General features: G+C 34.3%; 1 protein-coding gene and 7 non-coding genes across 8 annotated transcripts; 4 read left to right on the top strand and 4 right to left on the bottom strand.

Moving 5' to 3' along the window:
* The first annotated feature begins 36667 nt into the window (after positions 1-36667).
* Positions 36668-36739, top strand: Trnaq-uug (transfer RNA glutamine (anticodon UUG)). Its single transcript has one exon. It is a non-coding gene; the product is annotated as a tRNA-Gln (tRNA).
* Positions 36740-41845: 5106 nt separating this feature from the next.
* Positions 41846-41917, bottom strand: Trnaq-cug (transfer RNA glutamine (anticodon CUG)). Its single transcript has one exon. It is a non-coding gene; the product is annotated as a tRNA-Gln (tRNA).
* Positions 41918-43369: 1452 nt separating this feature from the next.
* Trnaq-uug (transfer RNA glutamine (anticodon UUG)) lies at positions 43370-43441 on the top strand. Its single transcript has one exon. It is a non-coding gene; the product is annotated as a tRNA-Gln (tRNA).
* A 3503-nt stretch (positions 43442-46944) lies between these two features.
* Trnat-ugu (transfer RNA threonine (anticodon UGU)) lies at positions 46945-47020 on the top strand. Its single transcript has one exon. It is a non-coding gene; the product is annotated as a tRNA-Thr (tRNA).
* Positions 47021-50852: 3832 nt separating this feature from the next.
* Positions 50853-50924, bottom strand: Trnaq-cug (transfer RNA glutamine (anticodon CUG)). The gene has a single exon. It is a non-coding gene; the product is annotated as a tRNA-Gln (tRNA).
* Positions 50925-54075: 3151 nt separating this feature from the next.
* On the bottom strand, positions 54076-54147 carry Trnaq-uug (transfer RNA glutamine (anticodon UUG)). The gene has a single exon. It is a non-coding gene; the product is annotated as a tRNA-Gln (tRNA).
* Positions 54148-54581: 434 nt separating this feature from the next.
* Trnaq-cug (transfer RNA glutamine (anticodon CUG)) lies at positions 54582-54653 on the top strand. Its single transcript has one exon. It is a non-coding gene; the product is annotated as a tRNA-Gln (tRNA).
* A 2767-nt stretch (positions 54654-57420) lies between these two features.
* On the bottom strand, positions 57421-66740 carry LOC123540386 (rhomboid-related protein 2-like). Its single transcript, XM_045325373.2, has 10 exons — positions 66493-66740; positions 66167-66312; positions 64675-64686; positions 64267-64422; positions 63712-63876; positions 61900-62054; positions 61418-61631; positions 60879-60975; positions 60472-60567; positions 57421-58824 (listed from the first exon to the last, which is right to left on the bottom strand). The coding sequence occupies exons 2-10, from the start codon at positions 66272-66274 to the stop codon at positions 58658-58660; spliced, it is 1170 nt and encodes a 389-aa protein (XP_045181308.2). The 5' UTR covers positions 66275-66312; positions 66493-66740; the 3' UTR covers positions 57421-58657.
* Positions 66741-72089: the final 5349 nt, after the last annotated feature.

The following is a 72089-nucleotide window of genomic DNA, read 5'->3' as shown; positions in this document are numbered from 1 at the left end:
ATCGAGGAGAATCATTTATACCTTGGAATTTTCATTGAATAATGGGGAACCGGCAATATGCGGTTGCTTAATCACATTCTGTCAACAGGGGAGTTGCACCACAGCAATATCGAATACTATCTTGCATATACGACAGGAATTTTCGAGTTTGCTGAGATATACGAATGGAGCAGTGTACTGAACTTTGACCACACTTAAAGAGAGCTACAGGCCGAACACAAATTCCAGTGGTGGAAATTCTCACCCTATATGGAATTGTTCCAAAACACTCAAGGCAAAATTAGATACATGTATCAAGTCAACAAGGGACAGCCCAACAATTTACGGAAGACAGTAGTACTTAAAGGCTAAAGGATCATGTCCTTTTGGTACTTAATGCCGTTATTGTCACTCAGAACCGCAGGGGTGTACAACCAACAATCGGTGAACAACCATGCATCTATGTGACACGCCTCTATGCCACTCATATACAACGCCTTGGAGGCGGCATCTTCCAAAGGAATGCTGCGATCGTGGATTTATCTTATCTGGAATTACAGATGGTTTTCATTATAGTGATGATATCCTTGACACCGTAAATGTAGACAATTCTAAGTCTGTCACTTCCATGAATACGCGCTTGTGGTCTGAATCTCAGATCAAATACGAACTTGTTAATGGACATTATAAATAGTACATTGAAAGTCCCAACTTGTGTGTGCACTTGAAGCTATTCAAGAAAATCTGAAAAGTAGATCCCTCGGAAGCACATAGAACAAGGCAAACAGTGAAAATTGCAGACTCGGTTTGATATAGCCTGTTCATGAGCAGTAACAGAAAATGCAACACTGCCCACGCCCCCTAGCACCGGCTTAAGCTGTATTCAATCTTCAAATCTAAATGAGTTGAAATCAATGATCCCGAAGGACCAGAAAATATAACAACACTGAGATGTAGTCGGGGCGACATTTTTACGGCCACCACACAGCACTTAATACCCGCTGTTGTGAGATAAATAAAATCTGGAAAGTAGATCCCTCGGAAGCACCGGGAACAAGATAAACAGTGGAAATTGCAGACTCGGTTTGATTGAGTCTGTTCATAAGCAGTAATGGAAAATGCAACACTGCCCATGACCCTATCACCGGCTTAAGCAGTATTCAATCTTCGAATGTAAATGAGTTGAAATCAAAGCAATTCGCATATAAAGTTATTATTCTTGAAATTGTGTTCCTGTTTACCAATCTTTTAAATAACATCAAAAATTATTTGTTATGTCTTGTTTGTAATTACGAGAGAATGTTTAAAACTTCCAGTACATGCTTTTGATGGTGTTGTTGATTTCCGGGCCCTGGTTATGGATATTTAAAACATGTTTGCCAATTCCAAGAACAACAGAATGGTGTTTAAACATGTATCGGAATCGAGAAGTCAACACATATGAAAACAATATATTAAGTCGTCGTGTAATGATTTTTATACAAGAATAGCGACATTACATGTTTGTTTTGTGTATTAACGTCTGCAGAAGTTTGTGACCTCGACGTTCGGTCTCGGTCTAAAACATTCTCGTGGGCTTCTGCAGACGTTATAATGCACGAAAAACGTGTATTATCCCTATAATAGCATGTTATCTTAGTGATTTTGTTATAATTGCAAAAATTTATGATGAATGTCAACATGCGTTAACAACCTCACTCAGGCTTGCACGAGAACTTGCAATTGTCATAAACTACAAAACAACAATCGATGTACCAGTGCAAAGATAGTATTTTTAGGTATACTTTGGACTCCGTCTCTGTGACAACTAGTGTACCAGGTGAAAAACATATATAAAATCCGGACTTTTTATAGCAATTCTGGAAGTCCAAAAAGTAACTAAAGGCTAAATTCATAGCCTCGCAAGAAAACTTAACTGGATCACACAATGTATTTACGGTGGAAAGTTCCATATGTGGAGACTTTTTCCACGGTCACCAAAATGAAAAGTACGTTTAATGCATAGATCCATTTTTTTTCTGATAAAAAACGCCCTCTCTCCTCCCTTGGATATTGTTGCTATGTCTCACAAGCTTTCTCCAAACTGGCGGATACGCTTGATACCGCTAGGACTGATCTTGAGCAATGATCTGTCTTCTTCAAGGGACTGATTCTCTTTTATGAAGGATCTAAATATTGTAGACGTTATTGTAAAACAGATCAAAAACCTGTCAGATCATACGCTAAATAAATCATTAAATAATTACATTTAAGGTTATATTAATTCTATGAAGAAAAGTGGTGAAATAGAGCTATTAAATGTCGATGCTAATAAGATCTTTATAGATACGTAAGTCGAAGGAGTACACAGTCGTATGGTATCAGGTTTAGTTTTTCATCAAAGAAATTTGAAATACATTTTTGTTAGAACTCTTTAAGAAACTGAATAATACCTGTGGGTTGTATTTTGTATGTTCATGCGTGATATGTTGTTTTTTACGCCACCGATTATGATTAAAAAGTTCGTTCCTTTCTATATTTGCGAATAAGTACCAGTATATAATTTATTATATAATAAATGACTATCATTGTATTTTATTTCAATATGTTTATTCTTCTGGAGACTCGACTGATACTGTTCGATAGAACATCGTTATGTGCGGAAATCTCGCAATGTTTGTGTGTACCTGCTGAAGAAAGCTGCACCAGTGTCCTACATTGGTGGAATGTCCGTTTAACTAGTGTCAGTAGGTATCATGGTTGTCACCCACTACGAACGACAAAACAAAAGGAAGCAGATCGATTGTCACATCAGAACTAATCACAAGTAGTGGGTGCTTGTTAAGTTGTAATTGATAAGACATGTTTTTATTGAAAGTGGTTATTAAATGCAGAAGCTATACGATAATGCATCGCGTGCTGATTCTATTAAACATGAAATATAGTTTAGAAATATTCATCTATAATGTTTATACATCGTCACGGAATGTGTCTGCTTATTTCGGTATCAAAACACACACATAAATCCAGAATATATACATAACAGTTTGGAAAAAATATGCATTCAGTCTCTCGAGTGTATGCTGATTGTCATGAATATTTATAACTATAAAATAGATAATTCAGAAACAGAACAACAAATTTGGCTAGTTAGGCGTGAAACATCCACTACCCTTTCTCTACAGCTCCGCTTGTAACTGGCTATATTATTTTTTATATACGGTAACACAACCAGCATCATTTCTTCTCTTAAAAATGGCAGCATTTCAGTTGGTTCACGCAATACAATCTTTCTTTGGATGTAGGAAAACGTTTGTAATCATGTCTTGACACCGCCTGTGAAACTATCGGGATAATTTAAAGATGAAAATAGTTCATTATTGTAGAAAAAACATAGAATGATTGTTAAATGGAGATGAATACTAAGTCACTGCAGGTCTGACTGCACAATCTGGCACATTAAATGATGCAAGAAAAATGATAACGCATTCAACATTATTCTGACATTGCTAAGGGGAAAAACAAATTCAGCTCACGGATATTTAGCATTAAAACCTGTAGAGTGTGGCCGAACTTTGTAGATCGTCGTTTGCATGAATAGATTATAATATACTAGTGTATAGTTCCTGCATGAACATAGAAAAACAATGATTTTTCAGTAATTTAAACTATATTTCATGCAATAATTATATAATGTTACTAATACATGTTTTCTTATGCACGGCCCATATATATAAATTTATTATCCATGGGTAAAATTCTGTACAATTAATTTTAATGCTACACATTTTTTGTTCTTTAACAGTGTATAGCAAGTATTATTAATCGAATATTCATAGCAAGGAAAAGAACTAATGTAAGTTCAAAATTTAGCAAGAAGTTTTGATTGCTTCCCTTTATTTAAAGAAACAATTAGCTAGAGGGAACACAATTTAATTGGCGGAAATTTGCGTTGTCATGAACAACAGTCAGCTTGATCATATACCATATCATTTGATCGTGATTTCGCTTATCAAGGACGTACATATTACGAGAGTTACGGATTTTTACATGCCAGTTACTAGGAACGATTCAATATTGACTATTTAGACTTACTAAAATATAAACAGGTACATCTACTTTATGGTTTTGAATTCTTATAAGACTATTTACTCCATTCTACAGTGTCTATCATTCATGTCTTTAATCCAAATTTTACAGAACGACCAAGTACCATCGAGTTCATTTTTGTATACCTTTGCAGCCGGTGGTCTACGTATGTTTTAGTTAATATCTTGGCCCGCACTAATTGCCTGACTTTGTATGCAAGGCTCTTTCTGATTTTGTAATATTATCTTGAACAAATATTTTGACACTATCGACTGACTTTTAAGCTGAGTATATGCGCTAACTTGTCTTGGAGTTTGTGAATTTTGCTATCACTTTCCTGTCTGTCTTTTGGAAGGTCATTGCGAGGTCGATATCGTCGCTTGATAAATAAGTCCTCTTTGCTTTGGCATTTTTTAGAGTCTTGGTCACAACACCCTACTTTCCTATATGTCCGGGAATCACGAAGATATCTAAACACATTCACTCCCGAGCTGGCCAAGCATCTTTAACTTCAACGAGTTTTTAGATTTGATGTTCTCGTTTTCGAGTGTACTGATATATTTCTTCTCTTAAATGCTTTGTATAAGCTTGTACTAGTGTTTTATCTCATTTTCTCCAGGTGATTAAACCTTGCTTCATCTCTTTACTACTTAAAGCTGCCAACCTTTTCCAGATCCACCTCAAATAAGCATATCGTGGACATGACAGAGGTTTGTTATTGCGAAATTGGTTGATATTGTTCTCACTGCCAATGTTTGAGTCTACCATTAGGTCAAAATATAAACTGTAGTCACTATCAACATCACTATCTACTACTGATCCATAATGCATGTGTTTTGTAAGAGAAAGTTTACTGCACAGGCGTCACCTTGTGTTCGGCATTTAATATTTCGTGCGAAACGGTAGATCCTTTGTTCGTAAAAATGGTCAATTTTAGCCTTATTCCGCTTCCAATATATGTCCATTTATTGCAGGTCTTTTCCACCATTTTTCTGCATTTTCCATACTTCCAATCAGAGCTTTCATTTTTTATCTCTTCAGATCGTTCAGCAAGACATTTCTGTTGTAATGATAATAACAGTAATAATAACATCTTTATTTATAGAAGGTAACACATAAAGATATAGATTAGTACAAAGTACAAATGATACATCTTAATTATAAATGTGGCCTTCTGAAAAACAACAACATCAAAATACAATTTACACTATCACATTACCTAATTAATATCACATTCATTCTTAGACAAATACCCCTAAAATAGATATTGCCTTTAAGCATGTTAAGTATCCGTTTGTACAATTTTCATTTAGGCAATTAATTACTTATAATAATCAATTATATTATAATGGCATAGTTATAATTCAGCTGATATAAACAAAGAGATTCTTTAGGCAGTCAGCTGCAAGATATACTTTTTATATTTCTTTTTAAGAGATGTTAGAGAACATGTGGAGCGTTTAAGTCTACTGTATAATTTCTCAGCTTGGAGATTTCGGTTTAGGTGGATCCAATACTTTCGTTTTAGCAGCTTTGAGAATTGTTTAATCACCTTTTGGATATGGTACCTGCTTTAAAATTTTGTCTTTGGGCAGTTTCTTTGATATGCAGACTCTAAACCCTCAGATCCCTCTCTAAATCCCAGTTTTGTTTAGTTCTGTTTATTGTTTTCCCGTTTAGGCCTAAAAACAATTCTTTGTTTCCGGTAACATGCTCAAAAAATAGGATAGGTAGGTCGTATTTTTTTTGGGGATTTTTTTTTTTATTAAGGGAGACTTTTCGGAAATTATTTTTGTGTCATAAAAATGAATACAAATAGGGGGGTTATGCCTTTAGAGCATCAGTAAGTTGATTTCTAACATCACTGACCATGTTTAAAGCATACAAAAAGGCAGTTTTGCAACTTTGTGTTAAAAAGTTGAAAATAAATATTCTCCAAGGCCATAAAAACATTTAGGGTCTGGCCAAAAATTGAGGGTACGTCGGGATACCGGAAACAAACAATTTTTTACGCATTAGCACAAACCAATTATTTTAACTTGGAACATGACGCCATTAAACACGTTGGTTGTTACATATGGACATTAATACAGTTGTGAGTGGTTCAGTTTTAAAGGTATCATTTTAAATTTAGATAGTTTAGTGAAACTGACACTTAATGGAACCCTTGTAATCCTTCATCGACCAGGCAGATGAGGAAGTTTGCAGTTCGTAATAGCTTTATTTTTACGAATAAGTCATAGATAGATGTAATAACTGAAACAGAAGAATGAAAATTGAGATTTGTCATAGATTTATGATATGACCATCATATCCAAAATAACAGGAAAATTGGGATAATCATAACCACAACAACAACAACAACGGTACGACAAAATGAGAATGTTGTAGGCTCGGTTTGTTGATGGATGATGGCGGAAATACATGCTACCGTCCACGACCTCAAGCCTCTAGGTGAGCAGAATTCAACATTTACACATGTTATTAGCGCCAAACTCAATCTATTAAAGACATCCTCAGTTGTATTGATACGGCGGTCAATCTGACTTAAGTACTTGATCTTCTAAACGAAGATCTGAGAACAACCCATTCACATTCGTCTTCTGTATATTTTGGATTTCCAGTATTGCTATTTTTATTTTAACCAATCAGACGACTTGTTCGAATGTCACAGAGTAAGAAAAATGTGCAGTCATTCCAGGGCTCGAACCCGGGACCCCTCACTTGCAAAGCAAGTGGCCTACCGACTGAGTTAACCGTCTAACTGACATATTACGACATAAGAATGGTAAATATCAAAAGTCAAGGCTACAGGTAGATTTGCAAAATGTTGTAAGGTAAGCTCTGATTGGCTAGCGAACAAGGCTATGAATAGGTCGTTCTCAGATCCTATGCGTAGCGTAATAGGAGATGTACTTTAGTCAGATTGTAAGGTGGTGTACATGAAAGTTGCAATGATACACTAGAGAGCAGGCGTTTAGTGCCCGGTAAGACTAGTTTAAGAAAAGCAAGAAACAATTCAAATGAAAATATAACAGAAAGTAAACGATTTTAAATGTGGTAAATCAGATTTTGGTTACGTAATTGGTTACGTAATTTAGTTGTTTAAAACTTAAACAAGTTGAAACAACTGACAATTTATACTTTTTTCAGGAAATGAATAAAAATACGTAGAAAATATTATTGCTGAAATGTTTTCAGAAAAAAGCACACATTTCCTGGAAAGTTTACAAATTATCGTGATAGCTACCTAGCTATTTCGTGGCAGAAATATGACACCAACGTTCATCGTTACAGTTGACTTTTTCGACTATACCATGGAAGCATATACTGGACCTATTTACTACTATACTGTATATAACCTTTAACTGTGACGCTGTGGTCCAGTCGTCCAGTGTCTGACTAGGTAACCAGAGCTCGTGAGTCCGAGTCCCCGCTCCTGCAACTCAAAAGTTAGTGAAATCAAACTGTTATTGTATATCTTATTAATATTAAGAAATATCGGTTAATTGACAAAAACCTACTTTTCGATAAATGTTCAGCATGGCAATGTATCATAGTGAGCTCACTGTGAAGCTAGGGGAACGATGTTCTTCTACAAGAAAAAAGTTGAAAAAAGAAAAGCGTCTAAGGTAGCATTATTCTAGAAATGATTGAAATGGAAAAACGTAAGTTTAGTTTTATTAAGTAAAATTATTCGAGTAGTCAAACATTTGTTTGATTAATTATCACAATAAGAAAATTTACTTAGCTTTACAATTTTTAAGGAAATGTATTTTAAATCTCTTAACGAAAGAAACTGACATTGGGAGTACGTTCTTAGAAGTTCTTCAAAAATCCACGCTCAGTTTTTCCTTGACTTTACGCATCTAGATAATAAGCTATCGCAATATATAACGCTGTTTATTTAATATGTCATTGTTCAGGGGCGTCTAGTTAATAGCTGTCTCAATATAAACGCTGTTTATTAATGTCATTGATCAGACGCATCTAGTTAATAGCTACATTTCGTATCTCAATATAGAACGCTGATTATTCAGGTCCTTTATCTGACGCATCTAGTTTATAATTGTCTCAATATAGAATTAGGATTATTCAGGTCCTTTATCTGACGCATCTAGTTTATAACTGTCTCAATATATAACGCTGAGTTAAATATTTTTAACAGGCACCGGACTTTCCAACTGTTCCAACTGCACTAATAAACGCTTTTATGAACTAAACAATTTTTATAATTTAAAATAAAGAAATATATGTTGGCATAGCTAAACTGTTATCTAACAACGACTAAAATATCTCTATATTTTAACAATGGCAAAATCAACAATCCATAACATCCAGACAGCCAAAATATAGAACAGTTTTGATAATTTAACTTTTGCTTTTTATAGTGGCTTTTGCTCATTATAACCTTTTATTACTCTCGGTAACTCCATGATAAGTGCTTGTTTATTTAAAATTTGAAATTTAAAGGACACAGTCAAACTGTCTTAGAAAGAAATATTGGTGCAAAAGACAACTGGAAAATAGTTAATGTATTTATTGTAGGTTAAGAGTTATGATTGTCCGATTTATTGAAGTGTGTCTGAACTTTCCCACGATATTTTCGTGCGCATAAACCGTCAATTGTTTTTTTAATTGAAAAGCCTTATTGCCTACCCACCCAACCCGTTTGATGCCTATACTCTCAGATTTTTGTTCTCATTTAAAATGGTCAATCATTAACCGCTATACATATGTATATTAAATATCTGTCAAATCAGTTTCTGTTGGGTAAGAACAAACAAGTTTTGCCCTTGGTTTAAAATGTCAATATTTTATTTCTTTATGTTTCAAATAATAAGTCAAAGTTAATGAGTCGTGGCAGTTTTTTTTTTCTCTACCATTTAGCAGATCTTAAAGTTGTTGTTATTCATATAGATAGAGACATAATTGTGTATCTAATCAAAATAATAGTTCATTTCACAGGCTGAGTGTTCTCAAGTTCATCTGTGGACAGAGGACTTCGCTTCGCGTATGGATTGAGCAAGAGTGTTATAACTTTGTATTGAGTTGTATAACGATATTGAAACAATGCGAAAGCCATTATCATGTTTTGTTTTGTTTTTTCTGTTCTAGACTGAAGGTCCCATAACTCTTATTATGTGATAAATAATTTATATTCGTTAGAACAAGTTAGAAAATAAAGCTAAATATTGCCGGAACATGCTAATACAGTGTAGTTGAAAACTTTAAATTAAGTCAGATTACAAACCGTTGTTTGCGGCATTCCCGCTCTGATCATCCTAGTTCCAGGTCCTCGTTTTCTAAAAAAGCATTTTCGTATTTTTCTTGGTCTTAAAATACGTACAATATCAGATAAATATATTTTGGGGTAATAAAACCGCCAACCATGAGACAACGTGCAAAATAAATAAATAACTTATTTTGCACGTATAATTAATATTCGCACCTGGAACACTAATGTTGGAACTGGAGTTTTTTCTGTGTCTTGCACAATTATTCTGAATCAGCTTTAATTACTGACAAATGTCTGGAGAGATCGCACCGGTAGCAACTATAAATAAGCTTTAAAACAACAAACTGTCATAATTTCTATATAATTGGATGGTTTTCTGATAAGATATTTGAAATGTTCTAGAGAAATGCACAAGTATATAGTATAAAATCATAATGTTTATGGAAGCATTAATTCTTTTTTTCACAATGATTTTAGTCACATTTTCAACTTTTCCTCGTAAAATGTCTTCATGTTGTTTTACTTGACTATTATGTATCTAATTAATTACGCTTGGCGTAAAAAAATAATAACAACGCATTTTGGCACAGCGGAGCTATTTCTTGCACGTGTTTGCAGGTTCTTTGTATTGTGGCATATTTCTGCCAAAAACAAATACACTTATTTATGTAGACATTTTTCTCTAAACATGTGTGTGTGTGTGTTCGGATTTAACGTCTTTTTCAACAATTTCTCATGTAGTCATATAAACGACGGTGTCTTTTTATATAAGTGAGCACAATGCCCAACTTATAGTGCTGTCTCATTGGAATATCACGCCACACGTGACATGGTAGCCCACCCAGTCACATTATACAGATACTGACACCGGGCTGACCAGTCCTAGCACTACCCTCTTAATGCTGAGCGTTAAGCGAGGAAGCTACTAATTCCATTTTTTACGTCTTTGGTATGACGCGGCCAGAGATCGAACCCACGACCTCCTGCACTCGAAGCGGACGCTGTACCACTAGGCTACCGAGGCGGTGTAAAAATGTCACATAGCCAGCTATTATCTGGCAAGTGGCAAAATTACGTGTCATCAAGATAATCATGTTAACAAGGCAAAACTGCCTGTAAATGCACACTGCTGCCATCCACATATTCACATTAAAATAAGTGGATTTTGTGAAAATTTTCCCGATAAACGGTTAGACTTTTCGTAAGAATTGTTCTCAAAATAAAGAAAAGTGTCATACATATTCAAATTTCTTGACAGTGCTGTTAGATGTTGGATCTTTTTACGTTGAAGCCTCTTTAATGCCATTGAAGTGTTTTTTTAATTTTAACAGTTTCTTAACCATTTTCTCAAAATAGGAAAATTTCTATCAGCCTAAACATGAGGACTTAAAATTTCTACCACTATTTCCTTTATATAAGGAGTAATATTTAAACAATCACGACTGTTTTTCAGAAAATGTTTTCTGCTCTTTCCCTTCAGCTTGTCAAAAAAAAATGGTTTTGTTTTTCGTCAGTTACCCATTTTTCTATTCTTTTCTCGATCAGACAAAAGTTGTAAGGCAGTCTGTCCAGCACTTTCGTGATACCTGCTTTATATATAGCGGACTTCAGGGTCTAACAGATAGGGTGATTTTTTTTTGCATTTCTGCATCTCCACTTGTTTTACTGAATATCTTACTGCCATATACTGACTGCAAGGTACATTTGTCGTGCATTTTTGTAGTGTTTCCTTTCACAGTGATCCCATGAAACCTCAAGCTACTTGGTGACGACAGACAGTGTTCAAAAGCATTTGAAAGAAATAAAAAAAGCTGGAAATATATATTTTGTCCTTCTTATTTATAGCATTTATAGCAAAAAAAAAAAAAAAACAAAAAAAAAAAAAAAAAAAAAAAAAAAAAAAAACAACAAAAAAACAACCAAAAACATCGGATATAAGTTCTGTTGCTGTTTTCATCACAAATAATCAAATAAAACCAAACCTGTCCATTAAAAAAAAATAAATCAGTGTGTATTTATTAGCAACGACAAGCAGTGAAAATGCATTAATTGTGAAAGAAATTTCAGAAGCTGAATGTTTTGCGTAAAAATATTTGTTATTCTGATTTATAGTAAGAATTTCTGACACATTTTTCCCAGTATTTTACAAAATCTGCAGCCACCGTCAGTGCTTTAAGCGCTGCAATGTGAGTGGATCGAACAGTGTTTATTCTTTAAATATCGTAACCATAACTGACTAACTGACAAAAGTCGAGATACCTAGTTACCGTAAGTGAATATGTGGATGGCAGTAGCGGGCACTAACAGGCATTTTTGACCTGTTAAGGTACTTAAGTGGATAACACGCAGTTCTGTCACATGCCAGATAGGCCTAATAACTGAATAAGTGACATTTTTACACACACAAAAAAAAAATCGAGATAAAAAAGTGGATACTAGGAAAATCATTTTTTTTCTTCTAAAAATGATTTTTTTTCTACATTTTTAACACGTTTATACGGAAAAGGACGTTTGAGACAAAATAGCTATAAAAATGCATTTTAGGAAATCTGTATATCCTTTCCGCGGTCGTAATGTAATAAAACGTATCAGTGTCTGATGGCCCTTTATTAGTGTCTGATGGCCCTTTCAAGCTTTCATGGAATCAACATTTATCATACGAAATTCATTTAGAAAATATTTCTGAAATGTCAAGGTCTGCAGCTCTCAAATACGGACATATCGTACATCCGAGGAATATAGTGACACTTTCAGACAACACCGAAAAGGACATTTTGAACGATTTGACGAAGTTCCAAATATCTCCATATACCGTTGCTCCGTTCCAGACCCTTTCGTTTTCAAGTTTAGCCTATTTACTTTCATTTTCTTTACTTCCGGAAACATATCTATGCCTGGCGAGATTGCATAAAAATGTGCCGGTCGTCCTAATGATATGTGGTTGGCAGAAATATGCCACCATATCTTTGGTTTTAACCGGTGCCGTTTTGTTTTCTCAGTTACTGTAAAACCCGACAGAGACTGGTTACTGTTTCAAGTCCTAGACAGCAGGTTTGATTAACAAGAAGTGACGGCGTAAACGTCATTTATCCGGAAAACCTACAATAATGCCTTGTAGAGAATGTACGGGTCACTTACGTGTTACCAAAGATTCAATATTTTCAAATTGGTCTAAAACAGTTGATCAAACGACCCTTTGATAATCCTTACAAAAGTATGGTTTTATGAAATTCTACATATATTTGTTTAAAACGTGCAGGAGTACCTTAAGAGGTTCCGTTTAAGCTAACATTATCAAAAAGTAAATTTGATAATTTTCAAGGATTGGCATAAGTTGCTATAAAATCTATATAGATGTTTGTTTAACTGTTCCAGTTTTCAAAAAAAAATCAATTTAATTTTAAATGTATTATGTTTATGGTTGCAGTACCGTTAAATATGTAAAAGAGGCGTTTACAGCTTGTTGATCAATAATATAAACACTTTATTTGATGTGGTGTATTTTTATTACATTCACAAAATACATACAATTTAGTTTACTGCATCTAATCTGTGCATATACAATACATGTAGAAATCTAACAATGATAAGCATAAATATGACAGTAAATGAAAAACATATCAAAAATATGAAGAAGAAATATATATATAGTATTTCCAGTACACTTCACTATATGATACAATTGATATATTTCGGTCGTTGGGGACGTGAGGGGTGCTACAAATTTCACTGCACGTCATGAAAAGACTCAGTTAAAGCTTGTCAGCTATTTGTTTGTATAGTTGCGTGCTATGCTTCTAAAGAATATTCTTACAGAATTTTTATCAAAACATATTACATGCAAATCTTATGAGTGTAATTCAATAAAACTACAAATAAATACAAAAAACTCTGCAACTTTCTAACACGACCCGATTCAGATTCATTTTCCCATTAAACAAAAAAGGCTGAAAAGTGTGTGATATTATACAATTAATTTTTCTGACGTCACAATTATTACGTCATAGCGTTTAACGGCATAGCGGCGCGCTGGAAAAGAAACCAACAGAGAATAGGCAATTATTTGATGGATAACGTCAAAGATCTACTTAAACACCCTTGGTAACGTGTTAGAATCGAAATAATATATCTCATTTAGTGATTTGGTCTTGAATAAAATCATTGTTTGTCGTTCAGATGCACCTTTGTGATATAGAATCTAATTCCTTCGTATCTAAACTCCAGACAAAGATTAGTTTCTATATTCAACGACTAAATACAAAATGACATACAGTGTATATTTAACAAATAATCAAGGCCTTCGAGTTGTTTATCGTCTGATTTACCACAGTTCAGAGTTCAGATGTGTAGGACTTGAACCACGAGGGCGTTAGCCCGAGTGGTTAAATACTGAAGCATCTAAACGATGAACCGTGGTAAATTGGACGATAAATCACAAGAAGGCCTTGATTGTTTTCATGCTCATTAATATATTTTAATATGTATCATACTGGACTTCATTCACGCGAGGAGTAATGTATCGGACGTCATGCGTCTATTTGACGTCATAATTGACGTCATAATGCTCTCTTACCGGTTCACGCGTCAACCGTTGTTTATCGCAGAATACACAGAGCTTTAGTTCCTTCTTTGTTTAACTGGAAATCATACCGAGTCATGTTAGAATATTTCTTAAGCAATGATGTTACATTATTGTGACCATTTTTGGTAACACGTCGTTAACGTCGTTTCAGACGTATTTTACCGTTTCAGTGAAGAATATTGTCAATATTTTTTTAAAAATATATGTTAATATAAATTTTGTTTATTCATTCGTTTTTCTTCGAGCGCACACATCTGTATTTGTTTATTATTAATAGAATCTATATTCGTGAATTTATTTATTTAATATCAAATATTTTAGAATTGTCGAGTAGTGCATCTATAGTAGATTTGCGCTTAGAAGACCACTTGCGATTAATAAGAAGGAGGCATTAGTAGTGAAGCAGTCTCATAATACATTTGGAAAGTATGTCCTGTTCCGACTGAAAAGTATGATATAATTTGCGCAGGTGTAACTTACAACCCAAGTGCCCTTGATAGTCACTGTCGATAAACACGGTTAGGGATGTCGGTCATACGAAGAAATGGTTCGGACAAGCCTTGGTAACGGATTTCAGTTATTTTTCTCATTACTTTATTTTTATTACAATTCTTTTCAAACATGTAATTCTACTTTTTCCCCTCCTCTTGTCTTGGTCACTTTAGACTATGGATTGTCTCAGTCTACATTGTTTTATTCCAGGTATTACAAAATGTCTGTAGAGTTAATACTACACAGGGTAAGGTTAGTACCTTTTGTTACATTCCAGAATTAGAGGTTTAACAACTTTTGAAATGGATGGCCTTGGTTCTTTTTCTAGCGGGAGATGTCCACAAGAACCCTGAACTTGACCCGGAATATTTAAGGTATTCTTTTCTTGTTTTCTTTTTTTAAAAAAAGCTAAGGACTTTCTACGATATTTGCTATACTGTAACAAATGCAAAAACATTTATGTCAATAAATAGTGTTTAAACCAATTAAGTGTTTCTTAAGCGTTGACAGAAAAAAAGTGCGAACAAGTCATTTATAGTGTATTTAGGTGGTGATACGTGTCCGCTGATGGTGTGTTATGTATTACCATTAAGCAAATTGCAATTTGGGCATTTTAAGAGTATTCGATCATTGAAACACAGACGAAAACCTGCCAATGAAAAATGATTACATGTAAGGGTTTTGGTCGTGTTTTACGGTGGTCTAAATTAGGAATTCTACAGTAAATGTTATTGGATTATTGTTGTCATTTGAACTTTATTTTATTTCAATGATTTTAAGCTAAGGCTTTGGCTAGACCTACAGCAAATATTTAATTCATTTGTTTGTGAACATAAAAAAATAAATTATACACCAACAGTATTTTTAATAAGCTGAAATATATAATTTGGTCTAATTTTGATATATAAAACAAGCTCTTCCAAATGAATAAAAGTAAAGCAGACATCAGCGGTAAGTGTTATTATGACTATACAATAGGGTCACATTGAAGTAAAATTAATAAAAATAGAAATACGTCTAAAAATTACGACCCAGGATATTTAAACATTAGCCAGGAAAATCATGACAAATCAAAACAAAATTCTTCTCTATCGTACCAAATCTTCTAAACTAATAAAAATTCGTTTTAATATTATGTTTTATCTTTTGTTCCTAAACGTGTAGGAAATGTCACAATGTTAGTAATACAGACAGGATAGGATATGAATTGCTAAAATATTGACGGAGCGTTAAAAGGTTTGTAAAGTGTATAATTAAAATCAAATATTTAAGAAAGAGATTTTTGCAAGTGAAAATTATGTTTTACAAACCAGTTCTCTTGCTTTTCGTCTAAATCTTGAGCTCATTATCATGAACAATACAGGGTTTGTGATACAGTTTATCATATATAATCTTTCCGTTAGAAAGCTTGCGTCCAACAATGGCGATTTTGTTACTGTTTTTTTAATCTGTGCTGACCAGTTCACACTCCATGTAGTGATATATATCAAAGTTATGAGGAACATCATCAGAGTTGTGATGTTGATCATTTTTCTACGCGCGTCCCTTTCACAACTATTGATATTACTGGCATTGTAACTAGGTCGGCCTGTCTTAACGTCAGTGGTCTTATTTTTATTTGTCACATCACGTTTGGCTGATTCACTTCCCTGCGACTGCTTTTCATCTTGGTCTTCCAATGTAACAACGGTCAGATGTCCTTCCATCCAACCATTCCTTTTACTTATTCTTTGCTGTTTTGATGTAGTGTCATCGCTCCGTGTATATATGCGGGTCGGGTCACTCTGTAATACAGTTTCTGCCAATTCAGAAGCATTATTTGTTGAACACTCTTTTGATGTGCTGGGCAAATTTGTATCATGGTTGAGCGGCTGAATTCTTGATTTCATCTTTAGTATTTTGTTACCTTTTGGCGTATTTGTGATATTTGTATTCAGTTCAAACAGTTGCCGTTGATGACGACGTAGAAGTATCGAGATTCGTGTGTAACAAACGATCACAATCACAAACATAATCACAGAAACAAGCGCCAAAATACTGCTGAACATGATTGCCACAATCATATAGCCGTCGATTATAACACATTTTAGCGAAGTTGAATCGAGCTCAATGGTAAAAATATACATTACTACGTACACAAAACTTAAAATTACTATCCCTATACAAATTCGTCTTGTCTTTATGGTTACAAAACGTGTGTCTGTGATCGAAATAGTTTTAGTTTTTCTGTAACGGTCGAAAGCCGTTGCCGCCAACAACAAGGTTATAGAAATGTTTGTCATGAAAATAGAGAATATATGAAGACGACAAAGTGTGACAGAAGCCAAAATGTTCCACGCAGTTGGCTCGTAGCGTATAATGCTGCATAAAGTATTGATACTTGCAGAAAATAAGTCAATGCCAGCCATCGTAAGAATGAAGTAATCCGTGCTTGTTTTGACACGAAGCTTTGTTAATACAGCAATTACAATAATGTTTCCTGGAATTCCAATTGTTGCAACCAAAACCATGAAGCCTATCAATGTATATCTAGTCCAATCGAAAATCCCATCGTCATACAAATTTTGTATATTTGACGTGTTTTCTGATGTGTAATTTTCCATTTCTACGTCTACTCTAACTGAAGTCCAGAGGGAAAATGATGACCAGTATGCGGTAGTAGTGCTAGACTTCATTAAACGAATGTCTCCTTCATCTGAGTACTTAACTCAGCAATCCACAAAACCGTTTTACAAAGAAAATTGTATACAGACGAATTGTTATATAAGCTTTGTGAAGTTTACTGTCTAAACATTTTATTGGTTTCTTGTATTGAGAAAACTTGTGACGTTAAGCAATAGTATTAAAGGAGAAGTCACTAATCGGAGAAATCGGATATGTGCCTACCCTTATGATGTGAGTGGTAATACAAAGTTAGTAAAATGTATTGATATATCATGTGATGCACACGCCTTTTATTGTGTTATTTCCTTTATGTCATGTTACTATACTATGTTGCACTATTTTCTTTTTCGTTATGTTACTATGCTCCACTATTTTCTTTTATGTCATGTTACTTTGTTGCGCTATTTTCTTTTATGTCATGTTACTTTGTTGCACTATTTTCTTTTATGTCATGTTACTACGTTGTAAGTGCATATAACGACACTAAAAATTGTGACAAGTACAATAAAAATTCACAATTCATCCAGTATAGTATCTAAGTTGCGTAATACATTAAAAAGAAAGCATTACAAATCATTATTGTCATTGAAATATTCACAACGTACACATTATTCAAATAAGATTTTCGAAGATTTGGGTGTTGTTTAATCAGTCTTTAGATATGGTGCCTTTTTTAATTCTGTCATTTGGTAGTTTCCGATACATGCAGGCTCTGTAACCTCGGATCCTCTATCTAAATTCTAGTATGTTTAGTTCTGCTTATGGTTTTCCCGTTGAAGGTCCAATGCACACTGTCGTATACACACAAATTCGGATGTCTGTTTACTGTATTTCAGTAAATGTTCAAATTTGCCCAACCCGGGGAAGTGGATGGTAAACATTTTCACACTGCTCAAATCGGGACTGCAGCATTTTCGTTTTGTCGCGTTAGACGACTTGTAGAATTTTCAATTTTTATTTTACATACTAGGTAAAAGGTGTTTCATTTTTCTCTAACCGGACAGGGTGATGTGAGTGGGTATTATTCACTAGTGTACATTTTGTAATAAAAAAACAACAACATGTATTTCATATGCGTTTTTATTCAATTTGTTCTCAATTGGCGCATTTATGATATCTAGTGAAATATGGATGAATATTTCTTGTGTGAAATAAATGAATGCTTGAATCAGTTTTCTTACTTTTTTAGAGGCGGCCGGGTGAAAACTTCTATTCGAGGTCTGTGAAACGGAAACGACCATTCTAGATTCATTTCAAATTTCGCCTGAAATTTATTGTCCTTAAACCGATATTTTCCTCATTTTTGATCGTAAAACAATAATTTGGCGGACTGAAAATGCCACACGATGAAGTTTTAAGTATATATGATATATATGTCCGCTGTACACTTTCCTAATAGTTCATAAACTTGTGTGTGTGTGTGTGTGTGTGTTTGTGTTTGTTTGTTTGTTTGTTTGTTTTTGGGGTTTTTTTGCACTTGTATCTACGCAATTTTGTGGAAATTCAGTAATTACTATCCCCTGACCCTATAAGTGAAATCATAAAAAAATTTGAAAGAACACTTAATGTTTCATTTATTTACACAGGATAGAACCTCTATTTTGATATTCAAACACTTTTAATGACTGTAAAAGCTATTTGATGACACAGAAGCTCTACGGTGTAGGCATATCAAGGCATGAAAGTCATTATATACTGAGAGGATTTTGTTTTTGATTTCCCCGTCATAAAGGTAAAGGGTGCACGAAATAGGCAAAAAAAGTGATGGGTGGCATCTTTTCCCGGAAATGATGTAAAATTGCTACTTTATAATTTCCAATGACTGAAAATGTTGAATCCATAAAGCGGCAGAATTGTACATTTTGTGTCTTGTAAAAATAATAAAATTGGCAGACGGAAAATGCCATATGATCATGGTCTTTGTAGAAATGATTGGCAAAATGAAAATGAAAAAAACGTACAGGTAGTAGACTAAGTGAAAATTGGAACATGTAGAAATTAAGCTGCTTGGAATAGTTCAATTATGGACGTCACGAGAACGTAATTATCCATACTAAATTTGCCAAGACGCTTTGTTATAACGGCGTTTACAATGCAATTTCCTGGAATTTCAAGTATTGCCACCAGAACCATAAAGCCCATATAGATCTATCTTGATTATTCTAAACTCCTGCTATTATTCATTATTAAACATTTGTTAATTCTCATTATGTAATTATCCGTTATTTTACAATTTCAAGTCAAGTTGATAACCAACGATGAGACTTGAAATGAAGAATCAACTGTGTAAGGCTTCTTTAAATACGCGGCAGATTGCACTTGTCAACATGTATATAAGGCAGTGGAGCTAAAAACACAAGCTTCATGTAGGCACTTCATATTTTAGATACATGTGTAGTCTGAAAAAATAAATAAAATATTATTTTCTGAAAAAGAGTTATTTCAGCTTTCAGCTAAAAAGAAGATCCTGGGTAAAATGGAGACAACTCTGCCAAGACTTTATTGTAGGCTTAGGTGACTATTGGCCTTGAACCTTGTGCAAACCATGCACTTTTTACATCTAGGCATGAAAAAACACGCATAATTATAACAACAGTCAGTAGTCTGAAAAGAAAACTATGAAAAGATCAAATCAGTTAATGCCCTGGGGAAATGGGGAAATTTGTCAACAAACAGACGATTTGTTTTGAAAAAGTCAAAACCCACAGAATTTCACAAGGTAAAATATGTTGAAAAAGATTTTTCTGGAAAGAAAACAATTGATGCCTGTGTTATCTTGCATAGCATTTACCATAGATAGCTTACTTTCCCGTTGCATCTACATAACAGAGACAGAATTAGGATTGATAAACGGTGTTCACTAAACAATTTCACTCTATAAACAGATTGTTGCACTTGTGTAAAGTGGGCTTTGTGTAAGTCTCTACGTATATCTCTATCAGATTCACAAGTCAAAAACCTACACCCATATTTTTACAATTTATTCGCCTCTTACTGTTTTGCGTGTATATAATGTATATATTTAACGCCAGTTAAACCAATGTTTGATCGTTATAATATTGTGATTTATCGCTTATTATTATCTTACACAAAACAAAAATACAGTCAAAAGACCACCTCTGAACAGAGACCACCTGGCTCTAAAGACCACATGTTTTGTTTCCCATTTTAACATGTACAGTGCATTTTAACCTGTAAATAAAGACCACCTCCCAATAAAGACCGCATTTTGGCTCTCCAAAGGGTGGTCTCTATAGACAGGTTTGACACACATTCAGTAAATTAGAACACGTTTGATAATCAGTTCCGTGATATTAAAAGACACTGTCAGAATTTATAGCGATAATTTGGATTCAGTGGTAATCTGATAATATAGTACTTCCCTATCTTTCTATCGTTTACCAAAGTGTGGTAAAGACCTCCGTCTTAAGTGTATCAGACTTGCGTTTCAATCCTGATGTGATGTTGTTACGCTTTGATGACCAGGACGTGTTTGCTTGTGATCAAGTTATTATGAGCTGATGTATGAGGCATGGACGAACCAAGGATACTGAAATCAATAGAAAGAACGACACGTAAGTGTGACCAATCACACATGATTTCGAAAAGTCCTGAATATATAGACATCAATAACAGTAAGTAAATGATACATTTTATCTCATCTGATCTCATTTGACTGATAACAGTTTGTAAACTGTAAAAATAAGTCGGTTTAACGGACTTTTAAATGACATCTCAAATATCGATGGGGAATACGCCGTTAGGACCATCGATGTTGCGATCTCTGCCCTGTAAATTGGTAAGGGCGATAATGCGATAACACGATGGAAAAACGCGAATATACAATGCGATGACGCGATAATGCAAAGCAAATACGTGATAATGCGATGATAAGACGCGATATTAATACCGCATTTTCGCTTCGTGTTTTTGCCTTTTCCATCAAACTCATTACTAACACTACTTTCTGTTGTTTGAAAAGATTTTTCGGTTTAATAGATAACGGTCATGTACCCAATTTTCACAGTTAAGGTATCCGATCCAAAAAAGATAACATTTCGATGCCCGGTGACTACATATTTTTTTGTATCATTTGAATGAGTTGTGTCTGCTGAACAAGAATTAGTAAATAAGATGACCATCATAATATTCACGAATCACAACAGTCATGTTTTATGACTGCGAAATGATAAATCTTACACGGTAATATCTGGATTTCTGTTGAATTGTCATTAAAAAATAAAAATTCTGTAACATATTTTTGTAACGTAATCTATATTTTCTTTTTCAGTAGACAAAATACTTTCAAATTATACCAAAATTTTATGAACTTACCAGGCATCAATATTTGATAATTATATTTTAATAGCACTGTTATGTAGAACTTGCTTATTTGTGGACTGGATACCGTAAAAGAAAATGTTGTTACTGCTGTTACCGCAAAGATTCTGCTGTCATATGACGCGTTCTTTTATATTATTGCAATTGATATCAGTGTTAATGATTGTACAAAGTGTTCAATTTGAGTGTACTATTACGTTGTTTTGTTGAGTTCATGCTGCGAAAGGATCTTCACAAATTGTATTAACTATGACAGTAGCAGTCTTTAAATGTTTTATGACGGCTGTAAAAGGTCTTTCCCTACTTGGACGTACTCAGTGGTTTTACATTTTGTTTTACTACAAGCCGTACGATTGATGGATCTTGTACATTATATTACCTCTCAAGAATAGACTCAATCAATGAAAAAGAGTCTGCTATTACGTTGATTGGTTGTGTTTATGCTTCCAAAGGATATTTTCACTGATTTTATCATTGTAATGAAGTTGTAGGTTTGTATTATACATTAAATATCATTTAATTAAACCTAAAACAATGCTTTACATGTGAAAAATCAACTACATTCAGTCGCTGTAATCTTTGAAACTCTTGGTTGGCTGTTGCTTGAATCTTACAGTGATCTATGTCCATGTTTTAACGGTTTGGTATTTTGAAACCGATGAAACAAGGCAACCTCGTGGATCTTGGATTTGATATTGTACCTCCCGTACCTAAGTTAGCGACTATAAACTTAACACTGTTTAAAGTTTGTCTATTTAATTTTGTTGCGACTTACGTTATTGAAAGCCGATAATTATGCATCATCTGAGTATATGCTTATATTATTGTTATACTCATCTACGTCCCTACCCTTTGTTTGACCTATGATTTAAACTGTGGGCAAGTAGTAAGAACCGTTTCGTAACATTTTGACAAAAGTGTGGCATGTGTAATTATCTAAATCAAAATGAAACATAAACTTCTATAACTGTGAAAGAATTGAGTGCATGTCACATTGCATATTATGTTGTTTATTAAAAAATAAGCTTAATAATGGCTTCGGGATCTCAGAACGTGTTTTTCTCAAAATGTAATAAAGAGAGATAGATCACTATAAAAGTTAAGTGACGAGGTATGAAGGTATTTGGTTTTAAGGTATGAGTTATGAAGGTACGAGGTAGGAATGTACAAGGTAGGAAGGTGCGAGGTAGAAAAGTACGAGGTAGGAAGGTACGAGGTAGGAAGGTACAAGGTAAGGAGGTACGAGGTAGGAAGGTACGAGGTAGGAATGTACGAGGTAGGGAGGTACGAGGAATGAAGGTATGAGTTAAGAAGGTGTGAGGTAGGAATGTACGAGGTAGGAAGGTACGAAGTATGAAGGTACTAGGTAGGATGGTACGAGTTAGGAAGGTACGAGGTAGGAATGTACGAGGGTGGAAGGTACGAGGAAGGAATGTACGAGGTAGGAAGGTACGAAGTATAAAGGTCCAAAGTAGGAAGGTATGAGGTAGGAAGTACGAGGTAAGAGGTATGAACTAAGGTAATAAGCTATCTTCGTCTCAATGACTGTCTTATAAAGCTTATATAAGAAATGCCTATTCCGCTTATTGGAATGTTTAGCAAGTCGTAAACTCTCACAATATGAAACTGTGTATTAACAACTCATATTATATTACGACATTACATTTATACAACTACAGAATTAAAAGGTATTTCTCGTCAGGGAAATGTGTTGCTTCATGAATAGTTGCTATATATAAACAGACAATAGAATAAATAGACGCGATTTTTTTAACTTTTAAAGTCATAATGGAATAGATGTATCTCGTACAAACATAAATATTTGCTCACCTCACCACGAGCGTAAATTTATTTGTAGCTAAGAAAACATATACATTACGGCAGGTTGTCCAAAAAGTGTCTATCAAATGACAACGCCCCTTTCCACAGGCCATTTGCTAAAAATGGCCACACTGTGCTACCTCTTCATCTCTTTTCGTCAGATTTGGAAATCCATTCTTACATTTTTGTTTTACTTTAAAAGAAACAAATACCGTGATGGTCGCCATTTTCACGCTAGGAGCAGTTGGATTACCACTTTCACTATATGTCAGGGGTACCTCAAGATAAGCTGAAACAATGGTGAATTCGCGACAAGGGTAAGTAATTGTAATGAATTCAAACTCTATTTCACCGAACCAGTACGGTACAAGTCGAAAGATTTCCTGAGGCCAGTGGTTATACAGACCAGAAATTGTTATGGATGTATGTGTGACCAATCAGCCTAAAAAGTAACTTATGTGTGAAAAACGTGCTTGTTTTTTTATTATACCATTACGCTTTAATGTAGGAAATATTACTCCATTCTACATGATTTACAAGTCGATCTATGAAATATGTATTTCTTAATTCTGAAAGTTATTGTTTTGAGCAAAAATAACTATATTTCCCTTTCATGTATAACATAACTTTTAGCTCAAGTGGTTACATTCCTTGACTATTGAAATACTTTACTAGAGCTTTCACAAATGTGATGCATGCCTTCACCTAGACTTCGTTGACAACACAGAACCATAATCCAGGAAATTGAAGAGCAATTAACACAAAAAACCCTTATGCACAACTAGGTATCAATATTAATCATTGCTGAAAGTTTAAATACTAAATTATAAGAAATAATGAATGAGGAATTCAGGTCACAAACATTTCTCTATATACCATATAGAGTGTCAGCTATATTGCAAAAACGGCGTTCCATAAAAGCGATAAGCCAATCGCATTTCGGTAAAAAGTCACGTGAAATCACACAGTCACCATGTGCTACACTACTTGTTGCATTCCAATATGTCATAAGTATTGTATACGCATTATTTTCAGTTCCTACATTTTATGGAAGGTTGAACCTGGGTAAGTCAGTTCAAGCCCGCTTCATTAGGTATAAGGTCAATAGATGGAATAAACATGGTGACTTTAGAATATTCTTATTCGAACTTTTGACAAAATATACTCAGTTATAACTGATCCTTGTGGTTTGGATTTCCGAGCTATGTTCCCAGGTTAACAAAACATTCCAATACCTATCTCCAGCACTAAGCGATATGAAACATCGATAGCCATTTTCTCTCTGGACTTGGATAAAATCAGACGTAAAATTAAAATGGAAAATTACACATTTGTAAACAGCTCAGATATAAAAGTGTTAGGTGATGGTTTGATTTTAGAAGGAACAAGATATACACTGATAGGTTTTATGGTTCTTGTAGCAATCATTGGAATTCCAGGAAATGTTATTGTTGTAGCCGTACTGACAAAGCTTCGTAACAAAGCAAGCACGGACTACTTTATTCTGACGATGTCTGGCTTTGACCTATACTCAGCAACTGCCAATACTATATGTTATATCATTCGCTACGAACCAACTATATGGAACGTTTTGGCTTCTGTCATGATGTGCCGTCTTCATATATTCTCAATCTTCCTGACAAACATTTCAACAACTTTGCTTTTGGCGGCGACTGCTTTGGACCGTTACAGAAAGACCAAAAATACTTCGACCGCAGACACACTATCTGTAATCATAAAGGCAAGACGAATATGCTTTGGCATAATTATTTCAAGTTTTATATACGGCATAGTTTATATTTTTACCATGACACTCAATTCAACTTCCCTATACTGTGTACTCATTGACGGGTATAGAATTGTGGCAATTTTGTGTAACAGTATTTTGGCGTTTGTATTTATATTCATGTTTCTGATTGTAATAGTTTGTTACGTAAAAATCTCAATTATTCTACGGCGTCATCACCGTAAACTGTTTGAAATGAAAATAAATACAAGAAACATAAACAAAACATGGAACAAGAAATCAAGAATACATCCACTCAACTGTGACATTGATTTGCCTAGCATATCAAATGTAAATTCAACATATAATGATTTTGAAAAGGAAACTGTGTTACATAATGAACCTGTATTAGAGAACAAACTGCCTGACACACATATACAGACATGTCCCGTAAAAGCAATACATAACGCAGGAGAAAGGAAACGCAATGATTTAACAGAAGGAGACCTGATCGTCGTTCAATCACAAGACCCAAATTTAAAACAGCCTGAAAGGAAAGATAACATAAACTGCGAAAAGCTGATGAAAGATAAGACTATTTGTTTTAAAACACAGGAGCCAAGTAACAGTGCCTGTAACATTAATGCTGTTGAAAAAGACAAACTTAGGAAAAAAATTAACGTTACAACTTTGATGATGTTTCTTATAACTATAATACATGTGATAACATGGAGTGTGAACTGGTCTATACAAATTAAAAAAACAGTAACACAAACACAACCACTAAACGCAGACTTTCTTATTAAGAGATTGTATATGATTAACTGTATAACAAATCCAATATTGTACATGCTAATGAGCTCTAAGTTCAGACAAAAAGCAAAAGAACTTTTTTTTTAAAGTTGATTTTTGTTAGCGGATGTTTCTCGTGAACAAACTGCAATTTTATTGATTTTGTTTGAGTACTGCATTTTAAATATTTTTTAGCCGTTTGAAAACAGTTTTTGTACATGTTTAAGGTATTACTGACAGTTTATTATGCGCGTTTAATCGCCCTTTGTCAAAAATACAGATTTCAATATCATGTTTGTGAAATGTAAAATAGGTTACAGTAAAAAGACATTAACATTGTTAAATATTAAGACTGTTTTAATTGGTGTGTCATAGACTGTAGTCCTCAATATTTGTAGTTCATTACACCAGGTTACTAGTCTAATAAGATCTGACGAAGATTCGTAGGAAACATTGAACGCAACCAAACAAAACAATTGCAAACTCGAGTTTACTGAGTCTGTTCATGTTGGATATTGGAATGTGCAACATCCCTTACGTCCGATAGCACCGCCTTAAGCGGTACTCTTCTATGGTAAAGTTGAATGTACCTCATGATCTCAAAAGATCAGCAAATATAACAATACTGAGTCCAAGTACGGAGAGACTTTTTACAGCCGCCACACGACATCTGTTATGATATTAAATAAGATCTGTAAGAAGATCAACCGTAAACATCATGTATTGACAAATGTAAGTACTAAATTAAATTATCTGCCTGAGAATTTACCTAATTTTCATATACTCCTTTGTTAGAATAATATTTATGAAGGTGCAAAAATAGTTTCTACTGTTACTGATTTTACAAGAACGCTAAGACCATTCTTTTTTTCTGAGCCAGAACGCAGCAGGTGCATTAACAATTTCAAGCACAAACATAATTGAGTTTTAAGTGCCGTATTCAGTGTAATACTAGTAGTAATGGTACAAAAAAATTGGCAAAAATCTTACCTGAAAGCTTTTTTCTCTAGGATTTCTTCAATGTAAATGTCATTGGTAATTGTACAACGGTTACGTTTTCCGCATAACGTTATTTTATCTATTCACTTGGGCATACAAAACAATGTTAAAGGTTGTACGTGCAAAAAAAACAGCACATGTTGTAAATCCAACGAGCGATAGCAATATTACAGGTTACTTTTAGGTAAAACATGTCATCGAACACTTTCATTGTTCCCAGAAAAATTGACTGATAATGGTGCCATAATACTTTCGAACATTGGACAAAATCCCATGTAAAATTTACAAATTTCAAGAACGACTATAAGGATCTAACATGACTGTCTGTGTAAGACATGATTTTTCAAACCCGAAAACCGAGCGCTAGCAAAGATATTGCTTCGTCTTTCTCATATACGAAGGCGAGAGCTCTAATTTTGAAAAAAAAAATCAACTTTAAGAAATATTGCTATACGCTAATTAAATGTCACATGATTTATTAAACCGTAATATTAATTGACAATCTTAATCTTGCATATTTTAGCTTGTTGTAACTAAAGCCAACAGATTTAATTAGATATACCCCTCGTCAGTGTTTGCGTCGCGTGTAGAGACCCTGTTAGGGATTTTCAGCACTTTCATATCTCAGTAATTACCCATGACAACTGACTGTAAGTCCATACTTGCTTCTCCTTATTATAATACCAACTGATTGATGAAGAATCCATAATCTATGTTTTCATACAAATATCTTTTTGCTATTTGCTATTGTCAGCGAGTTACGTTCTCAGTAACTACATATCATAAATCAATGATACTTTACACTTGTCTTTGCCACCATAATTCCAACAATATGAACTGCGTTTATGTTGAGCACTTGTCTTTTATCATATATTTGTGACTTTTCACCTGTGCCACATCTATATGATATAAAGTGATTGCATCAGTGAAATTAAGGAAATATCTTCACGAGAAATCAGAAATATGCGCTAAAATGTCTTCTCCCCAAATACATAAAGCACAGATAAGAAACATTTATCCCGTTTAATACTTATCCTGCTACATTTCTAAGAACGGACTGGTCCATCATTCAATTTGGACAGTACCACTTATCATTCAAAGGGATGTTCACTGAAAATTTACTGACTGAACAGCGAACAGTGCAGACCATGATCAGCCTGCACGGATGTCGCCAAGGCAGAAACAAATGCCACCAGCAGGCTAAAGGTTAACTGAAGAAAATTCAAAAGGTCAGTTTCAATTGTATTTGTAAGTAATACTAATATGTGAGTATATAACATATACGAATTTGCTGGGACTTTTGTGTTCTTCTTTAACTGGTTATTTATTAAGAAACCACATCAGATACTGAACAAAACTGCTAATCTCCCATTTTGATGTACTGTGCTTCTTTGAAACTAAAAGTACACTCAGAGAATTGCTTATTGATGAACTTGCAAACTATCAACAAAATTGAATCAAATCACGCCGTCGGATAGATACATTCTACATTCTATTCATTATACGGCCTCAATCTATTTTTGAGTGACGTCGTTGCCGTGCCTTTCTAAATAGAACAGTTCATTTTTTTGTGTGATATTTAACCATATCCTCGTATGAAAATTATGTATGAACACCTCTGTTTTCTTGGTAAATGTTATTCACTCGTTCGTGACGTCTTGTACATGGTATGTGATAGTAAAATGAAAAACAAAATTAATGTCTCTGAGTCGTTTATTAACAACACTGTATTCTAAATGTATATTGGTTTTCAAAAACGTAAGTTTATTAATTATAAAGATATTGGCAAAAAAGCAAATGGATAGTTAAATGTTTACTTAATTTATATACCTTGTGACCTTTAACACTTACGGATGACCTTATGATGCATTTTGAGCGCAGGTCTGTTATTTATTGGATACAATTGTATCGTTTATTCAACCTGAGATAACTGAGTAGAACATTTTGATTCTGGCTGCTGACTGGATGCTTAGAAAATAAAACACTAGGAGGAGCAAGCCTGTGTTTTGCACGATTATGAAATAACTTTCGAAAATCATATCACACTTAAGTTGCCCAGCATACTTACACTTTCGACCAGTTTTGAAACAAATATAGATTTTAAGCACTGTCGTTGGAAATACGCGGTGTGCTTACATAACTGAAACGGCTGCCGAAGCTTAGCGTAAAAACTACCTTAGTGTATTTCAAAAAGTGTAATAAAGCTAGAGGACCGTAATTGTTACGTTTTCCTTATGATTTCATAAATCTTCTTTTGCAATGGAAACATCATGTGTATTTCTAGACAATTAGCACGAACATTCAGATATGCATGCACATGGGCATACAGTTCATTGGACAATATTTTTCTACTCATAACTTTAAACTTGAAAAATTCAGGCTTATGTCGATGAATTACGACACTGTATTTTATCTATGTCTAATTCATTGTTAACTAGCTCATTATTTCTCTTACATGGTCAGTTGAAATATGATTAAGATGAAATCATTTTATTTTATTTTTAATGTAGAGAGATCGCAAGATAGGAGCCAGTACGTCTACGAAAGTCGGTGTACATAATAATAAGTTTGTGACGGAAATGTCTCTTTTTCCGAAAACAAGCACAAGTTGCTCTCTACAGTTTCAAGAATAAAATTATATATATCTACATGTATAGCTGAACTCTGTTAAAATATCAACTTTCTGAATGCTGACATCTTGGAGGCTTACTGAAATAAAAAAAAATGAACTCTTCCAAAAATGAAGTACGAACCCTTCCGATACCACTTACTTTATTTATCCAGTGGACAAAACATTTTAGCTTAAGGGACCCAGATACCGTGTAAAAGGTCAAGGACAAACGTAAGCGAAGAAGTTTTGAATAAAATGACAAAGACTAGTGAACCTGAGAGATTCTTTAAGATTTTAAGAAATATGACAACAGTATTATCACAACCAGCACAGATAACATCAAGACATAAATCGCACAACAAGAATTAATCATTTAGCACGTGTTTTTCAAGTTACAGAATAATTGTAGAAGTTGACAGAATGAATCTAACAGACCAGATTGTTCCATAAAATTTTAAATAAACCTGGTGACTTGATGACTTAACAGTAATTTGCGCTCGAGAGTTATTTTTTTTTTAATTTAACATTTGCTAAGTTGCCATGACAGCTATTTGAATTTGCACAGTTTCAAAACTTTTCATCATTTAATAGTAATGTTATGTTTTCTATTAAAGTCTGTCTGTTTTCTTGTTAAAACAAGTAAAAATTGGTTTAGACTCTGGCTTGCCAAACACTTTTAGTAAATCTTTACAACAATTTTGAATTTTATTTCTTTATTGAGAAAATCATTTACACTTCCCCATTAGCATATTTAGAACTACATTTTCCAAACGAAAATGTCTGTATTAAATCCTTGACATACAAGAAAAGTAAGGTAAAAAATAATGCCTTTTAGATATCAAAAGATTCACAAAACATTTCGTTCGCTTCATTCAATATATCATATAGACTAATCATCTCCTAATCATTACTTTAACTTTACAAAGCTGTCTGATTCACCAGTTAAATTATCTTCGAGGGACCCATATAATATCGCTCTAGCAATAAACATAAATACATTTAAAAGTCTAAAGTATCGCTGGTGTCATAAATGTGTATGTGGTAGTGCGAGTTGAATAACACACACTGTCCTGCTAGATTTCCTTTCCTTTGCTTGTTGTGACAGTAACACATCTAGTTTCTATGACGTACGTTTTTGATAGTTCTAGGTCAAGTTTCTATCACGAGATATATAAATACCAGTGTTGTCAGAAAGTTCAGAACTACGATTTTGAATTTTATAGTTGTGAATGCCATAAAGCATGCCATATAGCTGAGAAATGTATGATAGCAATCTTATTAATTGGCCATTAGAGTCATATGTAGCTCCTTAAGTGAGAGAATTACATATTGATGCAGATGAAAAGTCGCGGCCATTTTTAAAAGCGTTTTAATTCATAATTGAATAGGTCACATTTTTCAAGTGAGCTTCATTCTTATGATCAACTTCTAAGCACCTAATTAACGGGGTAAATCAAACAGCGTTAAAAAGGCTTTAAAAGGTTGTGTTTAATATCTTTGTTTATATATCAAAGGAAACGTACATGCATTCAAATATTGTAACAAATTATTGAAGACAGTCTGATTGTCTACTCTTCGCTGTAATGAAATATCGCAGAAACACATCTGTTCATAATTTTACAGATCTTATTAACTATCCCGACAGCAATTTATAAGTGCCGTGTTGCGGCTGTAAAAAGTCTCCCCATATTTGGATTCAGCGTTATTATATTTTCTGGTCCTTTTGGATCATGGAGTCCATTCAGCAGACGTGTAATAGAGTACCGCTTATGCCGGTTAAATTCTTATTTGATCGTTTAGTATGTGGAGGTGTACGTTTTGTACCAAAAAGGTTGCAACACCAGATAGCGCTGAACAAAATTCTCTCCAAGACACGGCTTCTGTCAACTGTGATGTTTAATACGACCTGTGTCAGACAAGCAGCGAATGGGAAGCGTCAACGTGTGAAAAGAAAGGTATGAAATTATTCTGACATTCCATATGTGTAATGAGTAGTAATGAGACAGTTTTTCACTACCACGCCAATCTTTTATACTTATATTGCTTAAGTGAAAAGAAATTTGATCACTACCTCAAGAATATTACGTTTACCTCTTTTACGAACCTTCTTTTATTTCACTTGTCGCCTTTAAAATGAAAATCAAAATGATACGTTATCAACAGGCTGATTGTACACAGTGTAAGAGAATTAAACGTAAATGCATACGCAGTAAAAATTCAAATTAGATTTTCATCGAAAATTCGGTCACATTTCTCGATAAATAACCTATAACTGATAAATTTAACTCCTATATCTTGAATAAACTTTGCCTGAAGTCGTACATCTTCTACACCTGTAACAACATATTCCGAAGTCCTACATCTTCTATTACCTTTTTTCTGAAGTCTTGTATCTTTTACCTCATTAACTACATTTTCTTGCGGTGTATGTCTCCTACCTCATAAACAACCCTTTACTGCTGTAATCTATTGTCCAAACCATTTCAAAATGTTTTATTAAATTACATCAGAAATTAATTTTCTCATTTTTTCTTTCCAAATTTGACTTTACTCCCTGCAAATATTTGTTGAATTTATACTGGCCAACATTCCGCACAAACCAACCGTACAGATTTATACAAAACAAGCAAATTCAGTGAATTCATGTCCCCTGTCGAATAGATTGTTCTTGTGAATGGAATATATCATAATCAGAAGATGGGTTACTCTGTTTTGTTAATATTTATTAATTTCAGATGTACATGCACCACCGCCCTACAGTATCTATATATGTATTAGATTTCATGAAGACCCATTAACGGCTTACTTTGTTATGTTGGAATTTATGGATTGTAAAAAAGTTAAAGGGCAATAACTCTAGTTACTGAAGTGATCCCAACGAATGTGCAAGTGCATAACTGCGATATAGTGATACATAAATGAAGGTGATCATTTCAGCCTTTACTTTGTCAAGGAGGAGTGGGGGTGGGGGGAGATTTTACTAAAAGTGAGAAAATGTCATGTGCTTATTGGTAATTATGTGAGGTTTTGTAATTCCAGCTAAAATACTTTTTGAATTATAAGCATTTTTATTTTTTCATTGACGGAATCAAAAACTATATATCAGTCGTTATTCATTCATAGATAAGATTTTGAAACCATAAGACTTAGTTCAAATTTAACTAAAAAGCTTTATGAATGTATGATGTGTCAATAATCAACTAAGGGATAAGATAAATTTGTACAATATTAGGACGATTTATTCAATTCAACTGTCGATATATTTTATTTCTTGATTATTTGAAATTGAGTTATCAAACTGGTTCTATGGTGTAATGGTTAGTACAGTACTCTTGATTTTTATTCCAGCGGTCCGAGTTCAAATCTCTGTAGAACCACAAAATAACTTTCTGTTGTATCTCTTAAAACATGCGATAAAATTTTATCAAATTTGATAAAATTTTATCGCATATTTTAAGATATATGCATTTTTTCCGAAACAAAAGGACGGTGGAACATATTCACTAAAGTTTTTAAAACACCCAATATACAATCTACCAAAACTTTCTTAAAAAAATAATTCTTCGAGTATTTTTTCTTGAGTAGTTTGTGGCCGGCGATGCAAATTTAATTGCAGTCTGAGTTAGATTAACAGTGACATAGCAAAAGAAAAACAGTAAGTCTCTAAAAGTCTAAATCTACAATTCATCCTTGAAATGGTTATGAATACAACCCAGAGTACTTGTTTTTCTCCCTTAGTTTAGTGTGAAAAGTTTCATGAGCCTAGCCCATGTTTCTCATCTTCCTCCCACAGGGTAACTGTTACAAGTGGAAACAAATTAACATGCCATAGTTTAGAGAAAGAAGAAATATGAAGGACATCGACTACTTAAATCTTGTAAGACCACAATCAAGGAAGATCCTACTATGCATTTCAAATAGGGTTAGAAACCTCACGTCTATTTTGCTATTTTTTATCAGTTTAGGCAAACCATTACCAATGAACATCGACAAGTTCATGTGAAAGAGAAATAAGTCAGTCTCAAGAGATCATTATTTGATATTTGATGCAATTTATATGTAGTTAGAGATGTTTTACTAGAATAAGAAAACACTAAGATAGGAACTGAAACTCTTTTATTATGATATATTTCATTTAAAAATCATCTCGGTACTTAATTATTTTCATCGATTGCTAAAACAAAATATAAATCAAATCAAGCGTCACGTGATCGGAAAAATGGTGGAGACGTACATAAACCTCACTCTGTTTTTTCGGATTTTTAAATGTTTTTTGGACATAAAGTGCAAAGCATTTTGGATGTACATGTTGGATTTAACGAGCTTTTGGAAACTATGATCTTATTATGCCAAAAATAGACGAAATAAGAGAAAAAACAGTAGTTCCAGCAGTGAGTCGAAGTCAAACAAAAGGAACAAAGAACCAAAAATTGCTGGAAGCCCTATATTTTCAAACGCGGATGGTTCATTCATGCAATTGTTGAACAATAGTGACATCGAAAATTCCCCCGTGTTTTCGAGTTCATACGTTAATCCATTACCGAACAGTTATCAGCAACAATCAGCGATCATGATGAACTATAACGCTAACGGCAAGTGATTAACTCTAACGGTAACGGCCAAATGATTAACTCTAACAGTTCCTTGGGTCAAAACATTGGATTAATGTCGTCGCAAGGAGGTCAACTGCAGTATGGAATGTCTGCAGGCCCACATTGTCTACCACAGTACATGAACGGTATGAACACTACGTGTGGCGGCAATGTAACAGTGTCAAGTCCCCTCCCAACCCCCGCCCCCTTCATTTAGTGTTACATCCACACCAATGACACAACAAGGGACTAAATCAGTGTCAAATACAGAGCTCATGCAGTTCATGTCTTCAAAATTCGACGAAGTAAACAAAAAGCTTGATGAAATAAGCAAAAGACTCGATAAATTGGAACTTGTAGAAAAACAAGTAAAAGAAGTTGACAGTAAGCTAGTGAAACTGTAGAGTGACTTAGATTAAAGGGTAAAGCAAAATACTGAGAATATTTCATCATTAAATGAGCAAGCAGCTACAAACGATTTCTTATTGGAGAAGGCCGGAGAAGAAGTGAGCGCTTTAAAGAAACAAACCAAAGCGTGTCAAGATACAATAACCGACATGCAAGCGAAAACGCTGATTAACAATTTAATCGTCGGTGAAATCCAGGAGGACAAACTGATTATCGAGAACTTGCTCCAAGAAGCAGAAAATCAACCAGAAGGAGAGGAACTACCGACGTTGTCGCAAATGACGGTGCATATCAGACAACAGTTACAGACTACGGAAGAAGCAATCTCAGATTTCATGGAAAATACTCTTAAAATGTCAGGAGAAAAAAGAAAGGAAACAAAAATAGTGCGTGTTGAAAGAATAGGTATGAGGAGATTCAATAAGCCTCGGAATATTCTAATAGAATTCAAAAGTACCAAGGATAAAGAAATTGTGAAATCGCGCGGAAAAAGTCTGGAAGGTTAAGACATCTACATGCACGACCAGTACCCACCAGAAATCGTCGCATTGTGGCGAAAACTTGTGGCAATTATGAAAAAGCGAGAGCTAACAATAAAACGGTGTACATCAAGTACAACAAGCTGATCGTGAACGACGAGGTTAACGGCCCCTACGGACAGGTGCCTACATAGGAATTACAAGGTGATCATCTGAAAGTTTGTGCTTGGAATTGTGGAAGAAATGATGTCAGACACAATGTCTTTAATAAAATCATCACGGAGAACATACGCCCCGCCCGGGGATCGAACTCGCGACCCCTCGATCCGTAGACAAACGCTCTCCCTACTGAGCTAAGAGATTTGCTCGCCTCTTCTATACTCCCTGTTCGTCGAAGACCTTGGAGAACCGTCCGGACAGTGGCTTAACACTCAAAGATTTCACTCTTATCCTGTTGTTGTATGCCGATGACATGGCATTATTGGCAGAAACACCAGCTGACTTACAACAAAATTTTGACATGCTTAAGTTGTATTGTGATAAATGGGGTTTAAGAGTTAACACTGAAAAGACAAAAATTATTGTGTTCCAAAGAAGGTGTCAGTTAAAGAGAGATGAACAATGGACTTATGACGGAAAATCTCTTGAAATAGTTACAGAATTCAATTACCTAAGTGTAGTATTCAGTGCATCAGGGTCATTGAGTTATAATCAAATAATGTTGTCTGGTAAAGCATTAAAGGCAATGAATGTGTTGTTAAATAAAATGAAGAATTTTAGTTTCTCATTGAAAACATATTGTCAACTATTTCATGCTTTTGTGTCGTCGATTTTATCATATATGCAAGCAAAGTTTGGAGGAACAGCAAATCTGAAGAACTAGAAAGAATTCACTTAAGATTTTGTAAAAGAATTTTCGGTGTAAAACTGTCTACTAGTAACGCAGGTGTTTATGGTGAACTTGGGCGTTACCCATTGTATATAAACAGGTATGTTAAAGTGTTGAAATTTTAGTGTCATGTTTTAGAATCCAAAACTTGCATATGAAAAGCAGTGCATGATGTATCCTGCCAGAAAAGTATCATCGAAGATGAATGTCATTTTGTCATAGAGTGTGATAGATACAAAGAATTAAGAAATGAACATATTTCGAAGTATTATATGAAAAAAAAACCTAGCATGTTCAAATTCATTGAATTACTGGATAGTAAAAAGGGTAAAATAGTACGCAATTTGTGTAATTATTTATGTAAAGCTTTTGAAGTTCGTACTTAATGTTCAGGTATAACAATGTATCAGATAATTATACGTCTTAGTATATTTGTTCATTGTATAATTGTATATGTTTACGTGATCATATGTAAAATTGCATATGGATGATGAACATTGTTGGTTTGAATCTGATCAATAAACATTATGTTCTGTTCTGTTCTGTTCTGTTGTCTTATCATGCACTTGTGTATCATTAAAACCACATAATGATTATCGAGATAATCCTTATATTTATTGAAAACATTTAGCATTTCGAGAAACAAATTTGCATTTCACAAACTATTTCACTTGTAAAAGAAAACAGTAAGATTAGAATTCAAGATGGTATATTAATATATTATGTTTCATTTTAAAACATTTAACTAACTATTTTCATTGAACAGTAAAATGGAATAAAACGCATTCAATCGTTATCCTTTAACACTAATAGATAATGTATTCAAACTGTAAGTTTAGATTCAGGAATATGCATCAATAATCCACCAAGAAATTAAATAAAACTAATGTGTCTACTTTTGTAGGATATACTGGATATATCGAAACTTAATTAGATATATTTTATCGATGGATTATCTCGAGTTATATGGCTGAGCTGTTAAGCTGGTTCTATGGTGTAATAGTTAGCACTCTGGACTTTGAATCCAGCGATCCGAGTTCAAATCTCGGTAGAACCTTTATATTTTATTTACATTTTGTTCCATAAAACAACTTCCTACTCTATCTTTTGATCAATGATAAAAAGTCATGTTTGTACCCAGTGCATCCTGCCCCATAATTCCTTGGTTCCCCTAGAAACTGTGTCTAGTATATCCAAGTTTACATGCCATACTTTATATAAAGAAAAGATGTATTAATACCAGCGGCTACTTAACCCTTCCAGGACCACGGAAGCTCATATCGTATATCTGACACACGAGTGAGTTTTTACTTGCCTACAAGTGCGAACATTTTAGAGATATTTTAAATTATGAAATCACGCATGAAGTTTATGACGTCATAGTGATCTACTACAGGGATATCTTTGTCGGTAGGCAAGAATGTGCTTTCTCGCTATCGAGTTGGGTAAAAACGGATGGAACTAGTAGTACTAGAAGTAGTTTTTTAATGTTTTGAGCGATTTCATTCCTTTTTAATATCATTACAGTTGTTTGGCCTGTTCAGCATACATGTGACAAAAAAATAGCCGTGATTATAAAAAATATTCGCTTAAATTCCATCAAAGTAATATTGTTGTCTTGTATTCGTAAAACTGTATTGAATGCTTGAAAGCATTATCCGGCGATATTTTGTATGAACATTTGAAGATGGCACACTTGTATGACGAGTATCTAAAAGTTGTGATGTCTACATCAGTTCTTCTTTAGTTTATATTGGTTCTAGGTCACCTAGAATACATTTTGGTGGAAGAGAAAATCGCATTAATACTTTGTAAAGCCGTTTGTCATCCCTGAATATTGCGACACTGTACCTACTTATGTCTAACTTATTGTTAACTAGGTCAGAAAATACTTCATTATTTCTCCTATACTGTCAGTTAATATATGATTAAGATGGAATTACTTTATTGTCTTTTAAATATAGAGAGGCCTCGAGACATGCATGGGTACGTCTACGAAAACAAGTGTACATAATGATAAATTCATGTTGAAAATTTCCCTTTTTCCGTTGATTTCTACAGTTCAAGACTAAATCTGTGATTTACAAAGCTGTCTGATTCATCAGTTAAATTATCTTCAAGGGAGCCATATTATATCGCTCATGTAATCAACATAAAAACGTTTAAAAGACCTAGTTTTAGATGCCACTGGTGTCATAAAGGCGTATGTGGTAGTGCGAGTTGAATAAAACACTTTTTCTGCTAGATTTCCGCTCCCTTGCGTGTTGTGACAGTTGCATGTCAAGTTTCTATGTCTACGTTTTGATAGGTTTATGTCAAGTTTTTATGACGTGAGTTCTATATTTCCCGAAATACCAGTGTTGTCAGGAAGATACGTTATACGCAGGGGTAGTGTTAATAAAACATCAAAACTACGATTTATTGAATTTCATTTTCATCATAAAGTTGTGGCTATTTCTAAAAGCGTTTTTCTTCATAATTGAATACATCATATTCGTTATGTGAGCTTTATTCTTGTGTCAAACTTCTTGGCACCTGGTTGACGGGGTAAAAGGCTTTATAAGTGTGTGTTAAATATCTTTGTTGATATATCAAAGGAAACTTACATGCATTCAAACGAAATATCGCAGAAACAAATCTGTTTTCATCATAATTATTCGTTCAGTCTGTTGTTTAAATTTCAGCACAAATCCCCTTATACAGCAGGGAGGTTATGATGTGTGGGCGACACAGGACTTGCGACCTGAATAACCAACCCCCAATCTGTTAGACTTTCATTTCCGGTTTGCAAGATACATAACATCTCAAATTCGAGACGCAACCCTCGAAATCAATTCAAAGAACTTCTTTATATATTCTTGAAACGACTTCAATGTAAAACATATTTCACACTGCTGTAATACCAAACTCTCATGACTTCAATATGCCTAACTATAGTATAAGGAACCAGCCTGTGAGCCATCTGGTCTAGTCGCGTAATGGCGGACAGGTTTTTGAACACTATTTTTTTACTTGGAATGGCCACAGAGGTCTTAATTGTTGCTGGTTTCTGTTTAAATTTCATTGTGGATGTATTTTTGACATTTTGGTTAAAAAAAATGGGAGAGGAGACTGTATTTGGTGAAGTGAAGCTCAATTTTAGTATGAGTAGTACTTCCAGGTCACAGCAGTGTGATTTTTATGTAATTTTACAGTAAGCAAATGTGACAAGAGAAATTTCTCTTAGAAGATACATGACCCCTACTTTTCTCTTGTTTTATATCAGTTTCATCATAACTCTTTAAAATGACGTAAGGATTTGTTCTCTGAAATGAATCTATCTATGTTTGGTAGCTCTTTAAAAATGTCAGTTTTATATACAATATATAGGGAATAATATTACTGGTGTGTGACTAATATGGTAAAACTATTCTTTTATATTTGATGGGATGACAAACTGTCCAGAACCATAGAGTCCGGTACTGAACTTTTTACAACATAATGAAAATAAAAATGATATTTGTTCATTTTGTATGTGGAGGTGTGCGTTTTATACCAAAAGTTGTTGCAACACCAGATAGCGCCGACAAAATGTCGCATCGAGACATGATGACTGTTCTCAGTGATGTTTACCATGACAGTATCTGGTGAGCAGTGAATGTGAAGTGTCAGTATGTGAAACGAAAGGTTTATTCTGACATAACATATGTGTAATGTGACAGTTTTTGGAATCACCTTCACGCCAATCTGTTATAATTACATGTTTAAGTGAAAATAAACTTAACAACTATTTCAGGAATGTTAACACTTTTAGCTATGTAAAATAACCTCCTTTTATTTCCATTGTCACTTTAAAATGAAAATCAAAATTGCAAAGACACAAAGATAAGTTATCAACAGGTTACCCGTTAAAGCAAAATAGTACAGAGTGTAAGAGAATTAAATGTAAATGCACACGCAGTAAACATACAAATGAGATTTTCAACGAGAAATTTGCAGGTTTATTGTTCAATATTTCCCATCCAGAACTCTATCACATTTCTCGATAAAAAACTTATAATTGATAAATTTCACTCCTGAAGTCGTATACCTTTAATGCCTGTAACAATATTTTCCAAAGTTCTACATCTTCTATTACCTTTCCCTGAAGTCTTGTTTCTTAAAACTACGTCTTAAACTACATTTTCTTGCGGTGTAAGTCTCCTACCTCATACACAACCCTTTACTACAGTTGTATACTATTGTTCGAGGTCCAGATCATTCCTAAATGTTTATTAAATGACATCAGAAATTAATTTTCTGATGTTTTCTTTCCAATTTTGACTTTACCGCCTGCAAATATTTGTTGAATATATACTGGCCGAAATTCAGCACAAACCAACCGTACATATAAATACAAAACAAGCAAATTCAGTGAATCTATGTCCCCTGTCGAGTAGGGTGTTCTTGTGAATGAAATGTATTTTGAAGAATATTTAATTCCAGATATACATAGGTTATACGTAAATAGACTGTGTCATGGTCTGTTTGTTCCTATTGTACAAAATCAAGGGGAGTGGGGAAACTCTAAAGTGAACTATAGATGTGTTACGTGTCATGAAGATCCATCAATGGGTTACTCTGTTTTGTTGAAATTCATTAATTTCAAAACAGTTAAATGGCAATAAGTTACTGAAGACATCCTGATGAAAGATGTGCATGCACCACCACCCTACAGTATATATGTATTCTATTTCATGAAGATCCATTGACGGATTACTTTGTTATGTGGGAATTTATTTATGGATTGTAAAACAGTTGAAGGGCAATGACTCTAGTTACTGAAGAGATCCCGACGAAAGTGCAAGTGCATCATTGCGATTTAGTGATCAACATTTTCAACATTTGTGTAAATGGTCATGAAAATCAGATAAAAGGTTACTCAGATTCAGTAAAAAATCTTTACTTTTTACAAAACTGAAGGGGATCAATTCAGCCTTTACTTTGTCAGGAGGGGGTGGGGTGGGATTATACTAAATGTGAGCAAATGTCATGTGCTTATTGGTAATTATGTGAGGTCTTGTTATTCCAGCTAAAATACCTTTTGAATTATAAGCATTTTCTTTATTTTCATTGAACAGTAAGACGGAATCAAAAACTTTCAATCGTTATTCATTCATAGATAAGGTTTTGGAACTATAAGACTTAGTTCAAGCTTAACGAAGAAGCTTTATGAATGTATGATGTGTCAATAATCAACTAAGCTATTAGATAAGTCAGATAGATATATTTGTACAATTTTAGGACGATTTATTCAATTGTCGATATATTTTATTTCTTTATTATTTGAAATTGAGTTGTCAAACTGGTTCTATGGTGTAATGGTTAGTACAGTTCTCTGGACTTTCATTCCAGCGGTCCGAGTTCAAATCTCTGTAGAACTATAAAATAACTTTCTTTTGTATCTTTAAATGCACCTGATAAAATGTTATCGCATATTTTAAGATACATACATTTTTTCCCGAAACAAAAGGACGGTGGAGCGTTAGAACACTCAATATACAATCTACCAAAACTGTCTTAATAAAATAATTATTCGAGTATTTGTTAACAGTGACATAGCAGTAGAAAAACATGGATCTCTAAAAGTCTGAATCTAAAATTCAGACTTCAAATGGTGATGAATACAGCCCAGAGTATTTGTTTCTCTCACTTAGTTTAGTGTGAAAAGTTTCATGATCCCAGCCCATCTCATCTTCTTCCCAGTTACAGTGAACAGTGAATACAAATTAACATGCCACAGTTTAGAGAAAGAAGAAATATAAAGGACATCGACTACTTAAATCTTGTAAGACCACAATCAAGGAAGATCCTACTGTGTATTTCAAATAGAGTTAGAAACCTCACGTCTTTTTTTTTCAATTATTTTTCAGTTTAGGCAAAACATTACCAATGAACATCGACAAGTTCATGTGAAATAGAAATAAGTCAGTCTTTTAGTTCTTTTAGTTCTTTCAAATGATTCATTGAAGATCAGTCAATCTATTTTAAATGAAATATCTACATTTTTATACACTGGTTGAAATTGACGCATTTAGCTGCAGATGTGTTTAAAATATACAACTGTTATGTCAAAATATAGTTTGATTGTAGTGTCAAGTAAATATATTTCTCTCCTCCGTAACATTTATCTCTATTAAAAAATAGGTTCCACCGAGACTTGAACTCGGATCGCAGGATTCAGAGTCCTGAGTGCTAACCATTACACCATGGAACCTTTATTGAACACTTTGCTAACACGAATTACAAATCGAAACAAACGTTACCTTGTCATAATCTAGTGTATATTTAACTCACATGACCGAACTAATCATTATTTAATATTTGATGTAATTTATATGTATTTACAGATATTTTACTAAAATAAGAAAACACTAAGATAGGAATTGAAAATGCTATATTATGTTATATTTCATTTAAAAATCATTTCGGTACTTAATTATTTCCATCGATTGCTAAAACGAATTATAAATCAAACAAACGTTGACTGTCATGAACTTGTGTATCATTAAAACCACATTATCGAGATAATCATTATATTTATTGAAAACATTTAGCACTTCGAGATACAAATTTGCATTTTACAAACTATTTTACTTGTAAAAGAAAACAGTAAGATTAGAATTCAAGATGGAATATAATGTTTCCTTTTAAAACATTTAACTAACAATTTTCATTGAACAGTCAAATGGAATAAAACGCATCCAATCGTTATCCTTTAATACTAATAGATAATGTATTCAACCTGTAAGTTCATAATCCACCAAGAGATTAAATAAGACAAATATTTCTATTAGCAATTAGGAGTGACCTGTCGCTTTTATTTTTAGATTTGGATTTTCCAGACTGTTCCATTTATTAAATAAGGGTTTGAAAGATATTTGACTTATTTAAAACTGTAAATATATTTTGAATACTAGGCGGATTGAAATTACGTTGATAGCTCATTTGGTAGAATTGAAGCATCTTGATAATAATTTAACTTTTTGCGATTAAGAGGCTGTGGGTTCGAATCCCACAAAGGGCGATTGTTTTATGATTGAATTTGTTTTATTTATATTTTGCATATTTTTTTAAATTTCATTTTATTTCATCATTTCAATTTCAGTTCTTATTTCATTCATACAATTTCAATACATTCATAACATTTCAAACACACGCGCCCAATGGAGCATCCTCACACTCGCTGACGGCGTCGGTTTCCTCCAAATCAGTGTCATCAGCTAATTGAATGACAAAATTGTCAAGAGCTATGTCAACCATTTTGAATAATTCACAATCAAAAAGATATTTGAAAAACCTATGTTGTATGCAAAATATAAAATGAAAATAAATAAATTAAAATGAAAAAAAGAAAAAAAATTGATCACCGTTGGAATTCGAACTCACAAAAGTTAGATTCAAGAGCCGTCACGCTTACCGCGGCACCACGGCGTCTAATTGTCGAAGCGGCAGTCATTTAAATATTTATTATAAAATAAGTTACAAAAAGGTAGGGTACCCCTTTACTGAAGTGGTTTATTCTAGTAACCTTTCAAATCTATTAATAAAAGCGACAGGTCACTCCTAAATGCTAGTACTTTTGTAGGATAAACTAGATATATCGAAACTTAGTTAGATATATCTTATCGATAGATTATCTCGTGTTATATGGGTGAGATGTTAAGCTGGTTCTATGGTGTAATGGTTAGCACTCTGGACTTTGAATCCAGCGATCCGAGTTCAAATCTCGGTAGAACCTTTATATTTTATTTACAATTTGCTCCATAAAGCAACTTCCTACTCTATCTTTTGATCAATGATAAAAAGTTGTTTTTAGCCATATACTTTATTCCGAAACGAAAGGACAGCGGTCTATAGGTTTAAAGTTTTAGCCTAAGGACTTACAGACGCCAAATGTACAATTTACTAGAACTTTCTTCGGAGTGAATTTTCTTGAGCTGTTTATAACTTGGGAAAGAACGATCATACAAATCTAATTGTCGGGGCAAAAGGGACACGATGCCGTTTAAAGTTCCTTTTAACGATCTGATAAAGTTCATATCTATTAAACCCGTATCTATTAAACATAAATGCAAGGTCAGTTTAAGAAAATCACAAGTTGAAAAATTGCGGCTTAGGTTATACACGATATGACGCTTAGCCGGCTTTCAGCTGGAACTACCAAGTTCGAATTTATATAAACTCTTGTTATTATTTAGGGATTTTTATGTCATCACTACTTGAGTTATCTCATACTTTTCGTGTTTTTGATTAAGTCAGTTCATAGCTGAAGCGCGGCTGATACAATTCATACAGTGGTGATGCGGTCGAATAGTTTCTATGTATACAGTTAGATAAGCAACTGTAGGGAACGATTTCAGGAACTAATTGCCAAAAGACATGTGGCAGTTATATGAAAAGTAAGGTAAAACCCAGTGAATACTTCGGTCAGAACATATATTTTGGGTCTTTAAATAAGATAATTACACTTTTTTGACGAACTTAGCTGCATGAATGCCTACAATATTTAAATGGTAGCCGAAAAATATATCTTAATTGTTTTGCAAAGTAAATAATTTTTCCCCGGGAACAGTTCAATGATTTAAAAAGTAGGTTCCGTCGAGATTTGAACTCGGATCGCAGGATTCAAGAGTCCTGAGTGCTAACCATTACACCATGGAACCTTTCTTGAATGAAATCGCTAAAATGAATTACAAATCAAACCAAACGTTATCTTATCGAACTAGTGTATCATTAAAGTCATAATACCGAATTAATTAATATTTCATATTTGATGTAACTTATTTGGTTTTGGAGATCTATACTGGCCTCGTTTTCATAAAATATCTTACAAGAATAACAAAACACGAAGATTGGAATTCAAGATATTTTATTATGTTATATTTTATTTTAAAACACTTCGGTAATAATTTTCATTGAACACTAAGATGGAATCAAAATTCTTAAATACAAGTAAATAAAGCATTTAAACCGTAAGTTCAGATTCGTGAATATTGATCAATAATCCACCAAAAGATTTTTTAAATAAGACAAATATTCCCACTTCTGTAAGATGTACTGGATTGCAATCTGACTAAAGTACATCTCCAATTAAAGGGACGCATATTGCTACATTCACAGTTCATACAGCAATGCGGAAGGGGTGCATATTCAAGAAATCGATGGTGGGAAAATAAAAAACATATTCCTAAACTGATATAATACTGATGGACACCTGTAATATTCAGTATTTTGTGGATAAGGATGTGGTACTATGAATGTAATAGGAAAACAGAGGTGTTTGTGAAAGTACATTCAACACAAAATATTAAGCTTTTGTATAAGGAAAAAACAGGTTTTTTACAATAACAGTGTTCCAAATAATGTTGAAGGGATGAGATTTTCTTTCTAACACACCAGGTTTGCTTAAACATGTAAAAATTTAACGCCACGTCAGTTCATCTCGGGATGGACGCCATATTTCTCATTGATAAAAATGTAAACAAAAAAATCAGAGTGGGATTAGCATTGCAAGGGCATAACATGACATTCTACACAATGAATACCTTAGAACAGATATCTAAGATGCTACACAGGTCAGGCGGGTTAAATGCATAATGCCGATCACTTGAAATTCATCTTGAAAAGGTGGTTAATTTTAGTTTGTTTACATGGTTTTTAATTTTCCCACGACTTCTCGGCGATTCACTGCAAATGTATTACTGCGCCGGACGAAAGGTAACTCTAATAAACAACGGGAGACAACTTAGGTGTCAGCACGTGTACGCTTTTTAAAAAAAACATGTCGATGATTATAATTTCTTATCAAATAATGAATCCTATTCAGATATTCTTCTTTAATATTAGAAAATTATTAATTTCTGTGGACATTTGTCAAAAAATATTACCTACAGTGGACTACTTTGCGCATCAAACTGGTTTCCGCTTCAGTTGTGAGGCACTTCCGTTATACTTTTGACAACAATAACAAAACACAAAATGAATCGATAAAGTCACTTATAAACCGACTGCTACTTAAATTAGTGTAAGTAAAGTTGTTGTTACAACATTATACATGTTCGTTATGTTATGAGATAAAGTTTATCTTGAACTGCATAATCCATTAACTACGTTTACATGATATTGCATTTACAACTTATTTGACCCCATTTTTTTACGTGAATGACAGCATTCTCGTGCAACTCGTGCAAACAGAGTTATGAAAAGTATGGTGGAGAATTCAAGGACAAATTATAAATGACATTAAAATGAGGATAACTGTATATTCGTCCAGTTTTGATCATTGACATTCCTGCTGTGTATTAGTAACTTCTGTGAACAAGATTAGAATGTTGCTTTTGCACATATACACATTGATTGGACCTCTCAACAAAATTTCATACCTTATTTTAGGGATTTTTAAGACAGTACATTTTCAAAAGTTTGTTGAATGTGTTTTGATATTTAAGTGCATTGCAATTCATGAATACAAAGTTAAAAATTAATAATGGCAACATTTCTAGGCCTTTATTGTAAGCCACTAGACTTCTGTAATGATAAATGTTTAATGTATTAAGGGGAATATACTCTTTTAGTTTTGTAATGTGGCATTCCTTGACCACCGTATCTTTTCTTATGCACTACTTTGTAAACAAACTAAATAATGTGTTTTAGCTCACATATGCCAAATGAAAAGCAAGACAGTGAACTTATTTCACATTCTTTCTTTAAATTAGAATCTGTAGGACATTGATAAATGTTTGGACAAAGTGAAGCACTATTATTTTCGCACCAAAAAGTCTTAATTGTTGACTTTGAATGTACACAAGAAGTCTTATGTAATTCAACAATAACTTTCTTGTTTCAGTTTTTCTCATTTTTATTTTAGTGAGCAATCCTTTGTGTACTTATAACAGTTGAAACAGTATTCATTTCATTTACCAAAACCTTGTACTTTTTTGCAGGTAAATTTTATAATACCCCACCCACTTTTTTCTAATTTCAAAGTATGCGTCCCCTTAACGCTAGGCACATTGGATCGGAAGACGTGCTATTGATAGTTTCGTTCTGACGACCTTTCCGGTAGCCAATCAGAGCCTTACTTACAACATTTTGTACGAAAAGTAGAAGATTAAAAAATCTATATTTAGCCTGGGTTTGTCATATTTACAATTCTTATAACGACCACATCGCGACTACGCCCTCGTGTTTTGAGAGAAATCATATGTCATGGTACGGACTTGGTCGCGTAAGGTGTCAGACAGTCGGTTAGCTCAGTCGGTAGGGCACTCGCCCTGTAAGCGAGAGGTCGTCCCGGGTTCGAGCCCCGGACTGACTACACATTTTTCTCATCCTTTGACATTCCACGTCTGATTGGTTCAAATAAAAATAGATTTGCGAAAATATAAATAGCAATATCGGAAATCCAAAATATACAGAAGACGAATGTGAATGGGTCATTCTCAGATCTTCGTTTAGAAGATCAATTACTTTAGTCAGATTGTACTAGATTGTAACGTGTCGATATATTATATCAATGAACTATTTTGAGCTAAATGACTGATATTGTAAGCTGGTTCTATGGTGTAATGGTTAGCACACTGGACTTTGAATCCAGCGAGTTCAAATCTCATGTGGACCCTTAATACTTTATTTATATCTTGCTCCATAAGATAATTACCTACTGAATTTTTCAATCCATGATAAGATAGCCGCGTTTACCTATAGACTTTTTCACAAACAAAAGGAAAGTGGCCCGTATTCACGGAAGTTAAAATTTTAGCCTAACCACTTAAGGACACCAAACGTACAATTTACTAGAATTTTCGTCATAACATATATATACGACTGTTTTTATTTGGTTTTATTTTTTAGCTGTTTAAAACTAGAGAAAACACGATCATACAAATCTAATTGTCAGAGCAAAGGGCACGCAAAGCCATTTAAAGTCAAAGTCTAAAATTCAGACATAACATGTTGACGAATACTTTGTGTGTTCCCGGTGCATCCTCTCCCATAATTCCTTTGTTCCTCCTAGAAACTCTATCTAGTGTATCTGCTACCGAGGATATCTCTGTCTGTCCCCGCTCGGTAGACAAGAATATACTTTTTGGTAAGGGAGGTGGGTAAAATGTAATGGAACTTAGAAGTAATTTTTAATGACAGTTACTGTTTCTAGTATGTTTCTAGTAATTAGTACCCACATATAACAGAAATTAAGATGTCATATATAATTACATCGTAATTCCTATGGGATCATTCTAACAGTAAGCTTGTTCTATTCGTTTGCCAGAACCTGCCTGACAATTTCAAGCGGAAACTTCCTCATTTGCACACACACACACACCCCCAAACAATTAAAGCCAGGTTAATTCAAAAAGGAAAGTGACAAGATATTTCCTCTTGAATACATTGTAAACATGTGACATGAAGGTGAATATATCGGGGAAACAGTTTCATTTAAGTATCACACCGTATGATGTCGCTCGCGGAACATACCCGTCCAGGTGGGGGGATTTCATAAATTCAAAACTAATATCGTCTCTTTTATCATAAAGTTTTGAAAATTTAAAGGAACATACATGCCAGACAAGATAATTTGCCCGTGTGGCATCTTTGCCTGTTGCTATGTCATGCGTCTGTTTGAACCTAAGCATCATATACTAGTATGTGATTTGTAAACATTTGTTGCTTGTTTGATGCTAGTTATTTCTTGATATTTCAATGTTAGCTAAATTTCACTTATTTTATACTTTATACATTTCTTTTAACACAGAAGTAATTATGTGTTGTTTTTTTCAGTTTTGTGGCTTAAGAATTGTAGTTCAGAGGTCAGAATCTGTTAAGAAGAAACTACATTTGAGCCGTGCCATGAGAAAACCAACATAGTGGGTTTGCGACCAGCATGGATCCAGACCAGCCTGCGCATTCCGCGCAGTCTGGTCAGGATCCATGCTGTTCGCAAACGCACTATGTTGGTTTTCCCATGGCACGGCTCATTTATTTTTAACAATAAAACAAATTGTATGCGAATAATTAATGCAATAGTTTCACTGTACAATAATTCAGAATTTTTATGTGAAGTACAGAATGTCAAAATAAGGGAAACTGTACCTTTTGTTTTAATGCGAATAAATGGCAATTTATTAACTTAAGTACGGAAAGGACTGTATATTTACATTGAACGTTGACTAGCTTCAGACACTAAAATGTATTACAATGTGAAGATATGATTAAAAACAATGTAATATTATCTACTTCATCAACATCTATACTATTTTAATGTTTATTTCTTTATGTACTGCTTTGAGAAAAAAAAAAGGAATTTAGGTTAATAATATCTGAAAGTTATATCATTATCGAGTCATTATCAAGTTTATAACTGTTTTTACTGTTGATGTTTGAATCGTTTGTTTGAATTGTTCATAATCATCATAATTCATACGCATTTTGGAAACCTCGTTGTGTGTTTGATACTAGCCATTTCTTGCTATTTCAAGGTTATAAACAATTCATTTGAAGACCGCCCCGATGATTCAACAGGCAATTCTATATGGGCATGACTGACTTTCGACTTGAATAATCAACACCTCAGTCTGTAAGACCTTCACTTTGTTGCGTTGCGAGATACATCAGATACTGCTGTTCAAGAAACAACCGTCAAACCGTCTCCTGTACTTGAGAGGACGTGTTGTAATACTACAATCCAATGACGTCAAATGTGACTAAAATATTCTTTTATGTTTGATTGGAAGTATTAACTCCGATGCAACACTTTCTACAACATTGTAAATATGAATTAATATTTGTTAAGTTGATATGTGAAAGTGTTCATTTGGTACCAAAAGCTGTTGAAATAGTGGATAGTGCTGAACAAATGACGCACCAAGACCCGAAAACTGTCACCTATGATAGTGAATAAATAAGGGCATTGTCCAGTTTCAGGTAAGCGGTGAATGTGAAGCATAAAAAATTTAAAAGAAAAATATTATTCTGTCATTCCGATGAAGTCCAGTTAAATCGTGAAAAAATACTTCAAAAAATGGGAAAGGCAAAAAACTTCGCACTACTTTAGGGCAAAACAAAAATGAGAATGGAACCCACTCAAAAAATGCAATATGGCCGAAAAATCCAAGATGGCCGCCATATATGTATTCTATATATTTTTACGAAATACCTAATATTATCTATAAAACGTATATAAACACTTACAGTCATCACTATAATTAGTTAAAATCAACTGTTTGAATAAACTCAAACATATTTTATGATTAGAAATACTTCCAACAAAAGTGAAAAGTTGTCTCCCCTTGATACTTTGGTATAAAGCAGGAGAAAAAATCTGAATGCATTTATGAGAGCCAGACTTATGTAAACAATCATAACTGACATATAAAGAATGTTTAAATTGGCAACATTCCGATATAGAACTTTCCAACAATTGTAAAATATGTTAAATAGTGTGTTAATGAATAAATGACACTTGTTTCACTTTGTCCTTAGTTTTCGCGACACAGAATTTTGCTGGTATTGCTGTGTTCATTGACGTAGAAATATATATTTCTGTTAGCATGGTATAGCATGTGACTGCAACTTCGTACATGTAAAAATCCTCCGTCAGAGATTGGGGGGGGGGGGGGGGGGGGGGGGGAGGAGGGCGAGTCAGTGCCGTCTAATCAAATTTACATGTTCCTGCAATATGTTTTTTCAAAATAAAGCACAATAGTTTAAATTATAGTTTCATATCATTAGCACCAGAGTTAGAAGCAGAACTGGACCCATCAGTACTCCGAAGGTGTTTAAAAATACGAAGAAATGTGCTCTAATATCTATTTCTGGACATTTTTGCTGAAATTAAAAAATATGATAGATGAGGACATATTGAATGTGAATACTTAAACGACAGTTTTCAGACCATGAACATTACGTATTTACCGTTTGTAAGGCCACGTCACTACCAATTAAGCGGTTCAATGTCAGAATGACGCAGTCTTGTCAAACAAAACCAACCAGCACCACTGTTGATTACTCGTAATTCAAGTTTCTTGCAATTAAATTCATTTTCTACACCTTTCTAAAAAAAAAAATAAAAACTGTGCATGTAATATGCCTGTGTAGTATGCAAATCTAATATGTTTCTCTCCTCCGTAGCATTTAACTCTATTAAAAATAGGTTCCACCGAGACTTGAACTCGGATCGCAGGATTCAGAGTCCTGAGTGCTAACCATTACACCATGGAACCTTTCATGAACTTCATTCCTAAAACGAATTACAAAAATCAAAACAAACGTTATCTTGTCATAAACTAGTTTATCATTAAAACCACTTTACCGAGATATTCATCGTAATTTATTTGCATTTGGAGATACTTGGCTCGTTTTTTTAAATATCTAACTAGAATAAGAGAATTCAAAATGTTTAAGTCATATTTCATTTTAAAATATTTAGTTAATCATTTACACTGAACAGTACGATGAAATCAAAAGCGCTATTCAATCAATATTCTTTAAAACTAATAGATAATGTATTCAAACCGTAAGTTTAGATTCAGGAATATGGATCAATATCCACCAAAAGATTAAATAAGTCAAATTTCCACTTTTGTAGGATATACTGGATAAGTTGAATAGCCGATATATTTTATCGATGGATTATCTCGCGTTATATGGGTGAGAGGTTAAGCTGGTTCTATGGTGTAATAGTTAGCACTCTGGACTTTGAATCCAGCGATCCAAGTTCAAATCTCGGTAGAACCTTAACATTTTATCTATATTTTCCCGCATAAATAACTTCCTGCTGTATCTTTTAATCCTCGATAAGACAGTTACGTTTAGCTATAAACATCTTTCCGAAATAAAAGGACAGTGGTCCCATATTCACGTAGGTTTAAAGTTTTAGTGTTAGAACTTGCTCACTTGTTCAATATGCGTAGTACACATTTAGAAATGCGCGGTTGAAATAAGCTAATATACTTCCCCGTTCATGGCAATGGTTTTTAATGTATACCTAGGGGTAGGGTATAATAGGGTACAGTGGCATTGTCTTTCTGAATTGGTGCCAGTAACCTGCAATTGTACCCAGACACCTGTCAAATAATCCTATCACATGATTCTTTCCTTCCTCCTAGAAACATTTCCTAGTGTATTTAGGTTTACATGTCATAGTTTATTGGAAGAAAAGACTATGAAGACCAGCGGCTACTTAAGGTTTCGATGGAGGCCTTGAGAAACAAAAATCAAACAACACCAAATCATAGAAAGAAAGAGTTGTTTGACATGAAAATTGAACAGCATGTAAAACATGTATATTACTTTACGAAACAAGTGTCAGTATACTGATATAAACATTGAATTCCTGAAAAGGGCTGCCTAAAGGGGCTCCACTTCCGGGCAGTTAAACGCCTTTAAAAACTCACCATTTTCAAAGAACAGTTACACATGTTCGTTTTGATGCATTTGCAATAGCGTGCGAGTGGTGAAATTTCGCATAACAAGGTGGAACACAGTTTTCAGCAATTGTTTATCTTTATTTCTTTACAAATGGCATTCATTTTCAAAGGGAGACAACTGTTCCCGATTATTTTAAGTACAAATGGCATTCATTTTTAAAGGGAAACAACTTTTTCCGATTATTTTAAGTAATCTTTGAGAAAAAGTTGTCTCCCTTTGAAAATGAATGCCATTTGTAAAGAAATAAAGATAAACAATTGCTGAAAACTATGTTCCACCTTGTTACGTGAAATTTCACCACTCGCACGCTATTGCAAATGCATCAAAACAAACATGTGTAACAGTTCTTTGAAAATGGTGAGTTTTTAAAGGCGTTTAACTGTCCGGTAGTGGAGCCCCTTTAGGCAGCCCTTTTCCGGAATTTAGTGTTTATATCAGTATACTGACACTTGTTTCGTAAAGTAATATACATGTTTTACATGCTGTTCAGTTTTCATGTCAGACAACTCTTTCTTTCTATGATTTGGTGTCGTCTGATTTTTGTTTCTCAAGGCCTCCATCGAAACCTTAACCCTTTCAGAGCCATGGATGGTCATAGACACTCAAACATGTAAGATTTTTCTTTACCGCTTGTACAAATATGTTAAAGATATTGTAAATTACGAAATCGCGCATGTAGTTTATGATGTCAAAATCTGCTGAAGGTAAGGTGATCTACTACCGTGATATCCTTGTCTTTCCCCGCTAGGTAGGCAGGAATATGCTTTCGCTTTCACTAATGGAACTCGGAAATAATTTACAGCGTTTGTAAATTTGAGCGATTTCAGTACGTTTTAATATTGTTACGGTTTGTTTACCTTTTCAGCATCATGTGATAAAATCTAACTATGACTTTTCGCTTAACTTATGATTTAGGTTTCGGTGCGTTTTAACTTTTAACGATCAGATCAAGCCGATGCCTGCTAAACATAAATGCAAGGTCGGTCATGGGGCATATTTCCGTTTCATGTTTCAAGTGACCAAAGCATCTATCAACAGAGATTTTAAACAAAACAAAATAGTAAAACACTTGTCAAATTTGAAACTTATTCAGGCTCGTTGCTGAGAGATACAGTATCGCCGTAGTCTAAAATCTTTTCGAGTTCAAATTTAAGTAGAACCTTTACGTTACATATTGTCCTAGGAACGGACAGGCAAACACTAATGTGGACTTTAAGCCGCATAATGAAGCGCACCAAACTGCATTCCGAATCCCTACACGATCCATGGTTACAGGAGTTATCCTCGCCGTTATTGCCGCGGCGACCCGGTTTCGATTACCGACGCTGGCATGCTTTTTTCTCTTGATTTTGCATTTCCAAGATAAATAAGAAAAAAAACCTCATGTTCTAATGTTCATAATATGACCAAACTTCAGTTTTAAAGAAAGATTATTTTTAGCCAAATCTGGAGGTCAGTGCCTTTAAAACTAGTAGATAATGTATTCAAACCGTAAGTTCAGATTCATGAATATGGATCAATGATCCACCGAGAAATTAAATAAGGCAAATATTTCCAATTTTTGTAGGATATACTTGATGTATTGAATCGTCGATATATCTTATAGATGGATTATCTCGTGTTATATGGCTGAGCTGTTTAGCTGGTTCTAGGGTGTAATGATTAGCACGCTGGCATGCTTTTTCTCTTGATTTGGCATTTCCAAGATAAATAAGAAACAAAACCTCATGTTCTTATGTTCATAATATGACCAAATTTCAATTTTAAAGAAATTATTTTTAGCCAAAATCAAAGGTCAGTGCTAAGGCTAAAACTTTTAACCCACGTTAATACGGACCACTGTCCTGTTGTTCAGGAAAATGTTTATAGCTATTCACGACTATTTTATCGTGGATTAACAATACTGTAGGAAGATTTATGGAGCAAAATATAGATAAAGCACAAAGGTTCTACCGAGATTTGAACTCGGATCGCTGGATTCAAAGTCCAGAGTGCTAACCATTACACCATAGAACCAGTTCATCATATTCGTCATTTAACTCAAAATAATCTATCGGTAAAATATCTCGACGTTTCAATATATCCAGTATATCCTACAAAAGCGGAAATATTTGTCTTATTTAATCTCTTGGTGGATTCTTGATCCATATTCATGAATCTGAATTTACGGTTTGAATACATTATCTATTAGTATTGAAGTATTTTAATACCATCTTAAAGTTTGATGAAAATAATTAAGTACCGAAATGTTTTTAAATGAAATATAACATAATAAAAATTCCTATTTAAGTGTTTTCTTATTCTAGTAAAACATCTGTAAATACAAATAAATTACACCAAATATTAAATAATGATCATTTCGGTAATGTGGGTTTAATATGTACACAAGTTCATGACAAGATAACGTTTGTTTTGATTTGTAATTCGTGTTAGCAAAGATGTTCATTAAGGGTTCCATGGTGTAATGGTTAGCACTCAGGAATCTGAATCCTGCGATCCGAGTTCAAGTCTCGGTGGAACCTATTTTTTAATAGAGATAAATGTGACGGAGGTAAAAAACGTAACTACATGACACTACAATTAAATACTATATTCATCTAACATTTGTTTTAGTGTGTCAAATTCAACCAGCTGATAAAAATGTAGATCTTCCATGGATCATTTGAAAAAAAACCCATCTGACTTGTCTCTTTTTGATATAAACTTCCAGATGTTCATTGGTAATATTTTTACTTAAACTGGTAAAAACGTAGAGAAATAGACGCCAGGTGTCTAGACCATAAGACTCTACTTACAGGGGTTATGCAGCCACTACTATACATAATTACGGTATAGGTCCATGCTTCGGAGAAAAAAAGTGCAAACGTCATCAAATTATAGAAAGAAAGCATTGTTTTACATTCATATATAACAGCATATAAAACATTTATATCATTGTACAAAACCATTGTCAATTTATTCATATATGTATTGAATTCCGAAAGGGACTACTTGAAGGGGCCACACTTCTGGACAGTCCAGCGCCTTTAAAAACTCACCATTTTTAAAAAGCTGTAATATGTCTTCGTTTTGATGCATTTGCAACATCGTGCGAGTGTTTAAACTTTACATAACTAGGTAAAACATCGTTTTGACAATTGTTTACATTTATTTTTTTACAAATGGCATTCTTATTTAAAGGAGGACAACTCATTTAGAATATTTTAAGTATCCAACTCCGTGGGACAGAACGGTAAAACATGTACTGGACAGATTAGTTGTGTGTCAAGATGCTGTTCATTCTAAAAAAATATGTTGTTTTGTGATATACTGCTAAACCTTAATACATAAATACTGATTCGTTGTCTACAGACAAGTCCATAACAGACGCGTGTTCTAAATCCGAGACTGATATGCTCTCGGCCTAAAACCGAGACATAAATAATCGGTCTTTCAGGTGAGACTATATAAAATAATTTAGGTCTAAACGTCTATATCGGTATTTTTTAAAGAACATCCGCTTCCGTTGATGCAATGACTAAGTTTTCTAGAAGGGTTATTATTATACTCGCCTCAGAACTCTACCTTTGGGTGTAGAATTCTTTATCCAGCTGTCGTTCAGAAGGTGGGTGGTATTTCTCGTGTGGCCGTAAGTAATACCCGAAATGGTCTTATTCCACCATCAAAATTTAGAATGTCTTCTTGCGATACATAATTATGACGTTGTGAAGTTAAACCAACCACCTTCTCCAATTTCTTTTAACATTTATAATAAAGAGTTATTCTTATTTTTAAGAGGGCACATATCTATGTCTCAACGCGATATAAAGTAAATAGAATAAAAACAAGAATGAAGCGAAACGTTGTGATTTATTTCCAGACTGCTGTGCCAAACATGTTTGTGAACTTGCTGTGTTATGTGTCGTCTTTTTATTCCTTCTAAACAATGTGTACAAGCTGCAGTATCGGTAGACTTCCTCATCCGTCGCAGTCATTGATAAACGTATATAAGCGAGATATTTATCGTCATCAAACAGATACTTTACTCATCGTCTGGAACCATTCCAAGTGTTACCTAATACAACACCTAGGAACGTTTTCTTGATACATTCATACGTACATACTTTTAAGTGTGTGTAAAATATTCTTGCAGTGTAAAATACGGACATTCCGTGTTTTTATTATTTCATTTCTATATCTTTTGTACACGACATGTTTCATTTATATATGTATGCTATGTATTGTAAAACAAGTTAAAGCATTGCAAAAGTTCCTTCTAGGGCACATTTATATAAATATATAATGATCATATCTTGACTGTTTTAAGTATTAGTCATCAGTGCGTGGAACTCCAGGACTGGACGCAAGGACAATACCATTCTACCTTATTGACATACATTTGTTTTATTTTTTCTGTCTAACATCCTAATGTAGTGATTTGATGCGCTAATAGTCTACGTCCTCCACACAACAAACTTAGTGGTCATTGATCAAGTAATTCATGGCTATAATTTAGTAGTATCTGTCCTAAATCTCGTGAGTGTGACATCCGGACATTCGATGCGTGAATATGTTGCGCACAATGAGTGGGTCGCAATGGGGTTTGATTTCACATATTGACCATGCATTTGAAGGTAACGACATGTACATGTATTAACCTTTGTGACAAATAAGATGTTAACAACACCACTTTTCCATCCTCGGATTTAGTAATAAGTAATCCGCGGAGCGCGTTCAGCCAGAGAGTCGCCTCAATTAGGAAAGAATACGTCAGAGGTTATTTCTAAAATCACGGAGTTTGATTAGTCAGCTTGTAATGACAACAGTTTTCGAGGTCAGTTGCTCAGTTAAGTGTGACTTACCAATGCTAAGAGAAGGAACAATGAAATCTGGAGGAAATAAGTGTTTAAGGTACGTACAAATATGTGATTATGGATTTATAATATTTTCTGTATATTTAAGTGTTTGCTATATCCGTACTTGTAGGAAAACGCTTCATCAATGAAAAGAAAAGAAATCCGTCATAAGGTGTATCCAAAACTTAAAGAGTACAACGGTTTTTAATAAAAATCGCCGGTCCATAGTTTATGCCATATGCCGGGTTTGTTGTCAGCACATGGTTAATGGGCTATACTTCTGGTCTCATGTAATTGTAATCAAGCACATACTGAATGGCTTACTGGTTAATAGTCAAAACTATTGCCTGAGATTCAAATTAACGGTCAATAGTCAAAACTATTAACCAGAAAGCCATTCAGCCAGTAAGTGTATAGTATTTGACGGGAACAATGGTCTAATAAATACTACATGTATAACACGATATCTTTTAATATTAATCTGAAAATAATATTTGAGCATTATATATAAATATATATATATATACATATTATCTGAAATGTTATAACAGAATTATGATAATTATTTTGATTTGCATATATAAAATTATGGGTGTCGAACCATAAAAATAGTAATGGAATAAACGCAAAAGGAGCTGGCAAGGCTGTCAGTATGACACACAAAACTAGATTGTATGTGAAAATGTTGACCCTAGCAACCAAAAGGTCAATATAGGTTGTCATGTCTCATGATGACAGCGGAACATTCAGACAGGCAGCAAAAATAACGTCTTTCTTTTTGTAGCGGGAATGTAAATTTACTGGGGAAAATTTGTTTAATTTTTGTGAATAAGGAATGTAACGGACTGAGAAATATACATTTACAAGATACATTTCAAATTTCTAAAAAGCCTAACAAATTTTCTTTTACTTTATGCTAATATATGGACAAGAAACCAAAAAAACCCAACCAAAACTAATGTGTGAAAGATATTGACAACAATTCACTGATAAAACACATTAATTTCATCAATATGCATAAAATATAATACGACTGAGGTATACAGTCTTACTTAGTTTGTACCTAATGCGTCAATACTTTAAGAGACGACTGTATTTAAAAATATTTAGAAGTCAACTGCATGATGACGATGTTTACGAGAAGATGAAAGGAAATGTAAAAGGACCAGCAGTAAAGAAGCTGATGTTTGTTTGTTTGTTTTGGGTTTAACGCCATTTTTCAACAGTATTTACACATTACGACGCCAGCGACAAATATTTAGACGTTAGCTTGAAGGTGACTGTGATACTTTGAGTACTACGTCTGTAGCATAATTATAGTCCGTAGGAGAGAGTTTCAATTAAGCTTGGCTTTCTACTCAATCCTTTATGATTTAATTATGTAGCGTTTCATGTTGTAAATGTATATAATTATTATATGAATAAAATGTTGTTTAAACCAATTATAGTCAGTTCTATCAAGTGATCATTTACGTGAAAATTAGTCAGTCTCAATGCCAGTAATACATGGCCTGTTTCAACTGTATGGTCAAGGGGCGTCAGTGGCATGACGACCAGAGTATCGACACCATCATTACAGCAACCATCACGTTTTGAAATTTAGCTGGAAAGTCACTATGTCATGACGACCGTCTGATATTTCTGTCGGTCAACCAATCGAAGACCTGTAGGATGGTGAGAAACTCTTAATGTCAGCAGCATGGCGACCAATCAGTTTCAGGGTACTGTTTATAAAGGCCGTTAAAGAGAATACAGAAAATCACAGCAGCAATATACACAGACAGCGCGACCCACCCAACTTTCTTCTCCCATGAGAGAATATTTATGTTCTTCATGACTGTTATACCCAACATCAGACCTGAAATAGAAAAAATCATCTAGGTTTTCGGAAAGGTCTATACGGGTAGGAAACTCGCATAAGCATGAATAATGATTTTCAAAAAAGATACTTGAAATCTGTAATTTCGCTTAGTTTACGAAGTATAGATGATATAATGATATCGTTATCAAAATTAAGGTTAAAGTTGAAACAAACTATGATTTTGTTTGTGTTTGCATGATTATGCCCTTCGGAGAGGAGGGGGTACATTTGTTTGCTCATTGCAAGCTGTCTCTCAGTATGTCTGTCTGTTGACCGCTCGAACATTTGGATCAGTAACTAGAGAATGCTTAGTCTCACAATAATTAAACTTATTAAAAAGGCTGTAGGTGGCCAGCGGATGACCCTATTGCAATAGGATTCAGTAGGTCAAAAGTCAACGTCACACTGACCTTGAGATTAAAAAAGGAGTCTGCTCAATAAATATAGATCGCATATTGGCATATAGTGGGTTACTTCCCTGTGGTCAATAAATTAACATTTGGGAGGTTAGTAGATCAAATGGCAAGGTCACAATGACCTCAAGGCTGAAAAAGGTTTATACTCAATAAATAAAGAATGCTTTAGCGTACAGTCGTCAAATTTCGTAAGATTACTGTCTGTGGTCAATAAATGACTGCCATTATTCTGAGGGTCAGTAGGTCAAAGGTCAAGTTCACAATAATCTTGGGAATGAAAACAATATCCGCTTAACAGCTAAAGAAAACTACTGCTTAATGCTCCTAACTTCATAGAATTATTGCACGTGGTAAACAGATGCCCCTATTATGGGAAAATGAACAGGTTAAAGGTTAAAGTCACAAAGACCTAGAAACTAAAAACGGTTTCCAATTAGTATATCTGAAGCAATTTTCGGCTTTCAAATTTCATAGACTAACATCCTGTGGTCGGGAGATGAATGGTTTTCGAGTCAATACCTTAAGTGTTAAGGTCACGGTAACCTTGAGACTGAAAACAGGTTTTTATCACTTACTGGAGAAAGCTTTTGCCTATGACTATCAGTCGTCATAAGTCGTCATAAATAGAGAATAATAGGTTAGTGCCGTAGATGAGAAAGTTTATCTGGCGAGGTGGAGGAGGTTATCGGGTGATTCTATTTATCTTGTCATTACTTATTTTCCGATATTTGGCAATTTATTTTACAAAAATAAGTGTGCAACAACCGCTTTTAATGACGTCATATTCGTAATGACGTCACTTATATAATGACGTGATTACCGGCAAAATCGCAATAACTTCTTCGTTTTTGAATAAAAACTCATTATTTGACCACTCATTTTCTTAGTTCGGACATTTCAAACACAATGATGATGGTTTCGTTGCAAAATTTCTTATGACAACAATATCGATCATAAGGTCACATGATCAACTGACCGTATATCACTGGTCACATGATCAACTGATGGTATATCAAGAAAGATATACGGCACCCTGATATCGGGTCGAAAATACTGCAAGTGACAGGATAAGATGGGGATTCCTGCTTAAAGCATGTGGTTACGATCCTTCCTCCCCATACTGCAGCAGGATAAATAGAGCTACTGTCCCGGAACACTTTTATAATATATTTGAATTTGAATAATTTATTTATGCAGTTTCTGATCCTGATAAACAGTATAATCCTACCAGTTAGAAGCCCACCAACATGAGCAGATATCCCAACTTTTCCGACATCTGGATCATAGAATCGTCTGTACACAGCAGTTCCTGTATCCAAAGCCACTGTTGGAAATAAAATGTACGGGGAATATGAAAATAAATGGCAAGGATATATGAAATACTAATATCGTCTTTGTACTATAGTTCTTGAATCTAAAGCCGCTGTTAGAAATGAAATGGAAGAATATGAATATAAGTTTTAAGACAATATATAGAGTATGACCTGAAAAGATATAACCTTATGGCGTAAAATTGTTCCATAATTTCCCGACAATAGTATGATCAGCTTGGAAGATGCGTTTATAATAAAAGTGACAGTGGATACTTACCTTGCAACAGTAGTGTAATATAGATATTATCAGTTTGTGGCTTACCTAACAACAGCAGTATGACCAGTCGAAATGGTGCACTTGCCATCACTCGGATAGGATTCTCGCACTCCTTGCATTTATAATTCATCTCTTTCCAGTTCTAAAGCAGGAGAAACGATGTGTTTTAATCCCAAAGCAATTATAGTCACTGAACACTATTTTCTAGTTACCGTGGAAGTAAAAATGAAAAAGAAATAAAGTTTCATCCCAAATACATACATCGTTCCTAAAGGACTAACATTGCTGTGTCACAGTATCCTATCAAGTTCAACTTTGAAAAAGACATAATCAAGTTCTACTGTCATGAAATAAGTTAGTATTTTATATTTATGTTAAAACCAAATTCTTTGGTATTGTTGGCCATATCTTGTCTATCAAAATTTTGTAATCAAATTATAACTTACGTGTCGCAAAACCTTGTTATGCATGAAAACTCTACATTCCAAATTCTGTAATGTGTATTTACTGTACATGCTAAATATAATACTCAAGTATACAAATTACAAGAACAACAAAATAATGTGAAAATCCTATTTACTTACGACTATTACTGAAGCCAGATGAGCACCAATGATTGCATAGCACCCGCCACTTGCCCCCACAAGGTTAACATTATAGTCTGTCACTGAGTGAGCTAGGGAGCCCCCAATCACTCCACAAAAATAAATAATCATCAATCTCCACCACTTATGTACAATCTCTAATGGCAGACCAAGTAACAGTTGAAATAATAAATTAATTAGTAGATGGACATACCTGTAAAAGAGAGAACCAAATATATTTTGCTGATAAATGTCTGGTCTCACTAAGACTCTGTATTTATGCGCAGAAAGACATCACTATTCATAATCGAAATGTAGTTAATTTGTATGGCTATTTTATGTCTACTTGTAATACTCATAGAAAGATTTCAAAGTCATTTTTGTGATAAACTAAACTCTACCGTGACTAGTCGTTTTTTTACAACCCTACATGGTCGTATCAATGTTTATAAAACTGGACATAAGCCACAAGAGTTTCTTACCCTTGATGAACAAACATGTAGGTTAGATATCTCCAGGCCTCGTATCTCCTGTGAGGTTTGTACGTCAGTGGATCGTATAAAGGCAAACCAGCAAAAGCAGTGACACTTCCGCCTTTCCGGGATATAACAACGGAAAAATATATGAAGGCACAAATCTGAAAATAAAAACGCAATCAGATATGAATAATGTCTTGCACGACCAGTCTGCTCTGATACAGCAAATATTAATTCAGACATAAAATAAGTTTCAATGACTTAGAAATCAAGACAAAGTGAAGTGAGATATATGAACTAATTAGTCATGGTTACCTAAATTGCTGCTTGTGTTCTACGTTTCCAAATGACCATCTCAAATATTACATTAACTATCACGACAACAATTACTTTTACTATTTCTTATCGTGCTGGGTTAAGATTTCATTACTGTTTTCTGTAATAGAAGCCTATAGCAATGTATTTATTTAAAATATACACCAGTAGCAGGTCAAACATATAAACAATAAACACACAACAAACATATAAAGTAAAGTAAAAAATAAAGTAAGGAGAGAGTTTCAAATAAGCTTGGCTTTCTACTCAGTCCTTCATGCTGTAATCCTTCATGCTGTAATTATGTAACGTTTCATGTTGTAAATATATTTGAATATATTGTTTGAACTAAACAAATAAAGAAACCAGTACAAGTCTGCTAAGTTGCTGTCTATGCTTCCAACGGACATTCTAATAAATAAATTCATTGCTACGTTTTTTCACTTTTAATTAATTTCATTTCTGCAAAGTCATAGCTGAACTGTCTGTTAAGAGCTGGTACACTTTTTCAAAAAAGTGTCAAAAGCGATTTTTACTTTTGTCAGAATAATGCTCAATTCGAGCCAAAAATGTAAAAACATCAATTTACAAAAGTTTTCCATTAATCCATGTATAGATGTAAAATGATTAATTTGCCAGCGGTTTTGATTTAATTTACACATATAACGCCTGACAGTTTTCATTAAATCTTACCATAAAATTTGAATTGAAAATTCTAGTAAATATTAAGTCTTTCTTCCCCTTCTGCGACCTATATCATTTGAATTAAGACTATTGTTAGTGCTCTTTTACAATGGTTACTTAATCAATGTTCATACTTTTCAATACAATGTAATTGTAATCTACGACAAGAAATCAGACATGGCCTCCTACATTACTTTTCTAACACAATTTTGTCAGTTATTAACGACTGTAAATAAATTTAAATATTGTCTGATAGCCTAAATGCAATTTGCTTACAAAGAGATTTGATTCTAAGCGTAAGAACCACACAACAACAACAACAACAACAACAACAAATACTACCCCTATATTTCATATCTGTTTTATTTGGTTTAACATCGCACCGACACAATTATATGTCATATGGCAACTTTCCAGCTTTGATGGTGGAGGAAGACCCCAGGTGCCCGTCTTTGCATTATTTCATCAGGGGTGGACACCTGGTAGAACTACCGGCCTTCCCTAAGTCAGTTGAATGGCTTCTCCACATGAAGAATTTGACTCCCCGAGTGAGGCTCATGATGGGTGGTGGGGGCGGGGGAGGGGAGAGTAATTCGAAGTTTGTGGCCATAAGCACTCAGCCACGGAGGCAGCGTTTCATATTTGTGATAGATTGTTTTGTGTTAGGATAATTTCTGGTTTGCTGGGTAGAAAGCGATAGAAGAAAGAAAATATTATAAAAGGACTGATATGCCACTGCACATATTCGGTCATTCATGAGTGTACTGCGTAGTAATAATTAAATTAGTCCTTGTGTCAAGCTATAACACTTTAACTAACCTCTAAAATACTGATGATCACCATGAAGATAGGCGGAGGTCTACACGTGTAATTCCGCAGAAAATCCTCCCTCATGAACTTTGGAATGATATTGTAGATGGCAGCTCCAACAAATCTTCTCATGGCTGTTTTCTCAGACTTTGTCAGCTGGCTCGACGTGAAGTACTGTATAAAATGCAATAGACAACATATTTTAGGTGGAATGATTTTTGCATAAACAATAAAATGGGCATGGTAAAGAATATGAAGATAAATATCTGTAAACTATTTCAATATACACAATCATGCTGATTTTAGTAGCCGTCAATGTTTTATTTGATAATTTGCGTTAAGATATATTCCAAACCATGTGAAAACAAAGACATTACTAGCAAATATTTTAACTTTGGATACAACAGAACAGAGTTGAAAAAAAATGTATTTGGAGGAGCCTTGCACAGGTATTAGCGCATTACGTTAAAGTATTCGGATTTGCGCATTCGTTTCAGAAAAAAAGGATATATATATTACAATGTTATCTGTATTACAATTCAGTTACCTGTCAAGGAATCTTACCATATTCATAAACTCAGCGTAGGTGATATATGAGTTTCTGTCTGTATCTGCTTTAGTCAGCAGCTTCTGTAGTTTCTTTCTGGGTATAACAGTGCCGAGGTCTGATTCTGCCAGTTCTGTTTCCAGCTCAGCCAATCTGATACCTTCATTGCCATGCTAGAACATATTTTATTAAACTGCATAAATATATAGCTTGGTGAACTTATGCGAAAATGAAACCCAGTAGCGTAGCCGTAAAAATGAATAGGAAAATCATTTGTTCCTTTGTATTAAATTTCATAGATTAACTCAACCTAGAAAATAAGTCCCCACGAATATTCGTGATTTTACAGTATGTGAAAATATTATCACGAATGAATCAAATCAAATAGAACAAGAAGTGTGCAACTAATTTCCGAGAGTACTTACATTTTCAAACAGCTGGATATAGTTGACGTCAGAATGGTTATATATGAAAAAGGAAAATGATATGTTATACAATATTATCCTTGCATGTATATTCAATTATAAGTCAGCTAAAACATAAAAAACTAGCATTATGATAAATTATGTGAACATTTTACGCTGGTATCACGTTTTGAATTTCCGGTGAGAGACAAAAAATATCTGTTGTTTCCAAAAATAATAACGTTATGATACAAACTAATGTTTTTCTTTACAAATCAGAAAGGAACATTTTATTTGCCTTTATGTCGTGTTTTGGTACCCTTATTACCAACAATAAACTAAAACAATAGAAATTCTTCCATGACTTCAATGAGCTCAACAAAACAATTTCAAGCACATCTATTGACATGGAATTTATTGTAAAGTTACACACCATGATACTTACAAGAGCAATGCATATGTAGAATGGAGAGACAAAAATAATATTGACCGACCGTGAAAACTTGAGACAAAATTTGACAGGTGGAAAATGACTCATACCTTTCTTTTAAGTTTTCTGTATTTCTATCTTCCAAGTAAGGTTATTTTATATTGCAGCTTCCAATCATTTATCAAACAACTAAAAGACTTGAATATAAAGTTACTGTCATTTTTTTCTATCGAAGTCCAGTAAGATTCCCTATTGTTTCAATCACCTTTCACTAATTAGGGCCGTTCACAGAATTCGGATTAGACAAACGAGATGCCCTATGTTCACATGTATATTATGGATTTTTATCTTATGAGCACATACCTGGGTACTAAAGTTTTAATACCTATTCTCTATTACAGTAATAGTACAATGTGTCCTTAATAACACAAGTTAAGCAAGTATCATGTATCGGCAAAATAACAGCTCATTTTTCAATGAATAATATGTAAATGGATATTTGAGTTCAATGAGACATATATAAAGCTTTAAACATTTCAGTCATTTCATTAAAAATTCAAGGTGTATCAGGAAATATATTTCAGTTTTTAAAACTAGCAACATACATCTAAAGGAAGAAAATAAAAGTAAACCTGACCAATGGTACCTAATTATATTTTAGGGTGCTTCAGATGTAGAGCTATAGATTCCTTATCAACGAGAGGTAAAGCAAAATCTTTCAAAGAACAAGACACATAGGCGTGGGAGAAAATGGACCAACTTCAAGAGTGGGTGAGAAGCATATGTTTTATTTACAACCATCCTAACCCGCCCTCCCCACACACCCATGCAACTTTTGACCCTTACAACTTATTTCTCACACAACAATTGCTAGTCGGACCCTTCTTTTACACCCCCACCCAACTTTGAAATCAGTCCTACGCCAGTGCAGACAACTTAAAGTAGGACGTGCACTTGTTGCTTCAGGCGTCAATAATTATGACGCTGCGTTATTTTACTAGAAGGTCCCAGATAGATCCCGTATGCAAGTTCACTATTTTCATTCGCCGTGTTTTGTTTCTAATATCACTTAACGTTTCTTACATGTTCCATTTCAAGTTTGAAACTTTCCTCCTGTGCTACAGTGGCCTGTCGCTGCAGATTACGCCTTTGCTTGTAACCGCAACAGCCACAACAACCGGAAGCAATCATCTTCGCTGGTCTCTCACTGGATCTTAATTCAAGTCCGCCTTTATTCATGTAAACGATAAATTATTATAAATAGCCACATGTCATTTAACTAAAATCAATCATTGTTATTAAAATTGTTAATTAAAGACCTAGGCTAAGAAAGATATTTATTACTGTTTTTGAAAATAATATATGAATTTTTAAATAGTTTATCATAATCATGTAAATAATTTGATTACCTTCCGTTCTTGCTGTAAATATCCATCAAATTATTGTATAAAACTTCCTTGTTTACATTAACCTTTTAAACCTACGTCCGCTCACAATCTGTTCAGATGTTAACCTCAAATTTAATCATCCTAAAAATACTTAAGTATTTGTACTAAGCTTTTTTTTTTTATTTGAATATGCGCTATAATTCTACACTCGAATATAAAATTTATCATCTTCATTGTATATAATAGGGCACTCGGAAATCCAATCTTCTATATATATACTAGCACGTAAACATATTATGATACTAACATACTATATGATAAAATCAATCGAGTGAAGGCCACTTTTATTGTCATAAATACGTTACGGTTTTGAACACACTGTAGTATCAAGTACGGTGTTCCGTCAGAGCCACCAAATATATAACTGCCACAGAGCCTAATATCACTCAATATACTACATTTCATCAACAACATGGAACTACAATTTTGACCATTCCACATGTTATACTTATTAGTCACATTCTATTTAGTGCAAACAGTCCTAGTGCAATGATACGACCCGAACGTGTTTTCGCATCATGCTATCGCACTGTCCCTCCGATGAAAGAACGATGTACTTAGCATCGTGTTTTAACATCGTATTATCGTGTCAGTTCACCTTTGAATTTATGGACAATATTACGAAAGTACGACAGTGCAATGTTAATATTCAATTTGTATACTTAGCATCGACTTTTCACTTCGTCTGATCTTGTCATCTCACCTTCCACATATGGAGGATATTACGAAAGTACGACAGTGCAATGGTAGTAGGCATTAAGGTGTAATCTTTACCTCGGTCAAGTTTAAAGCATTTTATATATTAACAAGGACGGGTCTACTGGTTGTTTAGTGAAATAATGCAACGCAGCTTATTATTAACGACAGCGCAAAATAAAGAGAGATTATTTTCCATATAGTCTTGTACGAGTCTTTATTCATTTCAGTTTATATTCGCCTGCGTGTGTGCGTGCCTGAGTGTGGACATGTGTATAAACAAAGTAACCAAGATTTTCAACATGCCTTTCTCAGCGGGGAGTGATCTCATTTACACTGTCTTGTCTAATTTGTTGAAAATAGGATATGTGCAAGGTTGGCATGTCCTTAAAGCGTTTAAACCCCCCAGTTTCGTTTACATAGGTTACTGACCGTCGTCATTTTCAACTTGTTTTCTGTTCGTCTCGTATTTTGTGTTGTGTATGTTGTCTTTTATGTTGTTGGCGTTTCTTTCCTTTTTCTTCTCATTAACCTCATCGCCCGCTTCCATTCTTTCACCCTTGCATTTGCGCTCCCTTGCATTTGCATCCCCTCTCCTTTTGATATGGGTGTGTTATCGTGCCCACCATAATTTTGGCCTCCGGCCGTCCTTAGGTGATGCCCGACTGTTTTTCCCGTGCTTGTGTGTCTTTCGCGGTGCTCCACTGTGTTTCTTTTCTTACTTGTCTGTTTGTTAATGTGTGTAATTTAGTTGCTGTGTGTTTGCCCTTTGTACCTGCGTGTGTGCGTTGCTGTGGTTTACGGTGTAGGGAGATTGTGTTTCAGGAACGTGGCTTTCCCTCCTTGCTCCACTTTCCCCCAACATCCGACCCTTTTATCTACCCGTTATCTACCCGTTACCACTCCACACCCACCCTCTTTCTGTATTTTGCATATAATCAAAATGTACTTGTTGTTGGGTCTCTACATTATTTTTTCCGTTACAGCTTCTTTTTGTTGTGGGCCTACTTTGCGATGCATGGCTCTATGGCTGTGTTTGGGGTGCTCTGTGCTTCCGGCAAATCCACTCTATCTTTTTTATGAACGTCAAGTCTAATATTCAATATTTAAAAAAGTCCGTTTACAAATTACCACCAATTGTAAGTCAGAAGTTTTGTTGAGAACTTGTGAATAGCATTTTATCTGCCTAGCAACATGCTTATATGAATGAGCGAACGGATGAATGAATGAACTGCTTCAGAAAATATTAAACTTCTTCGTTGGAAACTGCTTTACATATCAAAACTATCAAATGAGTCACGTATGGGACATGTCTGTTTAGTTAGCTTTAATACTCGCAGTACATTCTAAAGTTATAAATAATGATTTAATTAAAGTTTACATAACATTGATAAATTAGAACAGTTAAAGTCGTTTTGAATCTTTTGTTATTTATATCTGCTATTTTAAGTCAGACGCCTTGAGAAAGTATGAGAATTTAGGTATATTTCGGTCTCTGTATTTTTACTAAACGAACATCAATAACTCTGTATTCCTAAATGGTTAGACAGTCACCACTTTAGTAGTCTTATTAAAGCAAAATTAACAAAAACTGTCCATAGTCTTGTGTAAAGAAAGGTTGGTATGGTAATGCCGTCTTAAAAATTAAAAAAATCAATTTATCTCATGGCGAATTTGACAAAAACATTGTTTACTCCCAAGTAATACGTTTTCAGTGTACAATGTACGAGGATGATTCAATAAACTGTTCCACTATTGGTGTTCCATAGAAATCATCGAACATAACAGCACGGGATTTTCATGTACTTGATAACGGATGTTTACTCAACATACCCGTGAAATACTGATTTACTCCAAGTTCTCCAGTGTTGAATTACACATGCTACATTTCAATGCTATAAAGAAACGTGTAGGAAAATTAGAAATAAAGGCCTACATTAAAGCTCTATTTCCCTAAAGTGATATTTTCTGTAGTATCCATGTTAGTTCTGTAGTGACGCTAAGTACACTTTACACTTTGTTGGGTTAAAAAAATTGAAGGGGATCAAAACAGTCTACAAGTCTTTAACTGTCCAGACAGCAAGTAAGAAAACATTGGCTGTGACTGGATACAGAGTTGGTGCGCCTGTGATATATTACAGACTCCGGTATATAACGGATTAACTAAATTTGAATGAAAATATTTTAAATGTATATATTTTGTAACCATGGTGATACTAACCCTAACCTTTAGTCAGTTAATTGTGCATCTTATACACTAAATGCGTGCGGACATGCAAAAAAATGAGTAATTTTGCCGTGCGCTCCAATGGATAATAATTCCGCGCATGCGCAGAACGGCTGCACCAACTCTGCAATGAAAAACATTCGAAAACATTACTGCCATTAGGGGTATGGTACAAGAAGGATTGCGCCGAAATACTACCACTGAAAACATTGTTATGCCGAGACAATTTCTGGGCCGCCCACTTGGGATGAAACTTGTATTTATTATCTAAGCCCCAGTGACGCATAGATAACAAGCAATGACTGAGTAAAAGTCAGACGAGGCCGATCATTGCAAAACGGACAAAAAGTGCCACGAAGGTTTTATGTGCCATTGTCATCGATTCTAGTGGCCTCGTTGTCAAAATCTTTGCAAACAGGGTAAAACCATCACAGGCAATTTCTACAAAAACAAAGATGTTTTATAACATAAACGCTAAGGAAAAGTTTGTAAGGCAACTTGCACATGATAATATGTCCGCCTGCGAAAGTCAAATTGTAAAGTCTTTCTAAGAACAAGAAAAAGTTACTAGTACGAGAGATAGTACATAAAATAACGACTTAAAATTAACACAGGTTGCTTATATATAATATTTAAGAACGAGTATAATAATTAAGTCTTGATTTGATCATTTTGAGGCATCTCTATGTTGTTATATTTTCTGGTCTTTCGGGATCTTGATTTCAACTCATTTACATTTGAATATTGAATACTGCTTAAGTCGGTGCTAGTGGGCGTGGGCAGTGTTGCATTTTCTATTATTGCTCATGAACAGACTCAATCAAACCGAGTCTGCAATTTTCACTGTTTGCCTTTTTCGGTGCTTTCGAGGGATCAATTTTTCAGATTTTATGTTGAAACTCTCAATTTATAGTAGCGGTATGTGAAATAGGTGAGATGTGAAAAAAATCGATTTGATAAAAGTCGGATTACAAATGAAAAATATGGATATTTTATACCAAAAAGTGAGTTTCGAACTGCTATGAAAAACACTGAAAATCGAAGAGCCAGTAGTTTACCTAAGACTATAGAAAATAATTAATTACCACATGAGATACTATCACAATATTCAAGGGTGAAATGCATTTATTAAATTTCTTTTCAAATAGCCAGGACTATGTTAAAGCAGTAAGGAATAATATGAACAAGGCAATATCCGGTTTACTGCCCCAGGGGCAGATGTTGTTTCTTCAGATTGACAGAAACAAATATACAATGTACAATGTACTGATATGTTTCAGCGTGACTTCTGTAATCAAGACCATTTTGACGCTTGCATGTATCTAAAAATAGATAAACTATTATGCACTTACCCAGTTTGTAAACATCATCAAATTTTAATGTACTGCTTCGAACGACATGTAGATAATATTATGCACTTCCTTGGGCAAGGAAATAAATGTTAAGATATCATTGTTATTCATGTTATATGAATGTTGACGAGATTTTATATCACTATTTACACAAAGTCATCGTCAGATGAAATCCATACACAAGCAGACATAGAGTATGGGTTCTTATTCTGTTTTGCCGCCTTTTCGGGCCTTCCTATTTCACTTGTTTAAATCCCTTCGGAGCAAAGACCTAATATGTCCTCATTCTTGGACCGTTAGTATCTCCTGCCATAGATACTTCAGGTCTCGTTCGTGACGACGACGCGGAGAAAGTCGTTAGAGCTGCCGGTGATCTTTCTAATGCATTTTAGAGGTCATCACTACTGCTGGAAGAAAACATCTGTCTGATGGCAGCTGGAGTCAAATCAAAAGACATGCCTCAATACACTGAAACATGCATCTGAATCTGGATCAGTAGAAACCGCATCTGTAATGGAAGGACGCAGCTGCAAGCTTTCAACGGAGTATACGATATGTTGTCTACACCCTACCATGTATCAAACAGCGTTATGTACATGTACATGGGTGGTTCATTCAACGTATAAACAGTTCTCACTAAATCAAAAATGCACTATACACATTACCCCTTTAACTTCTGAACGCCACATGCCTTCATGCATGTGGCACTCCAATCGTATTGCTGATGTACTTGCCATTTTCCTGCAATGGTCTTTTGCGCGTTTCCACACCCCCTCTTTGGTTTGCTACGGCATTCACAACTTCATCTGTTGCAACACTTTTGTTCACTTTCTTAAAACATAATTGTGGAATTCGGTGAAATGCTCGTAGCCCAAATCAGTCAACTGTCAGTAGGCTTTCAACCCAGCGTCCTGGCGCAACTTGTCTCTTTACTAATTGGACAAGTGTTTCTTGGGCCTATCGTGTTTATGGCCCGTTCAACCATCCCGAAAAAGCACACACGAAGCCATTTGTGTGGATTCCTTATGGTTGTATTTCAATTTACGTTCAATCTCTAGTTCTCCCCTTAAAACCTTGATTTTGATGTTGCGGTGGAAATATTCTTTGAAAAGTTTTCATATAAAACTCCCCCAGTCCACAGTTGTGCTCTTGTAGTTGATATCTGCAAGCTTTGACTACAGACGTGTGCACCGCTCTAAATAAGGCTTGACGAGGACATTCACATCGGAAACAATTTGAAGAAAGTATTGGTTCGTGATCTTGGTTGCAATCATACTTTAAAT

Source organism: Mercenaria mercenaria, chromosome 16 (assembly GCF_021730395.1).
Source record: "Mercenaria mercenaria strain notata chromosome 16, MADL_Memer_1, whole genome shotgun sequence".
In the NCBI taxonomy this organism is placed as follows: Eukaryota; Metazoa; Mollusca; class Bivalvia; order Venerida; family Veneridae; genus Mercenaria; species Mercenaria mercenaria.
This window is presented reverse-complemented; position numbering and strand designations above follow the sequence as displayed.

What these genes read in the sequence shown, in the direction of transcription:
- LOC123540386 (XM_045325373.2), bottom strand. Translation starts at nt 66,274, where the DNA reads ATGATTGCTTCCGGTTGTTGTGGCTGTTGCGGTTACAAGCAAAGGCGT. An exon ending in TGATCATCAGTATTTTAGAG is followed by an intron (nt 62,055 to 63,711) that starts GTTAGTTAAAGT and finishes TTTTATTTTCAG; the next exon opens with ATTTGTGCCTTCATATATTT. An exon ending in TACATGTTTGTTCATCAAGG is followed by an intron (nt 61,632 to 61,899) that starts GTAAGAAACTCT and finishes TCTCTTTTACAG; the next exon opens with GTATGTCCATCTACTAATTA.